The sequence below is a fragment of the Anomaloglossus baeobatrachus genome, chromosome 3, assembly GCF_048569485.1.
Source record: "Anomaloglossus baeobatrachus isolate aAnoBae1 chromosome 3, aAnoBae1.hap1, whole genome shotgun sequence".
In the NCBI taxonomy this organism is placed as follows: domain Eukaryota; kingdom Metazoa; phylum Chordata; class Amphibia; order Anura; family Aromobatidae; genus Anomaloglossus; species Anomaloglossus baeobatrachus.
In genome coordinates this window covers 490,228,180-490,300,268 of record NC_134355.1, presented here as the reverse complement: position 1 = coordinate 490,300,268, position 72,089 = coordinate 490,228,180, and positions in this window count along the sequence as shown.

Sequence of the window (72,089 nt, the reverse complement as noted above, 5' to 3'; positions counted from 1 at the left end):
GTACAAATAAGCAGCTGGGGGTTAGGGGCAGCCCGTACCAGTCTGTTGTACCTGGCTAGCATATTAAAATATGGCAAAGCACACATCATATTTAATAAATTTCATGAAATAATAAAAAAAAATATGATGTGGGCTTTGCCCAATTTTTGTGCCCAGCCAGGTACAACTAGGCAGCTGGGGACTGGAATCCGCAGTACAGGCTGGCCCAAGCTTTCTGGGCCCCCCGCTGCGAATTGCAGTCCACAGCCACCCCAGAAAATGGTGCATTCATAGACGCGCCATCTTCTGGTGATTTATCCAACTCCACCAGCGGCCCTGGTGCCATGTGGCATGCTGGGTAATAATGGGGTTATGGTCAGGTGGGTATTAACAGCTGGCTCTAAGCCCAAAATTCATGGTGTCACACCAATATTAGACATGGCCACCATGAATTTCTAGTAAAGATAAAAAAAAACACAACACAAAAAAATATTTTTATTAGAAATAAAACACAACACAATTAGTACTCCATCTTTATTAAACTAAAGAACCCCCCCCCCCTCCACCGTAGTCCTGGGTCGAGGGTCCCGCTATGTCCAATCCGGATCCAATATCATCTGATCGGTTTGCCGGAAAGTAAACAAATTAGATGATGTGTCAGGTTCAAGGACCTGAATCACATGACACATCAACTGATTGTATAAACGGCTTTTAAACAATCAGCTGATGCATCAGTAGAAAAAAAAACTATACACTTCTGTGCAGATTCCCGTCCGATCGCTCCAGGACTTACCGGTAATCAGCTGATGCGGTCACCTGACTGCATCAGCTGATCATTTAAACTGGCTGGGTGGTTAAAATCCGGCTGTTCACTGCTGGACCTAAATGATCAGCTGATGCCATCAGGTGACCACATCAGCTAATTACCGGCAGATCATGGAGCGATCATACGTGCCCCTGGAGTCTGCAGACAGGTGAATATGCTATTTTTCTTCTACTGTTCACTTTTGATGTCACTTAGCAGTGAATGTACAGGCAAAGAGAAGCTGATGCAAATACGCTAGTAAGAGAAAGTGCATGTCACACGGGAGGAGGAACGCAGGATTCTTCCTCCCCCTAATACTCAGACAACATTGCTCACAGAAGTGACACGGGAGTCAGAAATGCTTACAGGGGTCTTCCCCATGCTGCTCCCATGTCATTTGAGCACTGTTGTTATACATTTGTGATATTTTTAGGGTTTCTGCAGACCGCCAGAGGTGGCGCTGGAAAAATGGTTGAGTTTCCCACAGGCTAACATTGGGCTCAGTGCTCGGGTCGAGCACCCGAGCATTTTACTACTTGCTCATTTCTAATAGCCACCTCTAAATTGGTGCATTATGGCTAGATACTTATAACAACAATTATATGTCTCTAAGCTTTAGTACATATTCTCATATTCTTCTAGACTATTTTTAGATCACATAAAAGTAAAATTACCACAATTATGGTGAAAATATTTACTTGGAACTTATGTTTGCAAGAATAAAGACATCCATTGTTTACCCTGCTGGCCGTTTGCAGGAGATTGCAAAATGATGCCCAATAGAATACACATTAACATTAAATTTGTGTGTTCTTCCTCAAGGCAGCAGTATTGTAATAGTATTACATAAAAAATTAGATATCTCTCTATAGACTAATTCCGCACTGCCCCTTCATTTAATGCCCTCTCACTCCAATAATTAACAATTTTGGTTAACAACTAATGTATTCTTTGAAATGTGCAGAAATGGTTTAGGATTATATTCTCCTATGTGTATTCTCTGTTTCCTATTACATCCTGGAATATACAACAACACTCCAGGATGTAAATCATCACTTCAAGTTCACAGATATTTCCTTTCATACTAAAACACTTTAGTAAAAAACTGGACTTGAATAAAAGAGTCATGTCACATGTGCCTTCAACCCATAATTAGAGGTGAGTGAACCTGTTCAATAAAGGTTTGCCAGTTTTAAATTTGGTACGAGCCTAAAGGCTGCTTTAGATGTGTCGATTTCTCGTTCGATTGCTTTTGCAATCACACCCGCCCCCATCATTTGTGCGGCACTGGCAATTTCTTGCCAGTGTCGCACAATGCTGTAATCCCCCGTCACATGCACTTACCTTCCAAATGACCTCGCTGTGGGCGGCGAACATCCACTTCCTGAAGGGGGAGGGAGGTTCGGCGTCACAGCGACGTCACACAGCGGCCGGCCAAAAGAAGCGGAGGGGCGGGATGAGCAGGACGTAAACATCCCGCCCACCTCCTTCCTTCTGCATTGGCGACGGCCGCAGGTAAGCTGCAGTTCATCGTTACCGGGATGTCACAGGGAGCGATGTGTGCTGCCTCAGGAACAATGAACAATTGGACGTTCGATTTTTTTGAAAATGAGCGACGTGTCAACGATGAACGAGAAGGTGAGTATTTCTTCTCGTTTATAGCTGTCACACGCTACGATATCACTAACGATGCTGGATGTGCGTCACTTACGACGTAACCCCACCGACATCTGGTTAGATATATCGTAGCGTGTAAAGCCCGCTTTAGCCTGTTTGGCTCGAGCTTGGTAAGCCGAGCACTTTCCCCATAAGTCAACAATGTTCGGTTTTGTTTGATCACTGATTGCTATTTAAAAAATGCTTTTCTCATAACATGCTATGCTTTTGGATAGAATTGTGGTGCTGTATGATGAATGGGAGGAAGTGTTTAATGAGTAGAGAAGATGGGGTCTTGGGAGAAGCCAGAGGCGTGTAGTGCCATTTTTTTTCTTAACTTTGTTTGCGTAGGTTCCTGCAGCCAATCATGGCACAGCAAACATCCACAAGGTTCAGACACAATGACATGCGTCATTGGCTACCTAAGTCACATATAAAATGCGGACATGCGGCGTCAGCGCCATTTTGTGAATGGGAAACATTAGGTAAGGTGCTGCCACCGATGCAGCCACCAGGGCTGCTAGACAGTTAGTGTAGCTAAGGTTTTAATGATAGCTAGTTGGGCTAGATAGGAGAGCGATAGTGTGGAATAGGGACATGCAGTGTAGGGAAAGGTGTGTGTGCCACAAATTGGCATTTAATGATATAAATAGGTATTTCTACTTGTGAGTGTATGCTAAAGAGTTGCCAGTGAAGGATCTAAATAGGTATTGTTACTTATTACTGCCTGCTCCAAATTAGCCAGTGAAACACATTTCTAGATATTGTTAGTTAGTACTGCCTGCTCTAAATTTGTCAGGGAACTAGCTAAAAAGGTCTTGGCACTTTTTTATTGCCTGCTCAAAATTATGCAGTCAATCACATTTCTAGGTATTTAGTACTGCCTGCTGTAAATTTGCTTGTGAACTAGCTGAAAAGGTCTTCTTGGCACTTTTCAGTGTCTGCTCCATATTACGCAGTGAACCACATTTCTAGTTATTGGTACTTTTTAGTGCCTTCACAATATTGCCAACTCAGGCAGGAAATATAATTTATCTTTTGTGTCAAGTGTCTGACAGGTGTGGGCACAGGGTTGTGAAACATCTGTTTTAAAGGGGAAAGGTACATTAACCTATCAAGTGGTAACATAATCAATTTAAAATTTAACATTTATTAAATTATTTATTAAATTAAAAAACACAACCGAAGGGGAAAAAACACCACAGACACAAAAACAACACAACTGTGGAGGGCACAGAATGAAACAGGGCTTGAGCAGGCACAGGGTAAAAAAACGTAAAAGCCAATAAATTGCCACAGACATCAACGGGCTATGGACTAACGGGGCCCTATTAAATCTCTAGGTCTGGCTCCTACCTAACAACGGAGGGTATGGCTCCCTAACTTAACTGGGCCCCTCATTCCACTTCGGCTTACCCTGGCTTAGCCTAAATAATACCCTATAAAGGTGCAAAAATTATTGCAGTGATGATTAACAATTTTGATAAGGTTATCTGTAAATACAGTTTTGCACTATAATCACTTATTTCAGAGATGTAGATAGAAACCCTTATGTAAGTGGTCAGCATAGAGCACACGATAAATGTAAACTAAACGAAAATGTTCTGTAACAAAATTGTCACCAAATAGCATTCAACTCAAGCCACAAAAACACAAGTCCCCACTCAGGTACATCATTGGCTAATAGAAATATAGGTGGCTTCCACATTACTGGTAGCACAAAAGCTGTCGAAAAACACCATGGTCCCCCCCTCAAAAAAGAAATCAATCAAAATCTGTGCTTCCAAACAAAATTATCCCCTCTCTTCTGACCCCTGCAATGTGCCTAAACCACAATTGGAGTCCACATATTTGCCATTGTTGTAGTGAGGAGAGCCCACTTAAATGTACGGGGTGAAGGTTTACAAAAGCAAAAGCTAGACACAATGTACGGGCACTACAATATACTGTTAGGGCCGGGTGGACGGGCAGACCCAGGAGGTGGATCCACTGGGCCGAACACCTCACTGAAGGCAAGGGGTCCGGTAGCCGAAGCACTACAGGTAGCAGGACAGTTCGTTCAAGGAGTGGAGTGTAGAAGTCCCTGGGACCACGGAGTCACCGAAGGTAGTCCGGGTGACGGAGCTCAGGTTCGGAGGCCGAGATGTTGTCAGGCAGAGTCCGGAACCGACGGAGCGAGAAGACGGGTCACCACAGGGATCAGAGATGGTATGGACTGACGGGATGGCGGACAGTCACCGTTCGGGGTTCGGGAATCGTCAGGACCGGATGGCGAGGCAGGAGCGGCTCTAGGAGAGAGATAGGTAAGTATACCAGAAGACACAAGGAGACCTGACTCCTAGCTTAGCAAAACACGAAGAACAGGCCCCGCCCACTTGGAAAGGATCCCCCTATATACCCAGTACCTGATCCTTCAATATCCTGTTGGAGGACACTGGCCCTTTAAGAAAGGGTCAATGACCGCGCGCGCGCCATAATACGCATGCGCGAGGCCCGGGTGCCAGAAGCCAGGGCAGGGAGCGGTGAACAGGAGGCAGGAGAGCCGGGCTGGAGCGGAGCTGCCGACGGGCGGCAGGAGCGGGGACCGGGCCGCCTGGGGATCGCAGGTGATGGGGCCTGGAGGCTGTGGAGCGAGGGACGCCTGACAGAGGAGCCGGGGAGCGAGGCAGGAGACCCAGGGAGCGTGGCAGAGGAGCTGGGGAGCGAAGCAGGGGAGCCGGAGAGCGTGGCAGGGGAGCCGGGGAGCGAGGCAGGAGACCCGGGGAGCGTGACAGTACACCCTCCCCCACGCCCCCCTCCCCGCAACCGGGACAGGAAGGCACGTATCAGGGGAGTGCCCACATTCTCCCGGGGTTCCCAGGACCTATCCTCAGGACCATACCCTGCCCAGTCCACCAGGAAGAACTGTCGGCCCCGTACGATTTTCATGGCCACGATATCCCTTACCGCATAGATGTCATCATCAGCAATAGGAGGAGGAGCCGAACTGGCAGCAGCGGAGAAGGGACCAAGGACAACCGGCTTGAGCAGGGAGAAGTGGAAGGAGTTGGGTATTCTCATCGTGGCCGGGAGCTGCAGCTTGTAGGAGACCTCATTTATTTTGCTGAGGACTTTAAATGGCCCGATGTAGCGAGGGCCCAGCTTGTATGATGGTAGCTTCAATCGGATGTACTTGGAAGCAAGCCAGACCAGATCTTCTGAAGAGAAACACGGAGGATGCAGACGCCTCTTGTCTGCGTGTCTCTTCATCCGCAGGGAAGCGCGTCCAAGGGACGTTTTGACAGAGTCCCAAATGGTTGCAAAGTCACGGACTACAGTATCAGCAGCAGGGACATCCGAGGAAGAGGATACAGGTAATGGGACGGAAGGCTGAAGTCCGTAAACGACATGGAAGGGAGAGCTGGAGGAGGACTCACTGACATGGTGGTTATGGGAGAATTCAGCCCAAGGAAGAAGCGTGGACCAGTCGTCATGATGGGCGTTGACGTAGTGACGTAAGAAGGAGGTCAAGATCTGATTGACTCGTTCCACTTGGCCATTCGACTGAGGATGGTAGGCTGAAGAAAAGTCCAGAGTAACTCCCAGATGTTTGCAGAGGGCCCTCCAGAAGCGGGAGGTGAACTGAGTTCCTCTGTCGGACACAATGTGTGATGGAAAGCCATGCAACCGGAAGATGTGTTGTACATAGGCGTCAGCGAGTTCCTGGGCAGAGGGCAGTCCAGCCATAGGGACGAAATGAGCCATTTTGGAGAACCGATCCACCACGACCCATATGACTGTGTGTCCGGAGGACAGGGGCAAGTCCGTAATAAAGTCCATTGCAATGTGTTGCCACGGAATGGAGGGTATAGGCAGAGGCAGAAGACGTCCATATGGCAGGTGTTTGGGCGTCTTGTTCCTGGCACAAGAGGAGCAGGCTGAGACAAAAGAAGCGACGTCCGTGCGAAGGGATGGCCACCAGTAGTGACGTACAATTGTACTCCATGTTTTCTTCTGACCAGCATGGCCAGCTATTTTCGAGGCATGGCCCCAGTGCAACACTTTTTGCCTGTCAGTCTCAGAGACATAGGTCTTCCCGGGTGGTATCTGGGCCAGGGTGACAGGGGCCACCGGAATGATTTTACTAGGGCAGATGATGGGCTGGGATGTCTCCTCCTCCTGCTCCATGGGCATGAATGACCTGGACAAGGCATCTGCTCGTACATTCTAGTCCGCGGGTCGAAAATGGAGCTGAAAATCGAACCTGGCAAAGAACAAGGACCACCTGGCTTGCCGTGGGTTCAGTCGCTGAGCGGACCACAGGTATTCCAGGTTCTTGTGGTCCGTGTAAATGATCACGGGGTACACTGCTCCCTCCAGAAGGTAGCGCCATTCCTCCAGAGCCAGTTTGACTGCTAATAGATCTCGGTCACCGATGGTGTAGTTGCGTTCAGGCGCTGAGAAGCTCTTGGAGTAGAAACCGCAAGTAACCATCTTCCCGGAGGAGGACTTCTGCATGAGCACTGCTCCAGCTCCCAAGGAGGAGGCATCCACCTCCAAGGTGAACTGTCGGTTTAACTCAGGACGGTAGAGCACAGGGGAGGAAGCAAATGCCTGTTTTAGGGAGCCAAACGCGGCGTCGGCCGCAGGTGACCAGTCCTTTGGATTAGCCCCCTTCTTGGTCAAGGCGGAGAGAGGTGCAGTCAGAGCAGAGAAGTGAGGGATGAACTGACGGTAATAGTTTGCGAATCCCAGAAAGCGTTGGATTGCCTTCAGTCCGGAAGGAGGGGGCCAGTTGAGAATGAAAGAGACCTTTTCCGGGTCCATCTGCAGACCGGTATCGGAGATTACGTAACCCAGGAAGGGAAGAGAAGACTGCTCAAAGACGCACTTCTCGTACTTGGCGTACAGACGATTCTCCCTCAGTCTTTATAGTACCAGCTGCACGTTCTCTCTGTGGGTCTGGAGGTCCGGAGAGAAGACCAGGATGTCATCCAGATACACCACCACACAGACGTAGAGAAGGTCCCGGAACACGTCGTTCACCAATTCCTGAAAGACTGCTGGTGCGTTACACAGGCCGAAGGGCATCACACAGTATTCATAGTGCCCATCGCGAGTATTGAATGCGGTCTTCCATTCGTCCCCAGAGCGGATGCGGACCAGGTTGTAGGCACCCCGAAGATCCAACTTGGTAAACACACGAGCTCCTCTAAGCCGATCAAACAATTCTGGGATGAGCGGCAGGGGGTATTTATTTTTCACGGTGATTTGGTTCAATCCCCGGTAGTCAATGCATGGGCGTAGGTTGCCCTCTTTCTTCTTAACGAAGAAGAAACCTGCTCCAGCAGGAGAGGAGGATCTCCGAATGAATCCCCTTGCCAGGTTCTCTGTGATGTAGGTAGACATGGCCCTTGTTTCAGCAGGAGACAGCGGATATATCCGTCCTCGAGGTGGTGTAGTTCCCGGGAGTAGGTCGATGGCACAGTCGTAAGGACGATGTGGCGGCAGTACCTCTGACTCCTTTTTATCAAAGACGTCCGCGAAGGACCAATAGGCCGAGGGCAGTCCCGGTAGGGACTCCGGAACCGGAGGTCGTCAGATGGGCTGTATAGTCTTCAGACAGTTCTCGTGGCAAGAGGAGCCCCATCGGGTGATTTCACCAGTACCCCAACTGACTGACGGTTCGTGTGTCCGTAACCAGGGGAGTCCCAGCAGGATTTGATGAGACATGTGTGGGAGGACATAGAGAGCGATGTTCTCGGTGTGCAGGGCACCGATACGTAGTTCCACCGGCTTGGTGATCCACGAGATGGTGTCAGAGAGGGGTCTCCCATCTACAGAGGCAATCACGAGGGGTTTGTCGAGTTGAGTAACAGGCACCTGGTACTTGTCCACCGTGGCCTGCTGGATGAAATTGCCTGCTGCCCCGGAATCGAGGTACGCCTCGGCCGTGAACCGCGTCTCTTCCGTTGTCACTTGAACAGTCCACGTAACCGGGTCTGAGAGAGTCCCAGCACCTAGGGTGGCCTCTCCTACCAGCCCTAGGCTTTGGAGTTTTCCCGGCCTCTCTGGACAGGAGCGTAGAAGGTGTGTGCCCTCTCCACAGTAGAAGCAGACACCATTGGCGAGCCGTTCTGCTCGGCGTTGTTCGGACTGCCGCAAACGGTCAATCTGCATGGGCTCGTGGACAGAGACACCAGACGACGTTGACTGAAGTACAGCGGGCTTCTGCGGAGGAGAGGATTGCCGTATTGGACGTCTCTCACGGGACACCTCTTTGGATCGTTCCTGGAATCTAAGGTCCACGCGGGTGGCTAGTGCGATCAGGGCATCCAGGGTGGAAGGAACATCGCGGCCTGCCAACTCGTCCTTAATACGACTGGAGAGTCCTTCCCAGAAGGCGGCGGTGAGGGCTTCATTGTTCCAGCCCAATTCTGAGGCCAAAGTGCGGAAGCGGATGGCATACTGCCCCACCGTCATGGTCCCCTGACGTAGCCTGAGGAGTGATGAGGCGGATGCGGCGGCACGGCCGGGTTCATCGAAGGTGGTTCTAAATGCCTGCAGGAAGTCCTGGATGTTAGTGGTTACAGGGTCCTCCTTTTCCCACAAGGGATTCATCCAGGCCAGTGCCTCACCCTCTAGATGGGACATCACAAACGCCACCTTGGCTTGGTCGGAGGCAAACAGGTGCGGAATCAGCTTGAAATGGAGGGAGCACTGGTTTAAGAATCCTCTGCAGGTCTTGGGATCTCCGGCATATCGGGGTGGAGAAGCCAAGCGAAGTTTAGATGCTTCCGAGGTAGCCGCCACGGGAGCCGTGACCGTGGACTGTGCAGTGGTAACCTGAGATGCCAGGGATGTGGCAGTTGCTTGCAACGTGTGAAGGCGGGTGTCCACCGAGGTCATGAAGGCCAGCATGCGGGACTGAGTCTCGCGCTGACGTCCGAGTTCCTGCTGCAGGGTGCCCAGCTGGGCCGCTAGTGCTTCGGCGGGATCCATGGCCTGTTCTTACTGTTAGGGCCGGGTGGACGGGCAGACCCAGGAGGTGGATCCACTGGGCCGAACACCTCACTGAAGGCAAGGGGTCCGGTAGCCGGAGCACTACAGGTAGCAGGACAGTCCGTTCAAGGAGTGGAGTGTAGAAGTCCCTGGGACCACGGAGTCACCGAAGGTAGTCCGGGTGACGGAGCTCAGGTTCGGAGGCCGAGATGTTGTCAGGCAGAGTCCGGAACCGACGGAGCGAGAAGACGGGTCACCACAGGGATCAGAGATGGTATGGACTGACGGGATGGCGGACAGTCACCGTTCGGGGTTCGGGAATCGTCAGGACCGGATGGCGAGGCAGGAGCGGCTCTAGGAGAGAGATAGGTAAGTATACCAGAAGACACAAGGAGACCTGACTCCTAGATTAGCAAAACACGAAGAACAGGCCCCGCCCACTTGGAAAGGATCCCCCTATATACCCAGTACCTGATCCTTCAATATCCTGTTGGAGGACACTGGCCCTTTAAGAAAGGGTCAATGACCGCGCGCGCGCCCTAATACGCATGCGCGAGGCCCGGGTGCCAGAAGCCAGGGCAGGGAGCGGTGAACAGGAGGCAGGAGAGCCGGGCTGGAGCGGAGCTGCCGACGGGCGCCGGGAGCGGGGACTGGGCCGCCTGGGGATCGCAGGTGATGGGGCCTGGAGGCTGTGGAGCGAGGGACGCCTGACAGAGGAGCCGGGGAGCGAGGCAGGAGACCCGGGGAGCGTGGCAGAGGAGCCGGGGAGCGAGGCAGGGGAGCCGGAGAGCGTGGCAGGGGAGCCGGGGAGCGAAGCAGGAGACCCGGGGAGCGTGACATATACTGGGCACAAGGGCTTATTTGCAATTTTTAATTCTGCCACATTTGCTGGGTTTGACACCATAGGTGTTTTCCAGAGACTAAATAATTAGTACACTAGTAGATGAATTCTCAGAAGGTTGTAATTTCCAAAATTTGGTCATTTGAGGGGGATTTCTTCTGTTCTGGCGGTTATGGGCTCTGCAAATTGAGTCCGCAAACTATTCTAGAAGAATCTGTGCTCCAAATATCAAATGGTGTTCCTTCTCCCAAGCCCTCTGGTGCAGCCAAACAGTACTGTATGGTCACATGTGGGGTATTCCCAACATTCAGGTGAATGTGTAAGACATTATGGGGCCTTTTCTTTACCTATTCCATTTGTGAAAATTCGAAATCTGGGGTTAAAACATTGGTAAAAAAGTACCGGTAATTATTTTTTGTTCACTGCCCATAATAGTATAAAATTTTGTGTCACACCTGTAGTGTCAATATGCTCCCTGCACCCCTGGATGAATTCATTGAGGGGTGCAGTTTTTTAAAATAGGGTAACTTGTGGAGAGTTTCTGCTGTTTTGGCACCTCAGGAGCTCTGCCAATGTGACATGGCACGCCTATACCATTCCAATTAAATCTGCACTCCAATATGGCACTCCATCCCTTCTTCATTTTGTTCTGTGCTTCAAACGTATTTTTCAACCACATATGGGGTAATGGCATACTGAGGAGAAATTGCACAGATAATTTTGTGATTTATTATCTCCTGTTACTCTAGTGAATTTCAAAAATTTTGTGTTAACGCAACATTTTTGTGGTTTAAAATTCATTTTTTCATTTTCACAGCTCAACGTTATAAAAATAATGTGAAGCCCCCTGGGGTTCCAGATGCTCACCAAACAGCTAGATAAATTCCATGAGGGGTCTAGTTTCTAAAATGGGGTCACTTATGGGGGAGCTCCACTGTTTAGGAATTCAGGGGGTCTCCAAATGCAACATGGCATCCGCTAATGATTCCAGCTAATTTTGCTTTCACAAATTTAAATGGTGCGCCTTCCTTTTCAAGCACTGCCATGTGCCCAAACAATTGATTTCCACAACATATGAGGTATTGGAGTACTCAAGAGAAATTGCACAATCAATTTTATGGTGCATTTCTCCTGATATCCTTGTGAAAAAAGCTACCTGGTTGAAGCAACAATTTTGTGGTAATTTTTTTTTTTATTTTCTTGACTCAATATTATAAACTTCTGTGAAGCCCCTGGGGTTTCAAGGGTCTCACTAAACATGTAGATAAACTCCTTGAGGGGTCTAGTTTCCAAAATAGGGTTATTTGTGGGGGAGTTCTATTGTTTAGGCTTCTCTGGTAGTCTCCAAATGCGACATGGCATCCGCTAATGATTGCACTTCATTTTGCTCTCAAAATTCAAATGGTGCTCCTTTCATTTCAAGCTCTACCATGTGCCCAAACAATTGAGTTCCACCACACATGAGGTATCAACATACTCAGGACAAATTGCACAACAAATTTTATGGTGCATTTTTTTCCTGATACCCTTTTGAAAATGCAAAATTTTATGGCTGAAGTCACATTTTTGTGTAAAAAAGTAAAATTTTCATTTTTTTCCTTCATCGCTTTGGTTTCTGTGAAGAACATAAAGGGTTAATACAATTCGTGGATGGGGTTTTGAGCAGTTTGAGGTTTGTAGTTTTTAGAATGGTGTCACTTTTGGGTATTTTCTGTCACCTAGGCCTCTCAAAGTCACTTCAAATGTGATGTGGTCACTAAAAAACATGGTTTTGTATTATTTGCTTGAAAAATGAGAAATTACTGATGAACTTTGACCCCTTCTAACTTCCTAAGAGAAAAATAATTTCCAAAATTGTGCTGTAAAATAGACATGTGGGAAATATTACTTTGTAACTACTTTGTGTGACATAGCTCTCTGGGTTATGGGCATAAAATTTAAAAGTTTGAAAATTGTAAAATGTTAGCCAAATTTCCAAAATTTTCACAAATAAACACAAACAATAGCCTAAATTTTCCACTATCATGGAGTAAAATGTCATGAAAAAACAATGTCAGAATCACCAGGATCTATTGCAGCGTTCCAGAGTTATAACCTGTCAAAGTGACACTGGTCAGAATCGTAAAAAATGGCCAGGTCTTGAAGGGTTAAAAGAGCAGAAAGGTACAGTCCATGCAACACACAGGCTTTTGTCCGCCATTTCAATTTTAAAAATGAAGAGATGCAAGAGTGATCAGTGTAGGCCTCTTGCGTCCAGAAGACTGGCACTACCCACAAGACATGCCTTTGAGATCTATCTTGTAGCCTCGACACTTAAAATCTTTTCAGGCAGACAGCAGTACAGTAGCATCCATTAACCCTCTCCCTATATAGAACGTACAGTTCATGCAACACAAAGGCTGTGGCCTGGCATTTCAATTTGAAAAATGAAGAAATGCTAGTAACCGCTGTAGCTTCTTGCTCCCAGAAGACTGGCACTACCCACAAGACACAACTTTAAGACTTATCTTGTAGTCTCGATATTCAAAATCTTTTCAGGCAGACAGCAGTACAGTAGCATTCATTGCCCCTCCTCCCCATAGGGCCATAAAAGAGCAGGTAGGTACGGTCAATGCAACACAGTCTGTGGCCAGGCATTTCAGTATTAAAAATGAAGACATGCTAGAGTGACCGATGTAGCCCTTTTTCTCCCAGAAGGAACCTACAAGACATGAAGAGGCCAGGAAGTTACAACTTTTCTCCTTTTTATAGCAAGATGCCCCTTTTAAAAGAAACCTACAAGACAGAAAGAGGCCAGGAAGTGAGACCGGTGTAGGCCTCTTGCTTCCAGAAGACTTGTTCTACCCACAAGACACAACTTTGAGCCCTGTCTTGGAGTCTGGACATTCAAAAACCCGGCACTTCAATTTTAAAAAGTGAACATATAGCGACCATGCTTTCTGCAGCAGCGCATCCAGGACATAATAGTGCCCTAGAAATTTTTGTACAACCAGGTTAATCCATGCAGTGCATATGTGATGTCGCCCAGGCGTAGTGCCACCACTAGGTTTGCACTGTAATCGCACATGGCCTTCCCTGGCTCCAGGTTCAGTGGAGACAACCATTTATCAAACTCAGTATGTATAGGGTTCCACAACTGACTGCGTTCTCTGATGCATATTAATTAAAGCACCGCCTAATTGTGTTGACTTACTCATAGGATTTTACATGGCATTTAAATTTTAAAACTAAACAGAAATGTTTAAAAACTATTTAGGCAGACAGCAACACAGTAGCATCAATTGCCCCAGCTCCTATAGGGCATTAAAAGAGCAGTGAGGTACGGTCCATGCAACACACAGGCTATAGCCCACCATTTCAATTTTAAAAAGGAAAAGATGCAAGAGTGACCAGTGTAGGTCTCTTGCTCCCAGAAGACTGGCACTACCCATAAGACACACCTTTGAGACCTATCTTGTAGTCTCGACATTCAAAATACTTTCAGGCAGACACCAGTACAGTGCCCTTAATTGCCCCCATCCCCATGGGGCTTTAAAAGAGCAGGGCGGTATTTTCCATGGAACACACAGGCTGTGGCCCGTAATTTCAATTTTAAAAATGAAAATATGCTAGAGTGACCGACGTAGGCCTCTTTCTCGCAGAAGACTGGCAGTACCCCCAATACACAGCTTTGAGACCCATCTTGGAGTCTCAGCATTTAAAAAGCTTTCAGGCAGACAGCAGTAGAGTAGCATCAATTGCCACCCTCTCCATAGGGCCCTAAAAGAGCAGGGTGGTACGGTCCAAGCAACACATAGGCTGGCTAAGCTTAGACATTCGTTTATACCCGCTGGGGACTGTGAATCCATAAGATATATCCACCTAGTCTCTCATTGGAGGATCTTTTTGTTCCAGTTGCCTTGCCTAGGTGACTGAGGGACAGTTTTGATTGCTCTATAGGTCAAGGCATCCAGATCTCCTCCATGGACCTGGTTGATGTGCCGTGCTAGTGGGGTATCGCGTTTATGCCTGATGTCCCCCAGATGTTCACTGATACGAACCCGCAATTGGCGTTTAGTCTTACCGACATAGTTAAGGGGACACAGGCACATACACACATACACCACTCCCACTGTGCGGCAATTGGCAAAATGTCTATTTTGGAAAACTTGGTGGGTGGCACTACTTGAAAAAGATTTGGAAGGTGTAATCCACCCACAAGAGCTACATTTGCCACACGTAAAAGTACCATTGGTCAAATTCTCCAGCCAGGTAGAGACTCGAGGTTTAGTTAGATGACTCCGTACCACCAAATCCTTTATGGACCTCCCCCATCTAAAGGTCACTGATGGTCGTTGTGTAATAAATGTAGCAATGTCTGTGTCGGCCCTAAGGACACCCCAGTGTCTCCGGAGTATCCTCATGACTTGGTCATTTTGATTGTCAAAAGTACCTATGAGGCGGGTAACCGGATCTGGGTCAAACCCTGTTTAGCAACAAGGAGAGAAGCTCTCTTCTCTCTCCTAGCATGCTGAAAAGCCTGATCAATAATATCCTTAGGATAACCTCTATAGGCAAACCTCATCTTCAAATTTGAGGCCTGCCTATCAAAATCAGAGAGAGAGGAACAATTTCTCCACAACCTCAGAAATTGTTCTTTAGGAATGCCACAGGCAGACAGAAAGGAATTTAGCCATACCAATAAATACATTAAACCAGGCCGCAGCCAATATTGTAGTACTGGAAGTCAGAAAAAAAACATAAATATATTCCCCATTAAAAAATAACTTTTAATTTTAATATCATTAAAAGGTCAAAAACCACAATAACAAACACACAGTAAAATAATGTAGGGTATGTTATAGTAACAAAAGCTAGGAGGGAGAAGGGATAAAACTAATCCTATATCGCCCTAGTCAAGCTCTCCCTACCTAGCAATGGAGGGTATGATGCCCTAGGGTTGTAACACCCCCATTCACCGACAGAAGACCGTGAATGACCCTATAAGACTCTGCATAGGTCAAAATAACACCAAACAATTACAAACAGACATTATGCATATCAGATCCAAAACGCCAGATGCAACGTAGCGTCGGCTGACGGATGCAACGCAAGGCCATCTGTTGCTATATGTAGCTAATAGAAGTCTATGAAGAATAAAACGGTTTCCTGCAATGGTTACCGTAATTCCTCAAGGCGGTGGATAGCAACGGATGCTGTTCAACGAAAGTGTGAAAGCAGCCTTAACAACTTTTTAGGTCACGCATGGCTAACTAGTAATACCTTTAAATGTGCAATTTTCAGCAGGCAATTATACTTGGAAGAATTTTTTTTTTTACATACTTCCTTAGCAACTTTTTAGACCAGGCACTGTTAATTAGCAATACCTATATATTTTTGAAGAGGCAGTAATACATAGCAATACCTATTTACATGATTTACTGGCAACACTTTAGCAGGCACTATAAGTACCAATTCCTTTTTCTATCAGGAAATGTGTCGATTTGTGGGACACACCTTTCCCTACCCTACATGTTCCTATTTTAAACTATCATTTTCCTATCTATCTCAAGTACCTAGAATTAAACCCCCAGCTAAGCTAACTGTATAGCTGTACTGGCCAAAGCATCGGCGGCAGCAGCTTTCCTAGTGTTTCACATTCACAAAATGGCGCCGATGCAACATGTCCACAATTTATATGCACATGGACATGTGACTTAGGCAGCTAATCCCAGAAGCCCTTCTGTCTAAACCTTGTGAATGTTTGCTGCATCGTGATTGGTTGCAGCATCATCCACAAATAAAGTTAAGAAAAGTAAAATGGCACTGCATGCCAAAAGGGTTCTCCTAGTCCAGAGTTCCCAGCTCCTCCACTCATTTATACAGACAGCACCACAATCCTATACAAAAGCAGAAAATTCTATTACAAAAGTATTTTTGGAAATGCAGCATTCGGGGGCATAAAACAAACAAAAATGAACCTTACCAACTTTTGGGGAAAGTTCTTGGAGCTATTGAGCCCGGACGAACATGCTAAGGCTCATACCGAACTTGAAATTGGTGAAGCTTTACTGAACAGGTTTGCCCATCTGTACTGTGGATAACACTGGACCCCGGCAGGCGTCCTTTACCGGTATGTGTAATTAATTCATTAATCATGTATATTTTTAAAAGTATGCAATTTCTGCTCTGGGTCTCATGTCTACTCTGATGAAGCAGCCTGGGAGCGGCAATACGCGTCAGTTTATGTGATCTATATTGTCCTATTATTTAGGCATCATACATGGGTTTCACAAATATTCAGTGATTCTGCAGGGTAAAGTATTGCTAGTTTTTTTTGCTTTCGATTGTTTCCATTTTGCTTTCGATTGATTCTTTATTGCAACATTATATTGCTATTGATTCTTGTATGTCTTGCATACTTTGTTTATTCTGATATATATCTTTTCATGTTGGAGTGGACACTACAGGTGTCCCTGAGTTGCCTACTCTTGGCCTAATTGATATGGATCAAGTGCATGCGTGAAAGAATAACACCAGACAGAGTCGGATGTAAACCTCTCGTTGATCAGAGAAAGGCGCAACTCCTACTACTTTATTTAACAAAGCATTAATTTATATAGGCAGCAAAGGGAGGTGTGGTCAGCTCTCAGCAAGCATGAGTAGATGTGTCCTCTGATGGTTGGTTGATCCAGGGTCTTTTTCTTATACGGTTATCTTCTTACACCTGGGCATTCCTTGCATACCAGGGTAGGGTGTAGTCAGCAGGATGCAGCAGCCATCTTAGATCTGTGTCACGAGCATACATCTGAACAGTAAATAGTGCATTTCATCAGTCATCTCCCACAATCCCCTACGCTTCAAAGTTAATTAAGTATTTCATCAGACATTATCTATACCCCCTTAACATTCATATTGAATCCATTCACTGTCACCCATATTTATTGTGATGCTTAGAACGTCCCTGGCCTTTCTATGCACATGACTGCATTGTTGTTTGGTATGTTATTTCACAGGCACAAAGCTTGTTCTTAATTGTTTTCAATTGTTTGTGAATGTGTGTGTTTTTTCACCTTAATACATTTTGACTTTTGTTAGTGTATTTTTTCATAATGTGCTGAGTATCATATCTGATCTTCTTATGTCCAGTGGTGAATGAAGTGAGACTGGTTAAAGCGGGACTAACCTTCCTCTAGTGTTAGGGTCGTGACCGACCCGTTTTAGGTTTTAAATGCATACAAATTCTACATACATTTGTTTATTGCATCAAGACTTGTTGACTTTTTCTGGAACTTATTTTTAAACAAAATACAATAAAATAAAACTATTTTACTAAATTGTAAAATGCTCTTATTAAAATTATAACATTTGTGTTGTTGGGGTCAATTTCGACCCAGGTCTAATATAAGAGTAAAAAAACAATAATAAGTCCCAAAACTGAACTCATAAACACAATATAAGCCAACAGCCCACAGCCAGCTCTACCTCCAACAACTTGAGTTAGGGACATGTCCAGGCATGTATGGCCAAATCAGCTTACAGTTGGTACTTTGCAGAGTATACATCTTCAGTTTACACCATGCAACAATGAGGAGAAGATTAGATACAAGCCAAATTCTGGATTATATCTTGGATGATAATGAATCAGAGGACACACAGCAGCAAACTGATACAGATGAACAGGTTTCTGAGGAGGAAGATGATATGGAGTATCAACCGGAAGACACAGACAGTTCTGATCAGTCTGATGAGGAGGTCACCAGTGCTGAAGCTGCTGCCGCTGAAAGATTCAAATCCAAAAGTGGCAAGATCAGTTGGAGCTCAGTACCTCCAGAAGTACATGGCAGGGCAGATGCTGCAAAATGTCATAAAAATGACACCTGGGATCACAAGGTTTGATGTGACAAGAGTAAGTGACATCAAGACATGTTTTGATCTGTTTATGCCATTGTCAATAAAAAAAAGTCATTATTGCTATGACAAACCTTGAAGGAAAAAAAGTCCACGGCAACATGTGGAATGACCTTCATGATGATGACCTGGATGCCTAAATTGGTGTTCTTCTCCTTGCTGGAGTGTACAAATCCTGCAATGAGGCCACCGATAGTCTCTGGGATGCATCAACAGGCAGGAATATTTTCCAGGCAACAATGTCACTTCAAAAGTTTCAAATGATATCAAGAGTCCTCAGATTTGACAACAGAACAAAATCTGACAAACTTGCTCCCATCAGGGATGTTTGGGAGAAATGGGTGCAGCTCCTGCCACTGATGCTCAACCCACGGCCAGAGGTGACAGTAGACAAACGTTTTCTCCCTTTCCGCGGAAAATGCCCCTTCCGGCAATACATGCCAAGTAAGCCAGCCAAATACGGCATAAAAATCTGGGCAGCCTGTGATGCAAAAACTAGCTATGCATGGAATCTACAGATTTACTCAGGCAAGTCTGCAAGCGGCATCCCTGAAAAAAAACAAGGAAAACATGTAGTCCTCAATATGACTACTGGACTGCAGGGTCACAACATTGCTTTTGACAATTTTTTTTACCAGCTATGACCTTGGACAAGAACTTCCCAGGAGGAAAATCACCATGGTGGGCACAGTGAAAAAAACAAACATGAGCTGCCCACTGAATTGTTGCAGATGAAGGACAGGGCTCCACTTTCCTCAAAGTTTGTTTTTACAGACACCACCACTGCTGTTTCATACTGCCCCAAAAAACGACAGAATGCGGTACTGATGTCCACACTTCACAATTATGCAGCTGTGTCATCAGGAAGTGACAAAAAGCCCAGAATCATCCTGGACTATAACAAAAACAAAGGAGGAGTGGACAACCTGGACAAGCTGACTGCCACCTACACTTGCCAGCGAATGACTAGGAGATGGCCAATGGTTGTATTTTCAAACATCCTTGATGTGTCAGCATACAATACATTTGTGTTGTGGACCCACATTCACCAAGGATGGAATTCAAAGAAAAAAAAAAAGCAGAGGATGTTTCTTGAGGAACTAGGAAGATCCCTTGTCAAGGTGCACATTGAACAAAGGGAACGAGTGCCCCGAGACCCAGCCGCTGCAGCCTTGGTCCGACAACTCCAGAGCTCAACAAGTGCTTCGCCCACACCCACAGCAACACAAAGAGCATCATCACCAGCATCCTCCTCAACCAGCCCTGCCTCAACATCAACCACAACAGCCACAACCCCAGTGAGACCACCTGATTCTAAAAGAAAGAGGTGTCAGGTCTGCCCTAGCAATAAGGACAGAAAGACAAACACATTGTGCTTTGCCTGCAAAAAATACCTCTGCAAAGTACACACAAAGTGTCACTTTTTGCCACACATGCATCTAAATACTAATACATCTAAAAACTAGTACTTGATTTCTGTTGATCTGATTTGCTTGATTGATTGTTGTTTGTTTGTTTGACCTAGAAAAGCTACTTTTTATTATTATTGCTATTAATATTAATATAATTTTCATCTTTTATTTGTATTAAAGTTCTATAAAAAAATGAATCTGTTTTTTGCCTTTTTCATAAAGTAGTTAGATATGGGTCAAAATTGACCCGTAACACCATAGATGTTACTAAAGTTAATAATTTAAAATATATATGTACTGTATAGTGATGAGCGAGCATGCTTGTCACTACTCGGTACTTGCACGAGTATCGCTGTACTCGGGCTGCTCGGCGGGGACCGAGTAATCTCGCGATACTCGTGCTGTACTCGTGGTCTTCATTTCTGCATGTTGGCGCTCTTTTGAGAGCCAGCCCTCATGCAGGGATTGGCTGGCAGACCACTGCAATGCCACAGCCCTGTTAGTTGTGGAATTGCAGTGATTGGCCGGCCTGCACAGCGTGACCGAGCCTTTATATCGGCCGGCGCGCTGTGCTCTGCTCACAGCTATTCAGACAGTCAGTGTAGGGAGAGTGTCGCTGATTCAGGGAAAGCTTTGCGGCCCTTTATAGCTTTTTCAGTTGCAGGGCTGCAAACAGTGTGACCAAAAGTCCTTCTCAGGACTATTCTAGTTGTATACAGGCAGGCAGGGTATAGCCAGGTCGGAGTACAGTAGCAGAGTCCTTCTCAGGACTATTGTTGCTATATACAGGCAGGGTATAGCCAGGTCTGAATACAGGCTAGTGACCAAAAGAGTCCTTGTCAGGACTATTGTACCAGTATACAGGCAGGCAGGCAGGCAGGGTAGTGGTGACCGTATACCAGCCTTCATCATATCTGGGGCTGGTGTACACAGTGTAAAACAGTCCAGATAGTGTCTGACTTGTCTGTAATTGTCGCTCCCCAAAAAAACCTGTTAGGTTATTATTGCGTCCGTGCTTGGTTTTTAAAACCGCACGTGTGTGCCTGTTGGTGGCAGCGTACAGGTGCACTTGTGTGCAATTTCCACACACTTTGATATAACGCACAAGTAGTGAATATACACGTCAGCAGTGCACAGCATTGCAAAATGCGCAAGGGCATTGGCAAGGAACAAGGAAGTGGACGTGATGGTGGTGCAGGCAGAGGCCGAGGTCGTGGGCAAGCTCTAATTTCGCCACAACAAAGGGCCACATCTAGTCGCTCGCACGTCCTGTCCCAAATTCTTGGGGACCGCAGCAGTACACCGCTCTTGAACCAAGACCAGTGTCAACAGGTTGTTAGTTGGATAGCAGATAATGCTTCCAGTCAGATTGGCACCACCACAAACACTCTGTCTTCCACACGGTCAAGTGTCAGTAGCCGTGATACTGCACCGCACATTTCTGAACCTGATCCTCCTTCCTACCACCAGGCTGAGTACACGTCCTCCTCGGACATTAATGATCCCACACTTGGACACTCGGAAGAGCTGTTCACGTTTCCATTCACACATTCTGGCCTCTCGCCAGCTCATATTGAAGTGGGTCATGAGGAGATCGTCTGTACAGATGGCCAAATATTTGAGCAGCCACGTTCTCACGAAGTTGGCAACGTGTCTCAACAAGTGGTGGACGATGATGAGACACAATTGTCAGCAAGTCAGGAGGAGGAGCAGGGTGCGGAAGAGGAAGACGACGTGGTGGATGATCCAGTAACTGACCCAACCTGGCAGGAGGATATGCAGAGCGAGGACAGCAGTGCACAGGAGGAGGGAGGCGTAGCATCACAACAGGCAGTAAGAAGCAGGGTGGTGGCCCCAGGCAGAAGTCAGGCAACCGTTCCCCGGAACAACACGACGACACAAGGTGCCTGTACAAATGTTAGGTCTTCCCGAGTCTGGCAGTTTTTTAAGTTGGATCCAGATGATTCAAAAAAGGCCATTTGCAACACCTGCCGTGCCAGCATCAGCAGGGGTACCAAAACTAGCAGCCTGACCACCACCAGCATGATCAGGCACATGTCAGCCAAGCACCCGACTTTGTGGGAAGTACAACAGAGTCGAGGAGCAGTGCTTGCTGATGTCAATGCTACGTCTTCGCTGGTTGTGCATGTGAGCCAATCCTCTGTCCATGCTGCCTGCGAACAAGCCTCCTCCACTCCTGCACCTGCAGTTGCCTACGCAGAAAGAACACCATCATCAAGCACGTCCTTGTCCCAGCGCAGCGTTCAGTTATCCATTCAGCAAACCTTTGAACGCAGGCGCAAATACACTGCCAACACCCCACATGCCACAGTTCTAAATGCTAACATTTCGCGACTGCTTGCGCTGGAAATGTTGCCTTTTAGGCTGGTGGAGACTGAAGCATTCCGTGACCTGATGGCGGCAGCTGTCCCACGTTACTCGGTCCCCAGCCGCCACTATTTCTCCCGGTGTGCCGTCCCCGCGTTGCATAACCACGTGTCACAAAACATCACACGTGCCCTGAACAACGCTGTTTCACCCAAGGTCCACCTAACCACAGACACGTGGACAAGTGCTTGTGGGCAAGGCCGCTACATCTCGTTGACGGCACACTGGGTTAATATTGTGGAAGCTGGGACCCAGTCTGAGCGAGGGACGGAACACGTCCTTCCCACACCAAGGTTTGCAGGCCCTACCTCAGTCAGTGTTTCACCCACACTCTACAGCTCCGGAATGTCATGCTCTTCAGCCTCCTCCTCCTCCTGCGCATCCTCATCCACTGTGCCCTCCACACCAGTCACAAGCTGGAAGCACTGCAGCACTGCCTCGGCGAAGCGGCAACAGGCTGTGCTGAAGCTAATCTGCATAGGTGACAAACCCCACAATGCAGAAGAGCTGTGGACAGCTCTGAAACAGCAGGCAGATCACTGGCTCACACCTCTGAACCTAAAGCCAGGAAAGGTCGTGTGTGACAATGGCCGGAACCTGGTGGCGGCTTTGAGGCGAGGCCAGCTGACACATGTTCCATGCGTGGCCCATGTGCTCAACCTCGTGGTTCAGCGGTTTATAAAGTCATACCCAGAGCTGTCTGATCTACTGGTAAAAGTTCGCCGCCTGTCTGCACATTTTCGAAAGTCACCTACTGCTTCAGCCGGCCTTGCCGGCTTTCAGCGCCGTTTGCATCTTCCGGCTCACAGACTGGTGTGTGATGTCCCCACGCGTTGGAATTCAACTCTGCACATGTTGGTCAGGATATGTGAGCAGAAGAGGGCAGTTGTTGAGTACCTGCATCACCTAAGCCGTCGGGAAATGGGTCAAACTCCACACATAACACCTGAGGAGTGGAGATGGATGTCAGACCTATGTACCATCCTCCAAAACTTTGAGGACTCCACCAAGATGGTGAGTGGTGATGACGCCAATATTAGCGTCACCATACCGCTACTCTGCCTTCTAAAACGGTCTCTGCTGAAAAACAAACATGATGCATTGCAGGCGGAGCGCGATGAGTTGCAGCAAGAAACAGTAGTGGGTGTGGGTGATAACACACAGCCCAGCCTCGTCTCATCACAACGTGCAGTGGAGGACTATGACGAGGAGGAGGATGAAGACATGGAGCAACTCTCCGGCCAAATTGAGGATATGACATGCACACCAGTCATATCCTCGGTTCAGCGTGGCTGGCCAGAGGACAGGGTAGATGAGGAGGAGGAGGAGGAGGAGGAGGAGGAGGAGGACAGCATGTTCAGTCATCTTGTTGGTCAGGCTACTGAAGTCCTGGCTGTTAAGAGTCTGGCGCACATGGCTGACTTTATGGTAAGCTGCCTGTCTCGTGACCCTCGCGTTAAGAACATCTTGGCCGACAATCATTACTGGTTGGTAACACTGTTAGACCCACGCTACAAGGAGAACTTTTTGTCTCTTATTCCCGTGGAGGAGAGGTCAACCAAAATGCAGCAGTTTCGGAAGGCCATACTCACGGAAGTAGGCAAAGCATTCCCCTCACAAAACGCTAGCGGCATAGGTCATGAATCAGTGGACAACCGAGGCGTACAGCCGAGAGAGGCACAAGTCCAATCCGCCAGAGGTAGGGGAACAGTCTTTAAGATGTGGGACAGTTTTCTCAGCCCCTCACGTACCACAGCCCCTGAGGTGCGGGGTAGTGCCACAAGAAATCCTAAGTTTGCCCAGATGCTGAAGGAGTACCTTGCAGATCGAACAACAGTACTCCGACATTCCTCTGTGCCTTACAATTATTGGGTATCCAAGCTGGACACGTGGCATGAATTGGCTCTCTACGCCTTGGAAGTCCTGGCCTGCCCTGCTGCTAGCGTTTTGTCAGAGCGTGTTTTTAGTGCCGCAGGTGGAATCATTACAGATAAACGCACCCGCCTGTCAACTGAAAATGCTGACAGGCTGACTCTGATCAAGATGAACAAGGGTTGGATTGGGCCAGACTTCACCACACCACCAGCAAATGAGAGCGGAATTTAAAGTTTGCCATGTACCTCCACTCACCCATGGGTACACACTTCTGGACTTTGGATAATCGCTGGACTCCTCCTCCTTCTCCTCATGCGCCACCATGATGATGACCGTTACAAATTGCAATACTTAGGCCTTTGTTTCAGGTATACCCCCAGTGGTAAATTTTTTCGCCCATTCTTTGCAGAATGGACATTACAACGACAGGAGACCCGCTCCTTTGCAATGGGAACAATGTTTTGAGGCCCTCATGCACGTCTCTACCCAGGGACAACGTGGAGCCTCCCAATTTTTGGCTGCCCTGCCTAAGGGCTATACTATAATACACCCACTTCCTTAAAATGGACACTTAAGGTTTTGAGGCCCTCATGCACGTCTCTACCCAGGGACAACGTGGAGCCTCCCAATTTTTGGCTGCCCTGCCTAAGGGCTATACTATAATACACCCACTTCCTTAAAATGGACACTTAATGTTTTGAGGCCCTCATGCACGTCTCTACCCAGGGACAACGTGGAGCCTCCCAATTTTTGGCTGCCCTGCCTAAGGGCTATACTATAATACACCCACTTCCTTAAAATGGACACTTAATGTTTTGAGGCCCTCATGCACGTCTCTACCCAGGGACAATGTGGAGCCTCCCAATTTTTGGCTGCCCTGGCAAAGGGCTATACTGAAATAGACCCACTTCCTTACAATGGGCACTTCAGGTTTACAGGCCATCATGCACGTCTCTACCCAGGGACAACGTGGAGCCTCCCAATTTTTGGCTGCCCTGGCAAAGGGCTATACTGAAATAGACCCACTTCCTTACAATGGGCACTTCAGGTTTAAAGGCCATCATGCACGTCTCTATCCAGGGACAATGTGGAGCCTCCCAATTTTTGGCTGCCCTGGCAAAGGGCTATACTGAAATAGACCCACTTCCTTACAATGGGCACTTCAGGTTTAAAGGCCCTCATGCACGTCTCTACCCAGGGACAACGTGGAGCCTCCCAATTTTTGGCTGCCCTGCCTAAGGGCTATACTACAATAGACCCACTTCCTTCCAATGGGCACTTCAGGTTTACAGGCCCTCATGCACGTCTGTATGCAGGGGCATTGGTGAACCTCACAATTTTGGACTGCCCTGGCAAAGGAAAATACTACAAAGACTCACTTCCTCAAAATGGGCACATTAGACTCAAGAGGCCTTCATGTACATCTCTTCTCAGGGACATCGGAGTGCCACACAATGTTTTCACGTAAAATCTTTCATGTATTAATCTCAAAAAGTAACATACACCAGCTCTATCTCACTATTGGGTATGTGCCCTTAACATTTCCGCCATGAAAAATCATTTTGGGGTCATTTTGGAAGGTTTTCTGGTGAGTCCGTAAAAATGGCGTAAAACGCGGACAAAATTGTTCACAGCTGTGACTTTTCAGTGATAAATGCTTCAAGGGGTCTTCCCCATGCTGTTGCCATGTCATTTGAGCACTCTTCTGAGACTTTTGTGACATTTTTAGGGTTTCTCCATGCTGCCGGGGGGTCATTTCACAAAAATACTCGGGTCTCCCATAGGATAACATTGGGCTCGTTGCTCGGCCCGAGTACACGAGTATCTTGGGAGGCTCGGCCCGAGCTTCGAGCACCCGAGCTTTTTAGTACTCGCTCATCACTAGTACTGTATATTTTTTTTACATTTAAGAAATGTGTTCTAAAACCCTTCAGTAATAGTCAGATATAACAAACTTTTTTAAGTTTATATTATTCTCTTGAGGTTCATTTGACAATATTTTTATATTGAAAATGAAGGATATGCTCTCAAATGAAAGGCCCAGGGGGCCACAACAAAAATATTAAAATCAATCCTTCCATGGATGAGAAACCCTAACAAGGTAACTGAGAGGTTAGAAACAAATTGGATCATAAATAACTGTTTTTAGGGTATCCTAGGGGTGATTTAAGACACGGGTCTAAACCGACCCGTTAACATAAGAAAGAGTAACAGAAAGCTAACACAAGAGGAAGGCTAAGTGAAGTTGAGAAGAAAAAAGGCTGTGTATAGAAATGCTCTGTGTGGAAGAGGAACCGTGCAAAAAGTTATGCATCTGCTACCGACTGTACTTAGTTGATGTCAACTGGCTGTTTAGTAAAACACTGTTTTTATAGAACTTGAGGGGTCTCCCTCACTGAGTTGGACAACATCTGGTTCTGGCCAGCCGACGCCATTGGCATAATGTTGCCTGTGTGGCACCCCTGAGGCTTCAGTCACCACAGAGGTACTGCACCTCATCCAGAGGTGTGGTATTCCATCCTGGGTATGGAGGAGGTCACCACCTGTTTACAGAAAACACAACACTCTCACTCAGCAACACCCAGTCATCAGATATGGCAAGGGCATGTTAAACCCGAAGCCAGGCCGTTGAGGGTGGAGTCTGAGGAGTGGGTACATACTGTAGTGGAGTGTGGAGAAAGTAGGAAAGTTGGAAGGAGCAGTAAAGGGGGAAAGACCTGTGGTCTGGGGCTGGTGCGGCTCGACCAATGCACAAGACCGAAGGGGTTCTAGAGACCACGGGATAGTGCAACATCCTCCCGTGGCCTTGTTCCACATACAATCTACGGGAGGGAGGACTTGGCTTCAAATCAGGGACTGGTCCCTAGGCTAGAGGAGAATAACCTACGTACTCCGCTAGTAAAACCACTGGCTGAGGTGACTGCAAGCACCGAGGCCACATCCGCACACAAATTCGCTGGTATGTGACCCCAAAGGACCAAAGGATAGAGCTTCACGCCACCCAAAAGGGTCCGTGGGCACCGGCTCAGGGCTCTGTTTGTGAGTGCACAAGACAAGAGGGAAAAGCAAGCACAGAAAGACGACCAGGGAAGATACACATAAGAAAGGTGCAGCGGACTCCACCTCTGAACTACCCGGGATCGGCTAGAGCCCATCACAGTGAAACCCTAGCACTCCAAAGGCGGTCACTGGCATGTGGTGTTACCTTGGAACCTGCTACGGTGAGTAAAAACCTTGAGACTGCATCTCTGTGTCGCTCCGTTATTTACCTGCGCCTCCCGCCCTGCAACCCCCACCATTGACTACTACTACCCCTATCCGTCCTGGGGCCCAGCTCTACCTGAGAGCTACACCAACCAAGCTGCGTCACCATCTGCCTGAGAGGTCCCCATCCCGCAGCGGCGGCACCTAACTTGCCGCATACCACAGGTGGCGTCACAAATAAACTGTCATCATCCCCTTCCAAGTTACTAAACAACACCACCGGGGTCATGGAGCCGGACCCCGCCACCTCGGCATCCCAGGAGCAGAACCACGGCCTGGTAACGATTCACCCCAGGCCCCGGTGCGGGCGTGTCACCTGCAAGGGTATAAGTCCCCCATAGTACAACTCCGCGCATCCAGCCAGGATCCCTAACAAGCTGGTATGTAAGAGATGACTTCCTTGACCACAGCTACCGCCCTACGCCATGTTACAATGAAAATACCAACAAGCATGGTGTTGGCAGAATCAATCTGTGGGGATGCTCTTTTTCAGCTGGGTTAGGAAAGCTGGTCAGAGTTTATGGGTCAGTGTAAAAGATATTTATTATCAGGCCTGATACTGTTGGTTCAGAAATGCTACATTTGTCCATTTTTATGAAATACAAAATACCATGCCAGTTCTGAAATTAACTCTTTTCTATTTATTAATAATGTGGTTCATGTAGACAATTTTTCACATATTAGATTACTTTCACTGGAGCAAGCTTTCCAATACATGCTATTTGCATTACATTGTCTTCAATGTCAGTTTTTGTGCTCTGGAGTGTTGTATAATTTCAGCTACAATTTATTTAAATCAAATAATGGTTTAGACTTGTCATATGATGAATTTTCTGCGCTAAACTTGCTGTATTAAAATTCTGGTATGACTTTGGCTCCCTCTCGTGGCAATATTTTGTATTACCGTATAAGGCTTATTTACTGCATAATATTTTTGTGTCACCGATATTTTATAGGTTTCACAACTGAGAATACAAATATAGAATGTTCTTATCATAATGTGCTGGATATATATTTATAGTAGATTTTTTTTCTTGTTAAAATTAAAGTACTTTAACATAAGTAATGTAAATGTTTCTCACATTCTTAATATTATCTTTTCATTGTGAATGACAACTATGTGTGCAGTATAGTTGTATTTTTTTCATGTATATCGTTAATTGGTGAATATTTTGAAAAATGGGAGCGGGATTGTGCTATGGGGTTTTATATGTGGATATATATGGGTTGGATTTTATATGTGCACGGCAATATAACATTAATTAATAGATTTTTTTTATATATATATATATATATATATATATATATATATATAAAAACCCTTTTATTTTGTAATGATTTGCATACTTACCCAGTGTAATATGAATGAAGAACATACTGTATACTATAATGTTGATTAAAATTAATAAGTCAATTTAAACACTCACATTTGATTGCAAAAACACTGCAACTGTCCATTTTATGAAGAACAACTTCAATCAGATGAATGTAAGCCTTTTTTAGTCACAGACATTGTAATATAAAATCTGGACTATGGGAATTCACTGTTAATATTTCCTACAAATATACAGCACATTGTAGAACAAGATTTACATACCAGAAATCAGTAGACATAGAGGCCCTGATACATTATCCCTTTTACCCCCATGGCCTCTTTCACACGTATGTGCCTCCGGTACGTGTTTGGCAGTTTTCTCACGTACCGGAGACACGTACACACGTAGACCTATTGATTCCTATGGTTTTGGACACACGTAAGTATTTTCGCACGGAACGTGTGTCCGTTCCGTACTTACGTGTGTCCGTGTGTTTCTCACACCGACATGTCCGTTTTTCTCCGGCATCACGGGTGTCACACGGAATGCAAACGTGTCAACGTAATGCTAACGGACCACACGGATGTGTTCCGTGTGACACGCACCGGAGAAAAGACGTGTCTGTGAGAAAAAAAAACTTTACTCACCTTCTCTAGCCCTGCTGTCTCTGCCGCTGCTGTCACTTGCTGCAGACTGCCGCTCATTATGCTCATTGAATATTCATTTCTCTGCAGCCGGAAGCAGCAGCAGCGGGGAGTCAGCAGGACCGGAGGGAGACCAAAGATCAGCACCATGGACAGCGACGCCAGGGACAGGTGAGTAGAAAGTTCCCGTTCTCCGTGTGTTATCATGGATAACACACGGAGAACACACGTGTGCCATACACACGGCACACCGAGTGCAAAACGCACCTCTGACACGTCCGTGAAGAATGTGCGTGTTTTTCAGGGACGCGTGAAGCCTGGTTTTCACTTTTATGAACATATTTTTTAATTCTGACCAGTGTCAGTTTGACAGGTTATAACTCTGGAACACTTCAACGGATCCCAGTGATTCTGAGAATATTTTTTGTGATGTATTGTAATTCATGATAGTGGTAAATTTAAGACAATTTTTTTTGTGTTTTTTTATGAAAATAATGGAAATTTAGCGAAAATGTTCAAACTTTGAATATTTATGCTCTTAAACCAGTGAGTTATGTCACACAAAATAGTTAATAAATATAATTTCCCACATGTCTACATACAATTACAATATCACAATTTTTAAAATATCATTTTTTTTTTTTTTAGAAAGTTAGAAGGGATCAAAAGTCATCAGCAATTTCTCAATTTCCATTAAAATTTACAAAATCATCCATCATCCTTTTAGGGACCAAAACACATTTAAAGTGATATTGAAGGGCTATGTGACAGAAAATAATCAAAAGTGACACCATTCAAAAAACTGCACCCCTCAAACTGCTCAAAACCTCATCCAAGAAGTTTATTAACCCTCTAGTTACTTTACAGAAACTAAACCAAGGTGGAAGGAAAAAAATGAAAATTTAACTTTTTTCTCACAAAATGTCATATAGGCCCAAATTTTACATTTTTACAAGAGTAACAAGAGAAAGTGCACCATAATGTTTTTGTGCTATTTCTCCTGACTACGCTTATACCCCATGTGTAGTGGAAATCGACCTTTTGAGCACATGGCAGGGCTTGGAAGGTAGGGATGGCCATTTGAATTTTAGAGCTCAGAGTTGTTTAGAATAATAGCGGACTCCATGTCATGTGCAATGCCTCTCTCTCCCTGGAGAGACAATTTAAATATTTCCCAGAGGGGCATTGCAGCTATAAGTCGCCTCACTGGCAGCCAGACTGGTTTGTCAAGTCTCCACATGGTGAATAGTCTTCCCCGTAGTCTCCTCTATAGCTTCTCAAAAGCCAGATCAGATCCCATACTTTGCCCTGATGAGGGGCAATCACCCCGAAACACCTTGTCTGCAAATTGGGGTTCTGATCTGGTATAAATCCTAAGTCATATAAAAAGGCTTCTTAAAAGGCCACTTTTGACTTGTAGGATTGCTACTTCCAATAGGTGGCGCTAGAGTTTGTCTCTTTCCTCCCTAGCACTAAGAGACAAACACTTTTTTAATATGGTATTATTGTCTGAGATGCTGCTATACTAGCATCTCGCTTCAGGACAAGTGTTTGTTGCCACATTTTTCTTCCGTTGCCATTCATTCTGTTCTGCTTCTTTGTTGAGTTTTGGATCCTGATCAAACTTTGAAAGCCAGGGAAAAACTCAGCTCCTGAGGGAGCAGTGTGTCATCCTCTTGATACATCGTGGTCTGGGTATTTATAAAGCAGACAAATCATGTCTGTGGTGAGCATGCTCAGACCACAATTTATCAGCAGGATGCAGCACAGGTCCCTCAGGAATCTTTGACTTCCATCCAAATCCAGAGCCTAGGACTAAGGGATGATTAGTAGGAAAGGCACAAGAAGAAATCAATGTATGCAAACTGTATACGACATGACCCACAGGGACATGTGGGAATAACAAGCTGTCAAATAATAATATTTTATTAATAAAATTTACTTGTCTCAAGCTTTTAGATAAGTTGGGAATATTGTAACAACAGCAGACAGCCCCATTACGGTCACTTCCAAATATCACATACTTTTGCTATGTAAAGCCCCTGTTAAACTGCCCAGGAATGTGCTAATGCTATGTTAATGTTGTGACATGTTGTTTTCTATGCAATGTGTTTGTACATATATTCTGCAGCAACTGTGTGACTGATGCAGTGGCGTACCACATATGTGACGTGAAGGATTAGTTTCAAAGGTGTATCTAGAATTTGATGGGCGGGCCTTGATGGAAACTTTGACTTGGGCTCCCTCTTGCATGTTGCTCAGATGTATGGGCCCTTGTAGCCTTCTAAATCCTATAAAGACATATATGATGCCCCCTTAATGTAATAATGTCCTGCATCCTGTACTAATGTTACCTATCCTGAGCCACTTCCGGAAATTATGTCCCCCATACTGTGCTTCTTCCAGTAATAATGTCCTTCATCCTGTGCATCTTCCAGTAATATGTTACTCATCCTTGGCAACTAGTAATAATGTCCCCATCCTGGTGTAATGTCACTCATCGTAGGTCCCTTCCTAATAAAATATTGTTTGGTAATGTGCCATTCCTGGCCCCTTTCAGTATTATAAGTCACCCATCCTGGGCCCCTTCCTGATATATTGGCCCCCATCCTGGTGTAATGTGCCCATCCTGGCTGCTTCCAATAATTTATGTTCCCCATCCTTGTCCCTTTCCAGATATAGTTACTATTTAAGGGGCCCCGCCAGTAATAATGTCCCCCATACTGGGACCCTTCCTGGTATAAATGTCTTCATCCAGTTCCCTTCCAGTTATAATGTCACTCACCAATGGCTTTAAATAGAGATGAGCGAACCGGTCGCGGTTCGGCTCGAGGTTGGTTCGCCGAACGGACCTCCCGTTCGAGTTCGGTTCGTCGAACGTTCGACGAACCGAACTCGAACTGCATAGGAAACAATGGCAGGCAATCACAAACACAGAAAAACACCTAGAAAACACCCTCAAAGGTGTCCTAAAGGTGACAAACAACTCAAACACATTGGAAAGTGACAAGGACATATACTCATGCGAAAACAAAACAGCTGGACAAGGAAAAAGAGGAGGACACACAGATATAGGCATGGCACGCCCTTCTAAAATCATGTAAAACACCGCAAGGTGACTCCAAGCGGAGTCTCCATTTTTTCCAAAAATTGGGCCACACACACACCCACCCCTTCAGTGGCAGCAGTTGTGCCCCAGTTGTACACTTCACAGCTACATTTGCATCAAGCACATTCAAAAATACGCCATTCTTATCCATCCCCAGGATGACACCGGGGTAGGTAGCAAAGTCTTTGCTGACCCATGACTTGTTCATCTTGGCTTCTTTTAAAAACAATGTAAGCAAGGGTTACTCCAAGCGGAGTCTCCCTTTTTTCCAAAAATTGGGCCACACAGACACCCACCCCATCAGTGGCAGCACTTGGGCCCTAGTTGCAAACAGGATGTTTTGATTTGCATCAAGCACATTCAAAAATACGCCATTCTTATCCGTCCCCAGGATGACACCGGGGTAGGTAGCAAAGTCTTTCCTGATCCCAGCTCTGTTCATCTTGGCTTCTTTTAAAAACACATCAAGCAAGGGTTACTCCAAGCGGAGTCTCCCTTTTTTTCCAAAAATTGGGCCACACAGACACCCACCCCATCAGTGGCAGCACTTGGGCCCTAGTTGCAAACAGGATGTTTTGATTTGCATCAAGCACATTCAAAAATACGCCATTCTTATCCGTCCCCAGGATGACACCGGGGTAGGTAGCAAAGTCTTTGCTGATCCCAGCTCTGTTCATCTTGGCTTCTTTTAAAAACACATCAAGCAAGGGTTACTCCAAGCGGAGTCTCCCTTTTTTTCCAAAAATTGGGCCACACAGACACCCACCCCATCAGTGGCAGCACTTGGGCCCTAGTTGCAAACAGGATGTTTTGATTTGCATCAAGCACATTCAAAAATACGCCATTCTTATCCGTCCCCAGGATGACACCGGGGTAGGTAGCAAAGTATTTCCTGATCCCAGCTCTGTTCATCTTGGCTTCTTTTAAAAACACATCAAGCAAGGGTTACTCCAAGCGGAGTCTCCCTTTTTTCCAAAAATTGGGCCACACAGACACCCACCCCATCAGTGGCAGCACTTGGGCCCTAGTTGCAAACAGGATGTTTTGATTTGCATCAAGCACATTCAAAAATACGCCATTCTTATCCGTCCCCAGGATGACACCGGGGTAGGTAGCAAAGTCTTTGCTGATCCCAGCTCTGTTCATCTTGGCTTCTTTTAAAAACACATCAAGCAAGGGTTACTCCAAGCGGAGTCTCCCTTTTTTTCCAAAAATTGGGCCACACAGACACCCACCCCATCAGTGGCAGCACTTGGGCCCTAGTTGCAAACAGGATGTTTTGATTTGCATCAAGCACATTCAAAAATACGCCATTCTTATCCGTCCCCAGGATGACACCGGGGTAGGTAGCAAAGTCTTTGCTGATCCCAGCTCTGTTCATCTTGGCTTTTTTTAAAAACACATCAAGCAAGGGTTACTCCAAGCGGAGTCTCCCTTTTTTTCCAAAAATTGGGCCACACAGACACCCACCCCATCAGTGGCAGCACTTGGGCCCTAGTTGCAAACAGGATGTTTTGATTTGCATCAAGCACATTCAAAAATACGCCATTCTTATCCGTCCCCAGGATGACACCGGGGTAGGTAGCAAAGTCTTTGCTGATCCCAGCTCTGTTCATCTTGGCTTCTTTTAAAAACACATCAAGCAAGGGTTACTCCAAGCGGAGTCTCCCTTTTTTTTCCAAAAATTGGGCCACACAGACACCCACCCCATCAGTGGCAGCACTTGGGCCCTAGTTGCAAACAGGATGTTTTGATTTGCATCAAGCACATTCAAAAATACGCCATTCTTATCCGTCCCCAGGATGACACCGGGGTAGGTAGCAAAGTATTTCCTGATCCCAGCTCTGTTCATCTTGGCTTCTTTTAAAAACACATCAAGCAAGGGTTACTCCAAGCGGAGTCTCCCTTTTTTCCAAAAATTGGGCCACACAGACACCCACCCCATCAGTGGCAGCACTTGGGCCCTAGTTGCAAACAGGATGTTTTGATTTGCATCAAGCACATTCAAAAATACGCCATTCTTATCCGTCCCCAGGATGACACCGGGGTAGGTAGCAAAGTCTTTCCTGATCCCAGCTCTGTTCATCTTGGCTTCTTTTAAAAACACATCAAGCAAGGGTTACTCCAAGCGGAGTCTCCCTTTTTTCCAAAAATTGGGCCACACAGACACCCACCCCATCAGTGGCAGCACTTGGGCCCTAGTTGCAAACAGGATGTTTTGATTTGCATCAAGCACATTCAAAAATACGCCATTCTTATCCGTCCCCAGGATGACACCGGGGTAGGTAGCAAAGTCTTTGCTGATCCCAGCTCTGTTCATCTTGGCTTCTTTTAAAAACACATCAAGCAAGGGTTACTCCAAGCGGAGTCTCCCTTTTTTCCAAAAATTGGGCCACACAGACACCCACCCCATCAGTGGTAGCACTTGGGCCCTAGTTGCAAACAGGAGGTTTTGATTTGCATCAAGCACATTCAAAAATACGCCATTCTTATCCGTCCCCAGGATGACACCGGGGTAGGTAGCAAAGTCTTTCCTGATCCCAGCTCTGTTCATCTTGGCTTCTTTTAAAAACACATCAAGCAAGGGTTACTCCAAGCGGAGTCTCCCTTTTTTTCCAAAAATTGGGCCACACAGACACCCACCCCATCAGTGGCAGCACTTGGGCCCTAGTTGCAAACAGGATGTTTTGATTTGCATCAAGCACATTCAAAAATACGCCATTCTTATCCGTCCCCAGGATGACACCGGGGTAGGTAGCAAAGTCTTTCCTGATCCCAGCTCTGTTCATCTTGGCTTCTTTTAAAAACACATCAAGCAAGGGTTACTCCAAGCGGAGTCTCCCTTTTTTTCCAAAAATTGGGCCACACAGACACCCACCCCATCAGTGGCAGCACTTGGGCCCTAGTTGCAAACAGGATGTTTTGATTTGCATCAAGCACATTCAAAAATACGCCATTCTTATCCGTCCCCAGGATGACACCGGGGTAGGTAGCAAAGTCTTTCCTTATCCCAGCTCTGTTCATCTTGGCTTCTTTTAAAAACACATCAAGCAAGGGTTACTCCAAGCGGAGTCTCCCTTTTTTTCCAAAAATTGGGCCACACAGACACCCACCCCATCAGTGGCAGCACTTGGGCCCTAGTTGCAAACAGGATGTTTTGATTTGCATCAAGCACATTCAAAAATACGCCATTCTTATCCGTCCCCAGGATGACACCGGGGTAGGTAGCAAAGTCTTTCCTGATCCCAGCTCTGTTCATCTTGGCTTCTTTTAAAAACACATCAAGCAAGGGTTACTCCAAGCGGAGTCTCCCTTTTTTTCCAAAAATTGGGCCACACAGACACCCACCCCATCAGTGGCAGCACTTGGGCCCTAGTTGCAAACAGGATGTTTTGATTTGCATCAAGCACATTCAAAAATACGCCATTCTTATCCGTCCCCAGGATGACACCGGGGTAGGTAGCAAAGTATTTCCTGATCCCAGCTCTGTTCATCTTGGCTTCTTTTAAAAACACATCAAGCAAGGGTTACTCCAAGCGGAGTCTCCCTTTTTTCCAAAAATTGGGCCACACAGACACCCACCCCATCAGTGGCAGCACTTGGGCCCTAGTTGCAAACAGGATGTTTTGATTTGCATCAAGCACATTCAAAAATACGCCATTCTTATCCGTCCCCAGGATGACACCGGGGTAGGTAGCAAAGTCTTTCCTGATCCCAGCTCTGTTCATCTTGGCTTCTTTTAAAAACACATCAAGCAAGGGTTACTCCAAGCGGAGTCTCCCTTTTTTTCCAAAAATTGGGCCACACAGACACCCACCCCATCAGTGGCAGCACTTGGGCCCTAGTTGCAAACAGGAGGTTTTGATTTGCATCAAGCACATTCAAAAATACGCCATTCTTATCCGTCCCCAGGATGACACCGGGGTAGGTAGCAAAGTCTTTGCTGATCCCAGCTCTGTTCATCTTGGCTTCTTTTAAAAACACATCAAGCAAGGGTTACTCCAAGCGGAGTCTCCCTTTTTTTCCAAAAATTGGGCCACACAGACACCCACCCCATCAGTGGCAGCACTTGGGCCCTAGTTGCAAACAGGATGTTTTGATTTGCATCAAGCACATTCAAAAATACGCCATTCTTATCCGTCCCCAGGATGACACCGGGGTAGGTAGCAAAGTCTTTGCTGATCCCAGCTCTGTTCATCTTGGCTTCTTTTAAAAACACATCAAGCAAGGGTTACTCCAAGCGGAGTCTCCCTTTTTTTCCAAAAATTGGGCCACACAGACACCCACCCCATCAGTGGCAGCACTTGGGCCCTAGTTGCAAACAGGATGTTTTGATTTGCATCAAGCACATTCAAAAATACGCCATTCTTATCCGTCCCCAGGATGACACCGGGGTAGGTAGCAAAGTATTTCCTGATCCCAGCTCTGTTCATCTTGGCTTCTTTTAAAAACACATCAAGCAAGGGTTACTCCAAGCGGAGTCTCCCTTTTTTTACAAAAATTGGGCCACACAGACACCCACCCCATCAGTGGCAGCACTTGGGCCCTAGTTGTACACTTGACAGCTACATTTGCATCAATCACATTCAAAAATACCCCATAATTAACCGTCCCCAGGATGACACCGGGGTAGGTAGCAAAGTCTTTGCTGACCCATGACTTGTTCATCTTGGCTTCTTTTAAAAACAATGTAAGCAAAGGGTTACTCCAAGCGGAGTCTCCCTTTTTTCCAAAAATTGGGCCACACAGACACCCACCCCATCAGTGGCAGCACTTGGGCCCTAGTTGCAAACAGGATGTTTTGATTTGCATCAAGCACATTCCAAATCCACAAGCATTTACTCTCCCCAGGATGACACAGGGGTAGTAAATTCCTTCTGGATCCATGACTTGTTCATTTTGATGAACGTCAGTCTGTCCACATTGTCACTGGACAGACGCGTGCGCTTATCTGTCAGCACACACCCAGCAGCACTGAATACACGTTCAGAGACAACGCTGGCAGCTGGACACGACAAAATCTCCAAGGCGTAACTGGAGAGCTCTGGCCATTTTTCTATGTTTGAAGCCCAAAAGGAGCAAGGCTCCAGTTGCACAGTCATGGCATCGATGTTCATTTGGAGATACTCCTGTATCATCCTCTCCAGCCGTTGAGTATGTGTCAGACTTGTTGTCTCTGGTGGCCTTGCAAAAGAGGGTCTAAAAAAATTATGAAAAGATTCCATAAAATTGCTGTTACCGGCACCAGATACGGTCCTACTGGTACGGGTAGACTGGTGAAGATGACGAGACCGTCCCATGTTTGTCAAGTTACAACTGGGAGATTCCCTCCCTGCACCTGCACGGTTGTTTGGTGGAAAAGCCGAGCTAAGATCGAGTAACAGCTTCTGCTGATACTCCTGCATACGTGCGTCCCTTTCTATGGCTGGAATTATGTCACAAAATTTGGACTTGTACCGGGGATCTAATAGTGTGGCAATCCAGTAGTCATCATCACTTCAAATTTTGACAATACGACTGTCATGTTGGAGGTAGTGCAACAAAAAGGCACTCATGTGTCTTGCGCAGCCATGCGGACCAAGTCCACGCTGTGTTTGTGGCATAGAGGTGCTACCCGTTCTTTCTTCCTCTGACATCTCCCCCCAACCTCTTTCAACTGAAATTTGACCAAGGTCTCCCTCATCCGCTGAGTCTTCCATGTCCATGGACAGTTCGTCCTCCATTTCTTCATGTTCTCCTGCACCTTGCTCAACATTTCGCCTGCTACTATGCGCCCTTGTCGATCCCTGTTCCCCATGGTCCCATGCCTGCTGCGTTGGTGATGATGAACGTCTGGACCTTGGTGATGTTGTTGTCCCTTGCACATATGAATCCTCCTGTAGTTCCTCCCCTTCATGTTGTCCCACCCCCTGACTCCGAATAGTGTTTAGCGTGTGCTCCAGCATGTAAATGACTGGAATCGTCATGCTGATAATGGCATTGTCAGAGCTAAACATATTCGTCGCCATGTCGAAACTGTGCAGAAGGGTGCATAGGTCCTTGATCTGAGACCACTCCATCAGGGTGATCTGCCCCACCTCTGCATCTCGTTGGCCCAGGCTATACGTCATGACGTATTGCACCAGGGCTCTGCGGTGCTGCCACAGTCGCTGTAACATGTGGAGAGTTGAATTCCAGCGTGTCGCCACATCGCATTTCAGGCGATGAACCGGCAGGCCGAAAGACTTCTGTAGCGATGCAAGTCGCTCAGCTGCGGCGCTTGAACGCCGGAAGTGAGCAGACAGTTTTCGTGCCCTGTTCAGAAGGCCATCTAGGCCGGGATAGTGTGTTAAAAATTGCTGCACGACAAGGTTCAACACGTGAGCCATACAAGGTACGTGTGTCACCTTGCCCAGGCGAAGGGCCGCACTCAGGTTTGCAGCATTGTCGCACACGGCCTTACCAGGCTGCAGGTTGAGTGGAGACAACCATTTATTAAACTCGGACCGCAGAGCTGACCACAACTCCTCAGCTGTGTGACTCTTATTACCAAGACATGTCAAGCTAAAGACCGCCTGATGCCGTTGCGCTCGGCTGCCAGCATAGTAATGAGGCGTGCGTGATTCCTTCTGCGCAGTGAGAACGCTGGTGGCCTGACCAGGCAGGCTTGGGGCGGAGGTGGAGGACCCAGATGAGGTGGAGGATGCAGAAGCTGTGGCGGAACTTGGACAGACAGAGGATTGACACACAAGTCGTGGGGACGGCAAGACTTGTGCAGCAGACCCTTCACCATCTATCACCATAGTTACCCAGTGCCCAGTCAGCGACATGTAACGTCCCTGTCCATGCTTACTGGTCCAAGTATCGGTGGTGAAATGCACCCGTTCACACACAGAGTTTCTCAAGGAAGCGGTGATGTTGTGTGCGACATGCTGGTGTAGCGCGGGCACACCTTTCTTAGAGAAGTAGTGGCGACTAGGCATCTGGTACTGGGGCACAGCGACAGACATAAGGTCTCTAAAATCCTGTGTGTCCACTAGGCGGAAAGGCAGCATTTCGGTAGCCAACAGCTTACAGAGGGATAGAGTCAACCTCTTAGCTTTGTCATGGGTCGGAGGAAGTGGCCTTTTATTTGACCACATCTGAGGGACAGAGATCTGGCTGCTGTGTGTAGACGGTGTTGAGTAGGGTGTCCCTGGAAAAATGCAGGTTTGTGAGGAAAGTGCAGGCGGAGACATGATGTTGCCTTCATCCAACGTTGGTGCTATCGATGTCTGAGAGAGCTGTACACACTCACTTGTTTCCCCTTCCAAACCAACTGACGACCTTACAAGCAAACTGCCTGTTGCGGTTACAGTGGTGGAAGTTTTGCGTGGAAAAACAGGTGTGACAGCTGTCCCCACAGTCCTAGAAGATGAAGAGCGCGCGGATGCACTGGAAGGGGCGGGCGGTGGATGGTTCGCTCCGCTAGCCGGCATTGCAGCACGGTGAGCTTCCCACCGGGACTTATGATATTTATTCATGTGACGATTCATGGAAGAAGTTGTCAAACTGCTGAGGTTTTGACCTCTACTAACAGAATCATGACAAATGTTACATATCACATGAGTTGGGCGATCTTTTTCGATGTGAAAAAAGGCCCAGGCTAGGCAAGGCTTAGAGGCCATGCGACCTGTTGATCCACCCCGAATAATGCTCATAGGCAGAGTGGTGGCTGAGGATGCAGTTGTAGACGTGCTACCAGTGCTCTGACTCTGTCCAGGAAGGCGCAAGGTAACTTCGTCGTCGGTTGCATCCTCCTCCACCGCCTCTGTTGACCTCCTCGAGTGCCTGACTGGGGGTTGACAGTAGGTGGGATCTAGAACGTCATCATCAATTGTTGTGTTCGCACTCCCCTCCCCCTCAGACCGAGCCTCTTCTTGCCCTGACCGAATATTTAAGTTGTCATCCCAATCGGGTATCTGCGTCTCATCTTCATCAGTATGTTCCTCATTGTCTATAACCACAGGTGTTACAGTTTGTGACAAAGGGTCAACATTATGCTCAGAAACTTGGTCCTCACGGCCTGAATTTGAGTCACAAAGGTTCTGGGCATCACTGCAGACCATTTCCTGTTCTGTACTCACTGTAGCTTGGGAGCAGACCTCTGATTCCCAGGCTATAGTGTGACTGAACAGCTCTGCAGACTCAGCCATCTCAGTTCCACCATACTGTGCAGGGCTGATGGAGACTTCAGAGCTGGGAGAAATCAAGTGTGATTGGGATGACAACTCAGAGGAATGGTGTTTTTTGGATGCGGTACTTGAAGTGGCTGAGAGGGCACTTGTTGGACCACTTGAGATCCATTCAAGCATTTTCCTTTTTTGCCCATCATCTACCTTTGTTCCTCTTGTTCGTGTCCGTAAAAAAGGGAGCACATCGGATTGTCCACAATAAGTAGTAGACATCTTACTTTTGCTAGTAGATGGTCTATCTTCAGCAGATGATAATGGAGCTTTGGCACCTTCCCCACTGACAAAACCTTTTTTGCCTTTTCCACCACGCCTCTTCCCCTTTCCACCAGCATCTGTCATTTTGCCACTCATGTTGATTGCGACAAGATTGTGGACTGAAAATGTGGTAGTAAAAATTGAGAGGTGGTGAAGATTGCAGTGGTGGTCTAGCTTTATTAACAGCAGAATAATAAAGAATAAATATCCCTGACAATGTAACTTAGTTATAATTCGTTGGAGTGTGCAACGCAGGCAGACGTGCTGCAAATGTCTTGGCACTAGTGGGACTATAGCAAAGTCCAATAGCCACGTATAGGATGCCACTAGGTACACTGAGTGTGTGCTAGTATAATGGCTTAGTTATAATTAGTTGGAGTGTGCAACGCAGGCAGACGTGCTGCAAATGTCTTGGCACTAGTGGGACTATAGCAAAGTCCAATAGCCACGTATAGGATGCCACTAGGTACACTGAGTGTGTGCTAGTATAATGGCTTAGTTATAATTAGTTGGAGTGTGCAACGCAGGCAGACGTGCTGCAAATGTCTTGGCACTAGTGGGACTATAGCAAAGTCCAATAGCCACGTATAGGATGCCACTAGGTACACTGAGTGTGTGCTAGTATAATGGCTTAGTTATAATTAGTTGGAGTGTGCAACGCAGGCAGACGTGCTGCAAATGTCTTGGCACTAGTGGGACTATAGCAAAGTCCAATAGCCACGTATAGGATGCCACTAGGTACACTGAGTGTGTGCTAGTATAATGGCTTAGTTATAATTAGTTGGAGTGTGCAACGCAGGCAGACGTGCTGCAAATGTCTTGGCACTAGTGGGACTATAGCAAAGTCCAATATCCACGTATAGGATGCCAATAGGTTCACTGAGTGTGTGCTAGTATAATGGCTTAGTTATAATTAGTTGGAGTGTGCAACGCAGGCAGATGCGCTCTGCAAATGTCTTGGCACTAGTAGGACTATAGCAAAGTCCAATAGCCACGTATAGGATGCCACTAGGTACACTGAGTGTGTGCTAGTATAATGGCTTAGTTATAATTAGTTGGAGTGTGCAACGCAGGCAGACGTGCTGCAAATGTCTTGGCACTAGTGGGACTATAGCAAAGTCCAATAGCCACGTATAGGATGCCACTAGGTACACTGAGTGTGTGCTAGTATAATGGCTTAGTTATAATTAGTTGGAGTGTGCAACGCAGGCAGACGTGCTGCAAATGTCTTGGCACTAGTGGGACTATAGCAAAGTCCAATAGCCACGTATAGGATGCCACTAGGTACACTGAGTGTGTGCTAGTATAATGGCTTAGTTATAATTAGTTGGAGTGTGCAACGCAGGCAGACGTGCTGCAAATGTCTTGGCACTAGTGGGACTATAGCAAAGTCCAATAGCCACGTATAGGATGCCACTAGGTACACTGAGTGTGTGCTAGTATAATGGCTTAGTTATAATTAGTTGGAGTGTGCAACGCAGGCAGACGTGCTGCAAATGTCTTGGCACTAGTGGGACTATAGCAAAGTCCAATAGCCACGTATAGGATGCCACTAGGTACACTGAGTGTGTGCTAGTATAATGGCTTAGTTATAATTAGTTGGAGTGTGCAACGCAGGCAGACGTGCTGCAAATGTCTTGGCACTAGTGGGACTATAGCAAAGTCCAATATCCACGTATAGGATGCCACTAGGTTCACTGAGTGTGTGCTAGTACAATGGCTTAGTTATAATTAGTTGGAGTGTGCAACGCAGGCAGATGCGCTCTGCAAATGTCTTGGCACTAGTAGGACTATAGCAAAGTCCAATAGCCACGTATAGGATGCCACTAGGTACACTGAGTGTGTGCTAGTATAATGGCTTAGTTATAATTAGTTGGAGTGTGCAACGCAGGCAGACGTGCTGCAAATGTCTTGGCACTAGTGGGACTATAGCAAAGTCCAATAGCCACGTATAGGATGCCACTAGGTACACTGAGTGTGTGCTAGTATAATGGCTTAGTTATAATTAGTTGGAGTGTGCAACGCAGGCAGACGTGCTGCAAATGTCTTGGCACTAGTGGGACTATAGCAAAGTCCAATAGCCACGTATAGGATGCCACTAGGTACACTGAGTGTGTGCTAGTATAATGGCTTAGTTATAATTAGTTGGAGTGTGCAACGCAGGCAGACGTGCTGCAAATGTCTTGGCACTAGTGGGACTATAGCAAAGTCCAATAGCCACGTATAGGATGCCACTAGGTACACTGAGTGTGTGCTAGTATAATGGCATAGTTATAATTAGTTGGAGTGTGCAACGCAGGCAGACGTGCTGCAAATGTCTTGGCACTAGTGGGACTATAGCAAAGTCCAATAGCCACGTATAGGATGCCACTAGGTACACTGAGTGTGTGCTAGTATAATGGCTTAGTTATAATTAGTTGGAGTGTGCAACGCAGGCAGACGTGCTGCAAATGTCTTGGCACTAGTGGGACTATAGCAAAGTCCAATATCCACGTATAGGATGCCACTAGGTTCACTGAGTGTGTGCTAGTATAATGGCTTAGTTATAATTAGTTGGAGTGTGCAACGCAGGCAGATGCGCTCTGCAAATGTCTTGGCACTAGTAGGACTATAGCAAAGTCCAATAGCCACGTATAGGATGCCACTAGGTACACTGAGTGTGTGCTAGTATAATGGCTTAGTTATAATTAGTTGGAGTGTGCAACGCAGGCAGACGTGCTGCAAATGTCTTGGCACTAGTGGGACTATAGCAAAGTCCAATAGCCACGTATAGGATGCCACTAGGTACACTGAGTGTGTGCTAGTATAATGGCTTAGTTATAATTAGTTGGAGTGTGCAACGCAGGCAGACGTGCTGCAAATGTCTTGGCACTAGTGGGACTATAGCAAAGTCCAATAGCCACGTATAGGATGCCACTAGGTACACTGAGTGTGTGCTAGTATAATGGCTTAGTTATAATTAGTTGGAGTGTGCAACGCAGGCAGACGTGCTGCAAATGTCTTGGCACTAGTGGGACTATAGCAAAGTCCAATATCCACGTATAGGATGCCACTAGGTTCACTGAGTGTGTGCTAGTATAATGGCTTAGTTATAATTAGTTGGAGTGTGCAACGCAGGCAGATGCGCTCTGCAAATGTCTTGGCACTAGTAGGACTATAGCAAAGTCCAATAGCCACGTATAGGATGCCACTAAAAAACACTTAGTGTGTGCAAGTATAATGGCTTAGTTATAATTAGTTGGAGTGTGCAACGCAGGCAGATGCGCTCTGCAAATGTCTTGGCACTAGTAGGACTATAGCAAAGTCCAATAGCCACGTATAGGATGCCACTAGGTACACTGAGTGTGTGCTAGTATAATGGCTTAGTTATAATTAGTTGGAGTGTGCAACGCAGGCAGACGTGCTGCAAATGTCTTGGCACTAGTGGGACTATAGCAAAGTCCAATAGCCACGTATAGGATGCCACTAGGTACACTGAGTGTGTGCTAGTATAATGGCTTAGTTATAATTAGTTGGAGTGTGCAACGCAGGCAGACGTGCTGCAAATGTCTTGGCACTAGTGGGACTATAGCAAAGTCCAATAGCCACGTATAGGATGCCACTAGGTACACTGAGTGTGTGCTAGTATAATGGCTTAGTTATAATTAGTTGGAGTGTGCAACGCAGGCAGACATGCTGCAAATGTCTTGGAACTAGTGGGACTATAGCAAAGTCCAATAGCCACGTATAGGATGCCACTAGGTACACTGAGTGTGTGCTAGTATAATGGCTTAGTTATAATTAGTTGGAGTGTGCAACGCAGGCAGACGTGCTGCAAATGTCTTGGCACTAGTGGGACTATAGCAAAGTCCAATAGCCACGTATAGGATGCCACTAGGTACACTGAGTGTGTGCTAGTATAATGGCTTAGTTATAATTAGTTGGAGTGTGCAACGCAGGCAGACGTGCTGCAAATGTCTTGGCACTAGTGGGACTATAGCAAAGTCCAATAGCCACGTATAGGATGCCACTAGGTACACTGAGTGTGTGCTAGTATAATGGCTTAGTTATAATTAGTTGGAGTGTGCAACGCAGGCAGACGTGCTGCAAATGTCTTGGCACTAGTGGGACTATAGCAAAGTCCAATAGCCACGTATAGGATGCCACTAGGTACACTGAGTGTGTGCTAGTATAATGGCTTAGTTATAATTAGTTGGAGTGTGCAACGCAGGCAGACGTGCTGCAAATGACTTGGCACTAGTGGGACTATAGCAAAGTCCAATATCCACGTATAGGATGCCACTAGGTTCACTGAGTGTGTGCTAGTATAATGGCTTAGTTATAATTAGTTGGAGTGTGCAACGCAGGCAGATGCGCTCTGCAAATGTCTTGGCACTAGTAGGACTATAGCAAAGTCCAATAGCCACGTATAGGATGCCACTAGGTACACTGAGTGTGTGCTAGTATAATGGCTTAGTTATAATTAGTTGGAGTGTGCAACGCAGGCAGACGTGCTGCAAATGTCTTGGCACTAGTGGGACTATAGCAAAGTCCAATAGCCACGTATAGGATGCCACTAGGTACACTGAGTGTGTGCTAGTATAATGGCTTAGTTATAATTAGTTGGAGTGTGCAACGCAGGCAGACGTGCTGCAAATGTCTTGGCACTAGTGGGACTATAGCAAAGTCCAATATCCACGTATAGGATGCCACTAGGTTCACTGAGTGTGTGCTAGTATAATGGCTTAGTTATAATTAGTTGGAGTGTGCAACGCAGGCAGATGCGCTCTGCAAATGTCTTGGCACTAGTAGGACTATAGCAAAGTCCAATAGCCACGTATAGGATGCCACTAAAAAACACTTAGTGTGTGCAAGTATAATGGCTTAGTTATAATTAGTTGGAGTGTGCAACGCAGGCAGATGCGCTCTGCAAATGTCTTGGCACTAGTGGGACTATAGCAAAGTCCAATAGCCACGTATAGGATGCCACTAGGTACACTGAGTGTTTGCTAGTAAAATTGCTTAGTTTAAAAAACTTGGAGTGTGCAATGCAGGCAGATGTGCTCTGCTAATGTCTTTGCACTAGTGGGACTATAGCAAAGTCCAATAGCCACGTATAGGATGCCACTAGGTACACTGAGTGTGTGCTAGTATAATGGCTTAGTTATAATTAGTTGGAGTGTGCAACGCAGGCAGACGTGCTGCAAATGTCTTGGCACTAGTGGGACTATAGCAAAGTCCAATAGCCACGTATAGGATGCCACTAGGTACACTGAGTGTGTGCTAGTATAATGGCTTAGTTATAATTAGTTGGAGTGTGCAACGCAGGCAGACGTGCTGCAAATGTCTTGGCACTAGTGGGACTATAGCAACGTCCAATAGCCACGTATAGGATGCCACTAGGTACACTGAGTGTGTGCTAGTATAATGGCTTAGTTATAATTAGTTGGAGTGTGCAACGCAGGCAGACGTGCTGCAAATGTCTTGGCACTAGTGGGACTATAGCAAAGTCCAATAGCCACGTATAGGATGCCACTAGGTACACTGAGTGTGTGCTAGTATAATGGCTTAGTTATAATTAGTTGGAGTGTGCAACGCAGGCAGACGTGCTGCAAATGTCTTGGCACTAGTGGGACTATAGCAAAGTCCAATAGCCACGTATAGGATGCCACTAGGTACACTGAGTGTGTGCTAGTATAATGGCTTAGTTATAATTAGTTGGAGTGTGCAACGCAGGCAGACGTGCTGCAAATGTCTTGGCACTAGTGGGACTATAGCAAAGTCCAATATCCACGTATAGGATGCCACTACGTTCACTGAGTGTGTGCTAGTATAATGGCTTAGTTATAATTAGTTGGAGTGTGCAACGCAGGCAGATGCGCTCTGCAAATGTCTTGGCACTAGTAGGACTATAGCAAAGTCCAATAGCCACGTATAGGATGCCACTAGGTACACTGAGTGTGTGCTAGTATAATGGCTTAGTTATAATTCGTTGGAGTGTGCAACGCAGGCAGATGCGCTCTGCAAATGTCTTGGCACTAGTGGGACTATAGCAAAGTCCAATAGCCACGTATAGGATGCCACTAGGTACACTGAGTGTTTGCTAGTAAAATTGCTTAGTTTAAAAAAGTTGTAGTGTGCAATGCAGGCAGACGTGCTCTGCAAATGTCTTTGCACTAGTGGGACTATAGCAAAGTCCAATAGCCACGTATAGGATGCCACTAGGTACACTGAATGTTTGCTAGTATAATGGCTTACTTAGAATGAGTTGGAGTGTGCAGAGGACAAGAGGGTACAGTGGCAGGATTGTGGTGCTCTGGGTAGAGGAATGGAAGCCTGCCTTTCTATTCCCTCCTAATGGTGAAATGCAGGGAGGAAATCCCTGACCTGGGCTACACAGACGCTGTTGCTGTTTGCAGGACCTGTCACTTATGGCTCTCTGACCCTGCCGCTTTGAGCCCTTAAAAGGACTGCTAGAATGTGCTCTCCCTAAGCTGTCTAACGCTGTGTATGCAGCGCATACAGCTGTATCGGCTATAGGACTCAGGAGGACGGAGCTGCGACACTGATGTCTGACACCAAAGACGCAGAAGGCAGATAATGGCGTTCGTGAAGAAAATGTCCGGTTTTATAATGCAGGGACATGTGACATGCAGATCCTATCACACATGCCGTTGCTTCGCTGGCTCAAAGTCCACTTAGGTGTGTGTGTGTCTGTGATTGGCTGACATGCTGGCCCGCCCCACAAGACGCGCGCGCTTAGGGAAGGAAGACAAGAAAAAAAAAAAAAAAAATGGCCATTATAGAAACAGCAGTGATCTGAAGGCGCTGTTCACGCACACTATACACTGAAATGTGATAATAGTTTGATTCACAGAGTGACTTACACTATTACAGCAGAAACCAAGCTAGGATTTAGCTGTTTTTTGGCTGCTAGAACCGTTCTCGAACGTTTCTAGAACTATCGAGCTTTTGCAAAAAGCTCGAGTTCTAGTTCGATCTAGAACATGCCCCAAAATCACTCGAGCCGCGAACTGGAGAACCACGAACCACGAACCGCGCTCAACTCTAGCTTTAAATGAAAGACTCCTTTCTAAAAAATAGAGCAAGTATTCCTACAAGATAATTTCTTAATTTATAATCTTTAATTTTTTATATATAATTCGATTTTAAATGGTTCTACATTGCTTCTACTCATGCAACACACAAATTAGCCATATATTCCTAAATACAGCTACATTATTTATCAGGATAGGCTACTGTCACAGTTAAAATTGCAGTCTGTAGGACACTTTTGATTATATTCACCACGTTAGAGGAATATGATGAGGCTCCTGAAAAAGATATTTCCACTACCTCTTTTTATGCAGAAAAGTGGAAAATATATCAAAAAAGTGGTAATTTAGACAACAATACAAAAAGTGTGCACAACACTACAATCCTCCACTGCCCTGTTTCCGACTTCCTCTGTGGGTCTATACTTCCAAATTTAGTGAAAACATCCCCAACATGGGACCACTGCAGCCAATCAATAGCTATGAGGAGTATCTGCTGTAACCAGTGATTGGATGAAGCAAAGTGGTGCATATAGTGTCCTAATTCTGCTACCTGATATACCCCTATCCATCCTGCTCATGATATACCCCCATCCATCCTGCTCATGATATGCCCCCATCCATCCTGCTCATGAAATGCCCCCATCCATCCTGCTCATGAAATGCCCCCATCCATCCTGCTCATGAAATGCCCCCATCCATCCTGCTCATGAAATGCCCCCATCCATCCTGCTCATGAAATGCCCTCATCCATCCTGCTCATGAAATGCCCCCATCCATCCTGCTCATGAAATGCCCCCATCCATCCTGCTCATGAAATGCCCCCATCCAATCTGCTCATGAAATGCCCCCATCCTGGTAAATGGCGTGTATCCTGTGGCACAGGAAAAAAAAAATAAACGTTTATACTTACCCTTCCTCACTCCCTGAAGCACCGATCTCTGTCTCAGCTGCAGCGCCGCTGTGTGGAGCCGTCACTGGTGTCTGCAGCATCGCGTCTTCCTGTCTGTGCCGGCGGTAAGCTGATCGATTCCGGTGGATACTAGCGGCGCGCACAGTCCTAGAAGAGAATTACTTTCTCTTTAGGGACGATTTCTATGTACAGCGACACGGGACCGCGATGGGCTCGAACGTAGCCCCGGCCTATGCAAATCTTTTTATGGATTTTTTTGAAAATAGATACGTATACTCTTATCCTTCTTTCGATGAACTGACCCTCATTTGGGTCAGATTCATCGATGATATTTTCTGCATTTGGCAAGGGGACAACACTAGTCTCATGATCTTTGATAGACACATCAACAGCATATGGCCGGAGTTGAGGTTTACATTAAACCACCACCAAGATGAGATTAATTTTCTCGACACTTGTATAAGAAAAGATGAAAGTGGAAAATTATCTTCAGACCTATATCGGAAACCCACGGACCGCAACTGTATGTTGTTATATACTAGCTGCCACCCAAAATCTACTAAAGACAGCTTGCCCAGATCACAATTTAAGAGAGTTACGAGAATAGTTTCTGAGGAAACTACTAAAAACCAAAGATTAAATGAAATGACAGAAAGGTTTCTCGAACGTAAGTATCCAGAAGCACTATTAAGGAATGAGAGAGAAAAGGCGTTGTCCTCTACCCCATCAGAAAAATGTCAGACAGTAGATAGGCTACCCTTCGTACATACGCATCATCCATCCATGCTAAAGATTTACAGTATTATCAATCACCATTGGCCCTTACTGAGAAAAGCATACCCGGAAATAACATCATTTTTACTCCCACCTTTAATGTGCAAGAGGAGACCACAGAACATTAGGGATTCGTTGATTAAGGCGGACATAGGGAGTGAGAAGAACATCACACAAACATTACTAACACCAAGACGCACTGGTACATTCCCTTGTCTAGGTTGCGCATCCTGTTCCAATGTGATTAAAGGCGATCATTTTGTGCACCCGAGATCAGGTAACAGTTTTCCAATCAAGGAATACTTCACGTGTGAAAGCAACTTTGTTGTGTATATCATAAAGTGTCCATGTGGCCTGCTTTATGTAGGCGAAACTATCCAACACGTAGGCGACAGAATAGCTAGCCACAAGTCTACAATTAGATGCGGTAAACTGTGGCTCCCCATTCCACAACACTTCCACGAGGCAAACCACAATATTGCACAATTACGCTATCAAGTTATTGATAGGGTACACAGACCCAGACGAGGAGGTAATCATATAGAACTTTTGAAGAAAAGAGAGAGTTTCTGGATATACAGGTTACAGACCCTAACTCCAAAGGGTCTGAATAGAGAAATTGACTGGCCTATTTCATAAGAGACCTTCCTGAATATTAAGAGTTAAATTTTAGTATCATTCTAACTATCTTCCCCCTTTTTTTCCCTCTAGAAAACCTAAGAAATGTCACATTTTCTTCTTCCATTGTGCACGCACTGATAGCTGGTAAAGTATAAATTTCACCCTATATAATTCTCTGATATAGCCTTGTTTGCATCTAACGCATTGGGACCTTCACTGTGTTCTCCTAAAAAACAAAAAAACAAAAAAAGAAAAAAAATTTTTCTCCAGGTTGAATCCGATATACATTATCAAGATGGACTATTTATGTGCATTTCTTATGATTGAACTGTTTAATGCTCGTATTCAGAATACCCGAAAGACTCTCTTTTTTCCTCTCCCAATTCAGGGAATACCATCCCTCCGTGTAATTATGTGGGTAATCTGCATACATTGTTATATCATCATACTAATATGTCATGACGAAATTTTATGTCCTTGTACACCTTCAATCCTGGCCTGACTTTCTCTGTTCCATTTTTTCTATATAACTTTGCAGGCAACAAATGTCAATCCCCATTTACATCTTCCCAGTACTGTTTTGTATCAGAGTACGTAAAAACACTCAATGCGCATGCGCAGGCGCTTCCTTTATACACTACACGGTACCTCATACATTCTAATAGAAACGCGGCTCACTACCGCGCATGCGCCGGCGTCTGACGCCACTTCCGGTTTTGCGATGTTAAATGAGACTGCATGCCGGTTCACAGGGCGCAATCAGCCACAGTCTGGGAAGACGGCAATGAGGTAGGTTGTTTTCAGGCGCTCTGGGCACATACTTTTTACCAAAAACGGCAGGTATATAACAACAGCTCTTTCCTCTTTATTATAGAGGAACCCACCACCCTCTGCCTATTGTATCAAGAAAGTGCAGGTAACTTAAGAAGGTCTGATAGGAGCTTTCCCTCTAGAATTGATTGAACTTGTCTTGATTGTGACTACCCTTATTTCAGCTCACCAGAAAACCTTTGGCATTACTAATAACTCCTCAGATCATGCATCTTCTGACATACACCTTGATTTGAAGGTAATAGCAATGTGTGTTATAGAGGTTAGTTTGGAATCCATATATATTCTCCTGATTAGATATTTCTGAATCCTCTAGGTTGTATAAACAAGAAAATTTACTCAAGTGTTCAAGCACAAAAGCGAAACAGGCCTCTATAGCAGCAGTATTGAGGTAGTTTATATATTATAGGTTACCCTTCTAAGTACCGCTTTAATAGGTGACGCTGGTAGTCAGTTTCATTTCTCCTTTTTTCATAGACCACGTGCTCTAGATTTTTGCCTGTCATTTCAAGCATAACTACATCAAGTATTATAAGATACAAGGTATTTATGACACATGCTCCACATACACCAATTCAAGTCTTCTGATCTTTAATCCTGAATGTCTTGGATCTCTTAAAGGGTCCACAAGGTGAACACAATTGGTTACTGGCCCGGTGTCCAGAGTATCTAATAATTCATTGGGTGTATGTATTCGTATATGCCATTAAGGTAAAAGATTCCCACAGCAATGTCGTACTAACATAGAATATTTATCTAATATTCCTTCATTCATACTTGCACTTCTTCTCCTTAGGATCTGTTGTCTAAAACGTCTAGTACAAGAGTCAATAAAATAAAGCGGTGTTCCTTTCTAGATAACTCCTCCTACAAAAACTCCTTTGTATGCAATGAACCTGAAATAATCACCTCATAACTACTGAGGTATGTTATACCATTCACAGAGACCATCATGTTGCCTGCTTCGTTCTTTCTTCCCCTTCTTCTTCCTCTTCTTTTTCTTTCTCTTCTTCTCTATATGACAAACTACCAGTATGTATTTTATTACTGTACTTTGCATTCTTTCAGATATCGACATACTAATATTTCTATTTATGCTTCTTCATATGCTCTACTGTTTTCATGTTAACATTGTACCATAATGTATATATTGATTGTTGTCCTTTTTTTATATTTTTTTAGTGTATTTTGGCGTGAAGAAGGCCCGGTGTTGGGCCGAACGTCCCATCTTCACTTAGTTTATCTAATAACTGAAATAGATTTATGAATAAATAAAAAAAAAATTTTTCTGGCACAAAAAACGAATCTGTTGATATTTTCTTATAATCAATGAGAGTGCAGTGATTCCTATATATTGTTACTCGGGCTTCGGTCCTCTCACGTGCACCTCAATCTTCTCTACGTTAGGGCAGAGTGCACACCAATTTCTTTATATCTGTCTCAGCTGCAGCGCCGCTGTGTGGAGCCGTCACTGGTGTCTGCAGCATCGCGTCTTCCTGTCTGTGCCGGCGGTAAGCTGATCGATTCCGGTGGATACTAGCGGCGCGCACAGCGATGACGTCATCGCGGTGCGCGCCGCTAGTGTCCAGATCAGCTGACCGGCGGCACAGACAGGAAGACGCGATGCTGCAGGGGGGCGGCTCCACACACGGTGACGGGTGAGTACACTGATTCACTGCACCCCGCGCTGATAATGATGCACGGGGGGCAGTGAATACAGCCGCACATGATCACTCCAGGCTGTAGTTGCCAGGGGTGATCACTGCCGGTTGCTAATTATGCACACGCACCCCCCCGCCCATCACCCCGCCCACCTGTCGGCGCCGGTTTCGCTGAGAGATGATGGGCGGGAGGATGGGCGTGCATATGTAATGAGCGGGCCCACGTGGTCACGGCAGGCTGTTACAGCCTGCTCATGCCGCCGATGACCCGCTGCACCGCGGCACCCTCATTCCCCGCAGCCTTATAGTCAGACCATAAGACGCATCCCCCACTTTCCCCCAACATTTGGGGGGAAAAAAGTGCGTCTTATGGTCCGAAAAATACGGTAAATGTTATTTTATTTATACATGCGAGGCACATTGATATCTGTCAATTATAGAATTAGTGTATTGCATGTATAGTTTATGGTACTTGTTAATAAAAAAAATAAATAAATGAATGAAAAAATGATGTGGAGTCCACCTTATTTTTGATATCTAGCCAAGGTAAAGCAGACAGCTGGGGCTTATATTATCAGTCTTGGAAGGTCCATGGATTTTGGCCCCTTCTCAGCCTAAAAATACCAGCCCGTTGCTGCCCCAGAATTGGTGCATCACCAATTCTGGTGCTTCTATGCGAAGCTACGGATAAAAACACAGATAGGGTCTTACTAGGAAAATGAAGTGAAAAAATCAAGGCAAAGACATTCACCTATTAGGGTTGTGCCAGTCATAACCCCTATATACAATTAAGAAATGGGGGCTTCTGCAGTCCTGGATATGCTAAATTCAGTGCTAGAGTAGATAAACTGGGTGTATGCCGCGCTGTGACCAGAATGTTCAGATGTTGATTATTTTAAAGTTCTTTTTATTCTGGTCAACGCGTTTCAGAGAGCTCAGTCTCCTTCTTCAGGACAATCAAGACAGATCAACCTTGATTGACCTAGGTTGATTTTTCTTGATTGTTCAGATGAAACAGACAGAGCTCTCTAAAGGTGGCTTTACACACTGCAATATCGCAAACGACATCGCAGTAACGTCACTGGTTTTGTGATGTAATAGCGACCTCCCCAGCGACATTGCAGTGTGTGACACACACCAGCGACCTGGCCCCTGCTGTGAAGTTGCTGATCGCTACAAATCGTTCAGGACCATTCTTTGGTTCTTTGTTTCCCGCTGTGCAGCATGATCGCTAGAAAGTCTCAGTGTGTAAAGGGGACTTTACAGCGACTTCGTTAGCGACTTCCCTTTCAAAAACTGCTTTACAACGTCCCCAATGACTAGCTAGATCGTTCTGCAGGTCCGGATCGCTGTTGCGTCGTTGGCCAGGTCTACCTGTTTGACAGCTCACCAGCGACTCACCAGAGACTTTGTAGCGATCCCGGCCAGGTTGGGATCGCTGGTAGGATCGCTAGAAAGTCTCAATGTGTAAAGGGGCCTTAAAACGTGTTGAACTGAATAAAAGAACTATAAAATAATCAATAGAATAACAAATTTCCTGCGGATCCAGGTAGATTAGTAATGGGAGATGATTGAGACACCCCGATTACTAATCCTGTAAGACAAAGAGATAAAACACAAATACAGAAAAAATCTGCTGGCAAAAAAAGCATCAAAACTGTGTTGCATTTTGATGGGTTTTTTTGCCAGAAGATGCAGAATTGGTGCAAGAATTTGGTGTATAAATTTCAGCATCAAATCTGCATCATCTGGCAAAAAACGCGCTTTTCTGCCAGGAGATGACCTCCAATCCATCAGTTCCGGAGCGGCTTCAAAGTAAAAGTGTTGTCGGACTGCGGAATACGGCAGTGCCTAACAATCTGACACTTCAGAAGCAGCATGAAAGTGAAACTGCCGGATTGTCGGACAGGCTTCCCTTTCACTTTGAAGCCGCTGCTGGACTTTCAGATTGCAAGTCTCAGCTATGTCTCACACTCAAAAGGGCACTTTACACGCTGCAATATCGCTATGGATATTGCTAGCAAGCGTACCCGCTCCCGTCGGTTGTGCGACATGGGCAAATCGCTGCCCGTGGTGCACAACATCACTTACACCTGTCACATGGACTTACCTTCCCTACGTTGTCGCTGTGGCCGGCGAACCGCCTCCTTTCTAAGGGGGCGGTTTGTGCAGCGTCACAGCGACGTCACATGGCAGCCGTCCAATAGAAGTGGAGATGAGCTGGCGGAATATCCCGCCCACCTCCTTCCTTCCTTCTTTTCCGGTGGACGTAGAGCGTTTCCCTACACACATATGTCTACCTTGCGATATAACCGTGAGGGATTTCCTCTTTTTGTCTAATACTGTCTAATCCGACCTCACCTCAGGCATCCAGTTTTGGCTAATTATAGGACGGCATTCTGAATATATATCACTGAATGATCTCATAGACAATTGATCTTTATATCTATAACGATACCGTGGCGAAGAGCTGATTGACTTAAAGACTTGGTGAAGTCATTTCCCTACGAGGCCATTAAGACGTCCGATAGAAATAATTAATAAAACCCTCATTGAGTTTCTTCGGCATAACAGGTCTATTTGATACAGTGGATCCATATAGGAGGATCTCATACAGGAGGATCATAGTTTTATCTTGCATCTCCATCTGTGCATAGGATAAGTCCTCTCAGAAGAAGACCGAATTAGGTCGAAACGTTTTGTTTATGGACTTTTTTTGCCTCTGAATAAAAAAATCATTTTGATCATTATATACGTTTGAGTCTCTTACTGGGGTAATTAAGAGTGCCGGAGTTCTCTCCTACCTATCTTTAAAACTATTCTGACATTGCAACATTTTTTCCACACTTGCATAAAACTTTGCACAGTATTAAACATTGATTTATGAATGCCTGTCTTCTATGAAGTGTGACTTGTCAATATATAATGCCATTGATAGTATCCTTATTGCAACATTGTGCTAAAATCAGATCGAAGTATATTACTATACGTCATATGCAATGCGAGAGGTTGTGTCTAATAATTCCATAATGCCAGGTACTGTGCTTAGTTTACACAAATTAGTACACATTTCCCTTTATGTGCTACATGGTTAGAGGTTAATTTGAAATGTAGCCATAAATACCCAAAGAGCCACAGGCTCACCTAAAGGAAGAGTCCTCATTTGTATTTATGTATGCAATTTCTGCAAGAATTTAAAATTCACCTATTACTAAGTCCAACTATAAAAGTAATTCAAGGTTATAATGGAAAATAGTTCAGCAAATGTATTGTTTTAATATGCAGGGAAGATGCTTCACAGAAATAATTTATATTCTACACATTAAGGGGGGCTTTGCACACTACGACATCGCAGCTGCGATGTCGGTGGGGTCAAATCGAAAGTGATGCACATCCGGCGTCGCAGTCGATATCGTAGTGTGCAAATCCTTTTTGATACGATTAACAAGCTCAAAAGCGTCGTTATCGTATCATCGGTGTAGGGTCCGACATTTCCATAATGCCGGTGCAGCGACAGGTACGATGTTTTTACACACACACTGTGTGTGAAGCCGCAGGAGCGAGGAACATCTCCTACCTGCATCCTGGCTGCAATGCCGGAAGGACGGAGGTGGGCGGGATGTTTACATCCTGCTCATCTCCACCCCTCCGCTGCTATTGGCCGCCTGCCATGTGACGTCGCTATGACGCCGCACGACCCGCCCCCTTAGGAAGGAGGCGGGTTGCCGGCCAGAGCGACGTCGCAGGACAGGTGAGTGCATGTGAAGCTGGCGTAGCAATAATGATCGCTACGCCAGCAATCACAAGATATCGCTGCTGCGACGGGGGCGGGGACTATCACGCTCGACATCGCAGCATCGGCTTGTGATGTCGCAGCGTGCAAAGTACCCCTAAGAGTGATATAAAACGTGCAAGAGTTACAGGTTAATCATACCTAACACACGTACAATGCACTTCAAGCTACTGTATAAACTAACTTGTGAACATAGATTGTGTTTTAGTATTTTCGTTCACTAATCAATTAAATTAGTCAAATATACAATATCATATACACCAAGAAGCTAGAACATTATACCACATTGATGACCGTAATTTGAGATCTTCCTCATTGTCCATGAACCTCTGACTATGACATTAGCTCTACTGATGAGTGAGCACTAAAATGCTTGAGTGCTCATTACTTGAAGTTGAGCAGGTCGTTAATGACTATAATGGAAGTCATTGGGAAACTCAAGTTTTTTTTCTGGCAGACCCTTCCATGGGGTCTGGGGTGCAGTGAAATCGCTGAAATGGATGGAAACAGCACTTAAATGGAAGGAAAAGGAGGAGGAAGATGCCTGGATGCATCTCTGACTCCCAGGTCACTGCAAAAAACAATGTTGTCAGAGTATTACGCCACTTTTACGGAGTGAAAATAAAACATTCAGAACAGAAGATTAAATGGATTCTACATGAAAAAATGTTAAGAAATATTTTTTCCTGTATAATGATGTGTATATAAGCCAAATTAAAAGAGAAAAATAAAATGTTTTCCCCCATAGGCTATGTTCACAAGTATCAATTTTGCTGCGTTTTTGCACTCTCTTTGCTTTCAATGTTGAAGAAACACTGCAAAAACACTCTAAAAACATTGAAAGAATTGATAAGCTTATTCTTTCAAAAATGCAGTAGTTTTCTATTTCAATCAGGAAAAAAACAATTGTGTGCGTTAGATCTATGAAGTCTTCTATCTTTTTCTGGTACTGTAAAAATCAGCTTTTAATTTGCATAAAAGTAATGAAAAAATGCTTCAAAAAAAGTGCAGCAAAAATGCAACCTGTGGATAGCCTTTATAGCCAGTCCATCTTTCACTGTCTTTCACCATATTTATTTAAAGGAGGGATTGCAATATACAATGGAAAACACATAGAGAAGGGTTAAGCATTAATGTTTGGTCAATTTTTAAAAGAGTGGGACTCCTACTGTGGTAAAGCCTATTCACTAAGTACAAGGCCAAGCAAAATTTTTAAGGAATATTGCAATACACCCTGAAAGCACAGAGGAAGAGACAATGGTGTCACCCACAGACACTGATTGTGGACTGAGGCATTCATCAAACGTATTAGGTAGTGATGAGCGAGTACCAAAAAGCTCGGGTGCTCGAGGCTCGGGCCGAGCATCCCAAGATACTCGTGTACTCGGCCCGAGCACCGAGCCCAATGTTATCCTATGGGAGACCCGAGTATTTTTCTGAAATGACCCCCGGCAGCATGTAGAAACCCTAAAAATGTCACAAAAGTCTCAGAAGAGTGCTCAAATGACATGGCAACAGCATGGGGAAGACCCCTTGAAGCATTTATCACTCAAAAGTCACAGCTGTGAACAATTTTGTCCGAGTTTTACGCCATTTTTACGGACTCGCCAGAAAACCTTCCAAAATGACACCAAAATAAATTTTCATGGCGGAAATGTTAAAGGCACATACCCAATAGTGAGCTAGAGCTGGTGTATGTTACTTTTTGAGATTATTACATGAAAGATTTTACGTAAAAACCTTGTGTGGCACTCCGATGTCCAAAACGCACGTTTTGTGCTTTTTACTAGCGATGTCGGTCATTTTTTTTTTCATTCTATCTCCCGTCGGTCGGTCTCGCTCTGACTGTCTCTCTCTGTCTTGTCTGTCCCCCTTTCACAGTCTGTCGGTCATTCTCCCCCCTCTCTCATACTTACCGTTCCCCGATCACTGCCGCGGCGCTGCACAGCTGTTCACTAAACTCCGGCGGCTTTTCCTCTTTTGAAAAAGCCGGCCGCTCATTAAACAATCCCGTATTCCCTGCTTTCCTGCTTTTCGGCGCCTATGATTGGTTGCAGTGAGACATGCCGCCACGCTGAGTGACAGGTGTCTCACTGCACCCAATCACAGCAGCCGGTGGGCGTGTCTATACTGTGCAGTGAAATAAATAATTAAATAATTTAAAAAAATGGCGTGCGGTCCCCCCAATTTTAATACCAGCCAGATAAAGCCATACGGCTGAAGGCTGGTATTCTCAGGATGGGGAGCTCCACGTTATGGGGAGCCCCCCAGCCTAACAATATCAGTCAGCAGCCACCCAGAATTGCCGCATACATTAGATGCGACAGTTCTGGGACAGTACCCGGCTCTTCCCGATTTACTCTAGTGCGTTGGCAAATCAGGGTAATAAGGAGTTAATGGCAGCCCATAGCTGCCAATAAGTCCTAGATTAATCATGTCAGGCGTCTCCCCGAGATTCCTTCCATGATTAATCTGTAAATTACAGTTAAAAAACACACACACCCAAAAAATCCTTTATTAGAAATAAAAAACACTAACAAAGTCCCTCATCACCAATTTATTAACCCCGACAAACCCTCCATGTCCGGCGTAATCCACAGTCCTCCAGCGTCGCATCCAGCTGTGCTGCATGAAGGTGACAGGAGCTGCAGAATACACCGCCGCTCCTGTCAGCTTCACACAGCAACTGAAGACAGCCGCGCGATCAGCTGAGCTGTCACTGAGGTTACCTGGATCCAGCGGTGGATGCAGCGGTGGCCGCGGGTAACCTCAGTGACAGCTCAGCTGATCGCGCTACTCACCGCCGCTCCGGTCAGCTCCACGCAGCAACTGAGGTGAGTATAGCGATCAGCTGAGCTGTCACTGAGGTTAATCGCGGCCACCGCTGGATCCAGTGGTGGCCGTGAGTTACCTGACTGACAGCAGCTGATCGCGCTACTCACCTCAGTTGCTGTGTGAAGCTGACAGGAGCGGCGGTGTATTCTGCTGCTCCTGTCACCTGCATGCAGCAGAGCTGGACGCGACGCTGGAGGTCCGTGGATTACGCCGGACATGGAGGGCTTTGTCGGGGTTAATAAATTGGTGATGAGGGACTTTGTTATTGTTTTTTATTTCTAATAAAGGATTTTTCGGGTGTGTGTGTTTTTTAACTGTAATTTACAGATTAATCATGGAAGGTTTCTCGGGGAGACGCCTGACATGATTAATCTACGACTTATTGGCAGCTATGGGCTGCCATTAACTCCTTATTACCCCGATTTGCCAACGCACTAGGGTAAATCGGGAAGAGCCGGGTACAGTCCCATACCCGGAAGGTGGCTCTGCGGAGGTTCTCCTTCTCTTGTATGGTGCGGGCTATCAGCTCAGCCTTCCGCCTCTCCTTCTCCGCAATCTCTCGGCCCAGCGGGGTTGGTTCCCTGTCCCAGTAAGGGGCGTCTGCTTGCCCCTGCGCGCGGGTCGGGCCCTGCGGGACTTCCATTACACTGCCCACTACTGGTGCCCTCGGTGGAAGATCCCGCGGTGACATGGCCTGGGGCGCCACCTCGCAGCAACGACCCGGCGCAGCCTCAGCTGAGGCATGGGGAACGGGTACAGGGGTCCTCTCCCGCTTGACCTCCGCCTCCTCCTGCATGGGACGGATCACCGGAGTCGGGACGGGACTGGGCATGGTCACTTCCGGCGCCAGCGGTAAGTCTTCGCAGATGGATGATGCCTTCGGGAGCTTCCAGGGAAGTGGCTTGGGGCGTCTGTGGGCTTCAGCTGCAGGCTGGTCCGCTTGGGCAGACGGGCAGGGTTCCGCTACCAGTTGTGCGGGTAGCGGGCCTAGTGGCGGGGCGGCAGCAGCCAACACGGGTAGCGGGGGAGGCAGAAGGGTGAGCGGGCACAGACCGGGCCCCTCAACTGAGATGACCGATCCTGCAGGAACACAGGGGCGTGGATCGCTTACCCGCTCCTCCAAGACCTCCTCCACCTCGCATCTCCGTATCGCCGCCACCACATCCGCCATGTTGGCAACCCACTCCTCCAGGAGGAGCTGCATTCGGACCTGCAGGCGGCTGCTCAGTTGGACGGTCCGGACCTCCACCCACGCTGCGGTGCCGGGCGCAGGCTCGGGGACTGCGGGGTTACCGGACGGACGGTACATGCTGGCAGCGGTATCTTCCAGGAACCAAATGGCGGCGGAGTCCTGGCGTCCCTGCTTTTATGGCCTCGGTTCACATGCGGCCGGACGCCATCTGTCCCCCCTTGGTCTTTTCTCGGCACCTCCTCTTCAGGGGCGGGGCTTGGGCTTTCGCGCCTCCACTACTCGAGAAGACGCTCGAGCGGGAAAATCTTCGCGCCCAAGATGGTGGATTCTGAAATTTTTCGGCCGGACATTGCCGGCGGGACACAAGGTGCACTTCTACCAGCCGGCAGAACGGTAAGATCCTGTTCGTGATGCCAAGTTCTCGCGGGCGGGGAAGGACGCCGCTGCGCTGCGCTCACTAACGCTCGGGTCCGGCGCTGCTGCGATGGCTGCTCGGTGGCTCAAGCGGTGACCTCTAATGGCGACTCCAAGCCTGGTCGGGGTCCGTAGGCCCTGCCTGTGTGTGCTGGCTTCACTTCGCTCCCCGGTTCGGTACCGGCGGGCCACCGCCCGTCCCCGATCCTACGGTTCCGCATTTATCTGCCTCTCCTGCAGACGGCCACCACCGTCTGCCAACCTTGCTCTTGGTGCCCGGGCCACACACCCAGACACGGTCAGTCTGCTCCTCCACTACTACTTCACCAACTGAACTCCCTTCTGAACTGCCTTCTTTTTTCCACCTCCAGGACTGTGAACTCCTTGGTGGGTGCGGCCAACCGCCTGGCTCCACCCCACCTGGTGTGGACATCAGCCCCTGGAGGGAGGCAACAAGGATTTTGTGTCTGGCTGATGTGCCTGTCTCAGGGTGGGGGTGTATGTTGTAGTACCTGTGACGACCTGGCTAGTCCAGGGCGCCACAGATCCATCCCCCTCAGCACTGCTGTCCTTCTCTGCATGCCACCTTCCAAAGTTGGGTCAGTGACTTCATTGTGCCCCACCTTGTCTTCCACTTCTGCACTCTGGTCTTCCTCCTGACTTGTTGACTTATCAGCATCTCTTGTTGGCAAATGTGTCTCCTCATCATTCACCTCTTGAGACAGTAACTGCCATTCCCCATAATCATCTTCTGATCGTGGCTGCTCAAATATTTGTACATCACAGCACACAGCCTCTCACCCTCTTGCAGGGTGAGAGGCCAAAATCAATGCATTTAAACGTAAAGAGCTCCTGGGATTGTCCCAGTGTGGGAACACTTGGCTGGTGAGACTCATGTTGGGAGGAAGGAGGGTCAGGGTGTGGATTATGTGATCCAGACTATTGGCTAGTGAGACTGGACGACTGGATCATGTAGAAGACAGGGTGGTACTGGGACATAGACTGGAAGAAGTATCTGCAATCCAACCCACCATCTGTTTGCACTTCTCTGGCTTCAATAGTGGTGTTCCATACCCCCTGCAAAGTGGAACAGGAAGCTAAATGTAGATGATAACTTTGTTGTGCTCCTACAGCAGGCACAGTTTGCACCGGCCCTCAGCCACGTCCTCTGCATGCATTACCATCAACTAAATGTCTACTTCCCCCTCCCTTACCGCACACCTTGTTTATTTTAATTTAGGTATGCAGCTAAGAGTGATAATAATAGGGAATAGAATTAAATAGATTTAGGCCTGAATAGTACTTTTGGTTTTACATTACAGCAACAGGGACTGTAAGGCAATAATCCCTGCCTATAAGCCTCTAATAATAACCAAGCCCTTCTCCTGAAACTATCCCTACACTAAACATAGCTCTCAGCTGAATTAGTAGAAAATAGATCAGCCAAGGGTTAGGCTATGTGCACACAGTGCGTTTTTCTTGGCGTTTTTGCGCGTTTTTCGGGTGCGTTTTTGGCCTCAAAACTGCATGACTTTGCTTCCCCAGCAAAGTCTATGAGTTTTCATTTTTGCTGTCCCCACACAGCGTTTTTTTTCAGCTGCGTTTTTGTGGTGACCACAAAAACGCAGCATGTCAATTATTCCCGCGTTTTTCACTGCGCTTTTCATCCATTGAGTTCAATGGGATGTTGAAAGACGCAATGAGAAACGCAAATAGCTGCGTTTTGGTGCGTTTTGGTGCGTTTCTAAGACCAAAAACGCAGCTATAAACGCAGGAGGTGGGTAGCAAAGTGACGTGTACAGGAAGAGGATTCCTTCTGTCGGTATATACAGAAGCGTGAATCCTCCCGTTACCGTCACCGTCGCTTCCATCTCCCGTCCTGTGCATGTATGCTGCCGTGCGGCGCCATGTCTGGGCGGGAGGTGGAAGCGGCTGCGAAAACAAAAGTTAACAGTAGAAAAAAAAAAAAAAAAAGTTATACTCACCTGTCTGCAGACTCTCGGTGCCATGCCCGCTCCCAGCTCCACTCACGGTATCGCCGCCCCCGCTCCGGCTGTGTGCAGACGGCCGGGAAAGCTCCGATGGATGCAGGACCTGGCGATGGATCACCTGATGCAGTCACCTGACGCATCAGGTGATCGTAAGTATCGCGGTGACGCGGGCGCCCGGCCGGTATCAGCGGATGCGTCAGGAGACTTCATCCCTGATTACCGGCAGCTGCTGCAGCGATCGGACAGGATCAGACTCCCGCCCCATCGCTCCAGGAGCTGCCGGTAATCAGCACATAAGTGAGTATTATTTTTTTTTTTTTTTGCACCGATGCATCAGCTGATTGTATAATCGGCTTTTATACAAGCAGCTGATGTGTGATGGGATTCAGGCACTTGATCCTGACACATCATCTGATCGCTTTGCCTTCCAGCAAACCGATCAGATGATATTGGATCCGGATTGGACGGCGCGGGACCCTGACCCAGGATTACTGCGGAGGGGGGGTTCTTTATTTCAATAAAGATGGAGTCACTAATTGAGTTTTGTTTTATTTCTAATAAAAATATTTTTCTGTGTTGTGTTTTTTTTTTATCTTTACTAGAAATTCATGGTGGCCATGTCTAATATTGGCGTGACACCATGAATTTCAGGCTTAGGGCTAGCTGATAATATACAGCTAGCCCTAACTCCATTATTACCTAGCTAGCCACCCGGCATCAGGGCAGCTAGAAGAGTTGGATACAGCGCCAGAAGATGGCGCTTCTATGAAAGCGCCATTTTCTGGGGTGGCTGCGGGACTGCAATTCACAGCGGGGGTGCCCAGAAAGCTTGGGCACCCTGAACTGTGGATTCCAATCCCCAGCTGCCTAGTTGTACCCGGCTGGACTCAAAAATTGGGCGAAGCTCACGTCATTTCTTTTTTTAAATTATTTCATGAAATTCATGAAATAATTTAAAAAAAAAGGGCTTCCCTATATTTTTGGTTCCCAGCCGGGTACAAATAGGCAGCTGGGGGTTGGGGGCAGCCCGTACCTGCCTGCTGTACCTGGCTAGCATACAAAAATATGGCGAAGCCCACGTCATTTTTTTTGTTTGGGGGGGCAAAGAAATCCTGCATTCAGTCCTGGAAGGAGGATGCTGAGCCTTGTAGTTCGACAGCTGCTGTCTGCTCTCCTGCATACACTATTGGATGGAGGATGCTGAGCCTTGTAGTTCTGCAGCTGTCTGCTCTTCTGCATACACTAGTGGAGAATGAAGAACACATTGAAGAAGGAAATGACATCAGACCTTTTTTTTTTTGTTCACTGATAAAAAGCGCATAAGGACGCAGTGAGCAAAAACGCAGCAAAACGCAGCAAAAAAACGCACCAAATCGCGGCAAAACGCGTGCGTTTTTTGCCGCGTTTTTTCGACGCAGGTGCATTTTTGTGCGTTTTTAGCGGCCAAAAACGCACAAAAACGCAGCGTCAAAAAAACGCACTGTGTGCACATAGCCTAAGTCCTGCAAATGACTTTTGGTTTTATGGTGCAGCAGCAAGGACTCTAAGGTGATAATCCCTGCCTAGATTTCTCTAATACAGTATCCCTTTTCCAGCAGCTCTACCTATAATAAATGAAGCTAGAAACAGTATGTTTAGAGAACATAATAGATTAGACTTAGTCCTGAAAAGGACTTTTGGTTTTACATTGTAACAGCAAGGACTGTAAGGAAATAATCACAGCCTATGTGCCTTTAATGCAAATCTAATATACTATCCCTTCTCCAGCAGCTAGCTTTACACTTCATGCAGCTCAGCTAAGAGTGGTATTATTAGTGCATACAATACATTTTTTACATTGCAGCAGTATGGACTGTATGGCAATAATCCCTGCCTAGATGCCTCTAATACACTATTCCTTCTTCCACAGATCTCCCTACACTAAATATAGCTAAGAGCAGTATTATTAAAATAAAAAAGATTAGATTTAACTCTGAAAAAGACTTTTGGTTTTACATTACAGCAACATGGACTGCAAGGCTGTAATCCCTGCCTAGATGCCTCTAATACACCATCCCTTCTCCAGCAGCTAGCCCAAAACTAAATGCATCTATGAGTGGTATTATTAAAGAATCAAAGAGATTAGACTAGGCCCTGAAAATGACTTTTGCTTTTACTTTGCAGCAGCAAGGACTTATAATAGGGCTATAATCCCTGCCTATATGCCTCTAATACACTATACATTCTCCAGCAGCTAACTTCACAGTAAATACATTCAAGAAAGGAATTATTAGAGAATAGAACAGATTAGACCTAGCACTGAAAAGAAAGTTTAGTTTTAACTTGCAGCAGCATGGACTGTAAGGCAATAATCCCTGCCTACATGTCTATAATACAATATCACTTCTCCAGCAACTCTCCCTACACTAAAGGCAACAAAGCACGTTATTATAACTATATAGCTATGAAAAGGACTTTTGGTTTTATGTTGCAGCAAGGACTGTAGGGCAATAATAACTGTCTATATGCCTTTAATGCAAATCTAATACACTGTCTCTTCTCCTGTAGCTAGCCCTTCACTAAATACAGCTAACACCATGTTCACATGTCAGTGTTTGGTCACTTTTTATCTCAGTATTTGTGAGCCAAAACCAGGAGTGGAATAAGGAAAAGTATAATATTAAGTCCACATTCATGTAATGTATTTCATCACTATTTTACATCAGTATTTGTGAGCCAAAATCAGGAGTGGGTAAAAAATGCAGAAGTGGTGCACATGTTTCTATTATATTTTTCTTATGTTAGCTCCACTCCTGATTTTAGCTTACAAATACTGAGGTACAAAAAACTGACCAAATACTGAACATGAGCAGTAGTATTAGAGCATAGAATATAATTTTTACATTGCAGCAGTAAGGACTATAAGGCAATAATCCCTACTTATTTGCCTCTAATACAAAATGCCTTCTCCAGCAGCTAGCACTCCACTAACAGCAGTATTATTAGAAAATAGAATCAATATTTTACATTGTAGCAGCAAGAACAGTAGTGCAATGATTATAATCACTCTAATACACTTTCCCTTCTCCAGCAGCTATCCCTACACTGCTTCTGAGGTAGAGTGAGCCGAGCAATGTATCACTGGTTCTTAAATAGACCCGATGACGTGGTGTGTCTGGCCAATCACATGTAATAATTATAATGGATAACTCAGGAGTCTATTTGCGTGGAGCAAAGACACAACTGAAACCAGTTTATAGGTCATAAAGTTTGTAATGTAACACACGGTGATTAGCAAACAAGTGCAGAGTACAAACAATCAAATCCGTAAAGACACAGTGAAAATATTAAATGAAACCTTTAAGGAAAGTCTCTTGAAAACGTCACAGGATAATGTGATTTAGCAATGCAGTCTTTGAAGCTCCGTAAGGAAGTGTCTAAAAGTCCGAAGCAAGATGTAGAGCAGTATACAATGTTCAGAAAACAAATGCAGAACAGTTTTTAGTGTCCAGAACAGTCCTGTGCTCTGCTACTGCATCAATTCAATGGTGGAAGCAACAGAGAAGTTAATTAAGTAAGCCAGATTACGTGTCAGGAAGGCCGGTCAGGCAGGAGTTGCATGCAGAGCTAGGCATCAGCAGCTGGAGGCAGGAAGTGAGCAAAAGGTGGCAGAACCTCTGAAGAGCAGCAACAGGAGTTTCACACAGGATTTGCTGGAGTAACTTGAGATGCCTGTAGAAGTAAGAAATGAGGCAGAATAGTCAAGCAGAAGACTGGAGGCTGGACTGCAGTTATAAAGGCAAGAGGACACAGAAAACATGGAGAACAATGAAGCAGGGGATGCGATTTTGGAAAAGGGCAAAAAAGCCCAAAAAATAAGTCCTGACAATGCCAGTAGCCAACATGGCTACATCATTTCTGTGATTGGCAGGCAATCCCCACTTGTTTTGCGGCTGAAAAACAAAAGCAAAACATATGGAGTGGGGACTTGAGCATGACTTTTGAGCACCAGGGACACTCAATCGAGTATCGAGTGTTCCTGATCATGCCGATTCTTGATCGAGTATCGAGCAATGACGAGCGTTATCACTCATCACTAATATGCTCCAAAATATTTCTGAAGGTATTCTATGATAAATGGCCCCAAGACTCAAGAGAAAAAAAAATATAAGCTATAAGGTGAGGCCTCCATGGATCAAATGCACATCCCATCTTTTATCAATCTCATTAAGATCTTGAAAATTTGGAGACTATTGCAACACATTGAACTATTTTTCATGTTCGAAAAACATTTCCTGGACATTTATGCTGTATGTCAGGCCATATTATACTATTGCTATAAAGAGGTTTACTTGGTCTGCAACAATGTTCAGGTAACATGTACAGTCATGGACAAAAGTTTTGAGAATGACACCAAAATTATATTTTCACATGATCTGTTGCCCTCTGGTTTTTAATTGTGTTTGTCTGATGTTTACATCACATACAGAAATATAATTCCAATCATATTATGAGCACCAAAAGGTTATATTGACAGTTAGAATGAGTTAATGCAGCAAGTCAATATTTGCAGTGTTGACCCTTCTTCTTCAGGTCCTCTGCAATTCTCCCTGGCATGCTCTCAATCAACTTCTGGACCAAATCCTGACTGATAGCTGTCCATTCTTGCATAAGCAATGCTTGCATTTTGCCAGAATTTGTTGGTCTTTGTTTGTCCACCCGTCTCTTGATGATTGCCCACAAGTTCTCTATGGGATTAAGATCTGGGGAGTTTCCAGGCCATGGACCCAAAATCTCTATGTTTTGTTCCATGAGCCATTTAGTGATCACCTTTGCTTTATGGCAAGGTGCTCCATCATGCTGGAAAAGGCATTGTTGGGCGCCAAACTGCTCTTGGACAGTTGAGAGAAGTTGCTCTTGGAGGACATTCTGGTACCATTCTTTATTCATGGCTGTGTTTTTAGGCAAAACTGTGAGCCGATTCCCTTGGCTGAGAAGCAACCCCACACATGAATCGTTTCAGGATGCTTAACAGTTGGCATGAGACAAGACTGGTGGTAGCGCTCACCTCTTCTTCTCCTAATAAGCTGTTTTCCAGATGTCCCAAACAATCGAAAAGGGGATTCATCTGAGAAAATTACTTTACCCCAGTCCTCAGCAGTCAACTCCCTGTACCTTTTGCAGAGTATCAGTCAGTCCCTGATGTTTTTTCTGGAGAGAAGTGGCTTCTTTGCTGCCCTCCTTGAAACCAGGCCTTGCTCAAAGAGTCTCCGCCTTACAGTGCGTGCAGAAGCACTCACACCAGCCTGCTGCCATTGCTGAGCTAGCTCGGCACTGCTGGTAGTCCGATCCCACAGCTGAAACAGTTTTAAGATACGGTCCTGGCGTTTGCTGGTCCTTCTTGGGCACCCGAAGCTCTCTCTTTGAAGTTCTTGATGATGCGATAGATTGTTAACTGAGGTGCAATCTTTGTAGCTGCGATACTCTTCCCTGTTAGGCCATTTTTGTGCAGAGCAATGATGGCTGCACATGTTTCTTTAGAGATAACCATGGTTAACTGAAGAGAAACAATGATACCAAGCACCAGCCTCCTTTTTAAAGTGTCCAGTGGTGTCATTCTTACTTAATCATGACTGATTGATTGCCAGGCCTGTCCTCATCAACACCCACACCTGTGTTAATGGAACAATCACTAAAACAATGTTAGCTGCTCCTTTTAAGGCAGGAATGCAATGATGTTGAAATGTGTTTTGGGGGTTAAAGTTCATTTTCTTAGCCAATATTGACTTTGCAAGTAATTGCTATTAAGCTGATCACTCTTTATGACATTCTGGAGTATATGCAAATTGCCATTAGAAAAACTTAAGCAGTAGACTTTGTAAAAATTAATATTTGTAGCATTCTCAAAACTTTTGGCCATGACTGTAATTTGCATAAAAAATCATCCACATGACTCGAAGCCCTCAGGGTTTCCCAGTAGATCACTGGTCAGAGCATCCTCCCTGTGCTTCTGCCAGCTAGTCTCCTACTGGGTATCCTGGTACCATGTCTTCCTCCTCGATCCACAAATAATGTTACCTATTCATTTACATGGAAAGTGCAACAATTGCAGAGAGCATAATAATGTTGAATGAAGAAAGATTTTAGCTACATTGGTGAACAAGACAGTGTTGGTGAGTGTTTATTCAAATAAACTTTTTTTTCCCCCTGTGTGTGTGTTTTTTTAACCTTATACGTACTGGATTAGTAATGGGGGTGACAGATAGATGGCAATCTATTAGTAACCCCTGGACTTGATGTCAGCTGTCAATTCCCAACAGCCCCAAGAGTATTAATCAAATTGCCACTGCACCAGGGCAATTGGGAAGAGCTAAGCATAGTGCCAGAATTGATACTGCTAATGGATGTGCTACTTCTGGGGTGGCTGCAGCCTGTTTTTTTTTAGGCTGGAAGGGGACAAACAGTCTTGGGCCTCCCAGCCTGAAAATTCCAGCCCCCATCTGTCTGCTGTCTGCTCTACCTTTGCTGGTCCCTCAGTAAAAGCATTGAAGATTGGTTGTGGCTGGGTCCTCCTGCATGACAATGACCTAAAACACACAGCCAGGGCAACTAAGGAGTGGCTCCATAAGAAGTATTTCAAGGTTCTGGAGTGGCTTAGCAAGTCTCCATACCTGAACACAATAGAATATTTTTGCAGGGAGCTGAAACTCAATGTTTCCCAGTGACATCCCCGAAACATGAAACATCTGGAGAAGATCTGTATGGAGTCATGGGCCAAAATCCCTGCTGCAGTGTGTACAAATTTGGTCAAGAAAGGAAATGTCTGACCTTTGTAACTGCAAACAAAGGTTTCTGTAATAATTATTAAACCATAACTGTTGTTTAAATTTTCTTTTCATAAATCAATAGTGCACATGAATATCATGACAAACAAATCTGCTTCTTTCTCTGCCAGAATTGGTCATCATCAAAATTCTCAATTTAGAGGGAAAATCTGTATTCAGTGAAGACTTTCCCATTAGTGAGATAGAAGATGGAAGTTGTTATAGATACAATTCTATGTAAACCTGAAGAGGTAGGAGCTAGAGGTAGAGGGAGGCGCTAGAGGCAGAGGGCGGAGCTAAAGGCAGAACTCCCCCCTCTTGTTCTCTTCTATTTACATAGAATCTCATCAGTACCAACTGCCATCTTCTATCTCAGTAATGGGAAAGTCTTCACTGAATACAGATTTTATCTCTAATTGAGAATTTTGATAATGACTGATCAATTTTGTCAGATAAAGAAGCAAATTTGTCTGATAAGATATATATTACAAAGTTGCTTATTTTGTTAGATACTATTGATTTAAGAAATAACATTTTAAACATCGGTCACACTTTAAGTTCTGTTTTTTTATTGTATCAAATACTTATTTCATGCAATAAAATGCAAACTCATTATTTAAAAATCGTGCAATATGATTTTGGGATTTTTTGGGGAGGGGGGTTGTGTGTCTCGGAGTGTACCTACTATAAAAATTACAGTCCTCTCCATTCTATGTAGGTGGGAATACTTGCAAAATCAGCAGTGTATCAAACACTTATTTTCGCTTCGGTTCATGATGGAGTTAGTAGTGGGAATAAGTCTTTTAAACACGAAAAAGGTGTTAAATGTAGTTCTGAAGTCAGTGTGTGGCCACAGTAAAAAAACAAACAAACATAAAAATATACATATTGTTTAGACCAAATAATAGGGAATATAACACATTTCAGTTCCAAATACAAATAGGTCCACAAAAGTGGTATTGTTTTTTTCTTTAAATGCTCGTGTGTTTGTTCCTGGTACAGGAATGGGAGACATTCTTCCGCATTATCCCGAACTGATGTTTAATAGAATGCTGAAAAATGGACATAAAATTATATGTACATTAAGTTCAGTAATGAAAACTGTGATTACATGTGAGTCCATGAACCAATAGGAGATGGAGTGACAATGGAAGTTGGTCATTATATTTCTACTAGAAGGTGGCCCGATTCTACGCATCGGGTATTCTAGAATTTACGTATTGTGTAGTTCATGTATAATTTTTGTTATATATATATATATAGATGTTGTTGTGTGTAGTTACCAAGTGTTTGTGTAGGGCGCTGTACATGTTCTGGGTGTGGCGGGGGGTGAGAGCGGTGTTGTATGTGTGTTGCGTGTGTTGCGTTGTTTGTGGAGCGCTATGTGTCTGTAGCGTTGTGTGTGTGTGTGTGTGTGTGTTGTGCGGTTTGTGTGTGTGTGGTGTGTTTTGGGGGAGGTATGTTTTGAGCAATGTGTGTGTTGTGCGGTATGTGCGTATATTTGTGTGTGCTGCGGTGTTTGTGTGTTGGGTGTTGTGTGTGTGCAGCGTTGTGTGTGGGTGTGGGTGTCTGTGTAGGGCGTTGTTTGTTGTTCCTATGCTGCGCATTCCCAAACGTGCTCCATCCGCCATGCTGCGCACTCCCAAACGTGGTCCATCCGCCATGCTGCGTACTCCCAAACGTGCTCCATCCGCCATACTGCGCACTCCCCATCGTGCTGCATCCCCCATGCTGCGCACTCCCAAACGTGCTCCATCCGCCATGCTGCGCACTCCCCATCGTGCTCTATCCGCCATGCTGCACACTCCCAAACGTGCTCCATCCGCCATGCTGCGCACTCCCAAACGTGCTCCATCCGCCATGCTGCGCACCCCCCATCATGCTCCATCCGCCATGCTGCGCACTCCCAAACGTGCTCCACCCGCCATGCTGCGCACTCCCAAACGTGCTCCATCCGCCATGCTGCGCACTCCCAAACGTGCTCCATCCGCCATGCTGCGCACTCCCAAACGTTGTCCATCCGTCATGCTGCACACTCCCAAACGTGCTCCATCCGCCATGCTGCGCACTCCCAAACGTGCTCCATCCGCCATACTGCGCACTCCTAAATGTGCTCCATCCGCCTAACTGCGCACTCCCCATCGTGGACCATCCGGCATGCTGCGCACTCCCAAACGTGCTCCATCCGCCATGCTGCACACTCCCAAACGTGCTCCATCCGCCATACTCCGCACTCCCCATCATGCTGCATCCCCCATGCTGCGCACTCCCCAACGTGCTCCATCCGCCATGCTGCGCACTCCCAAACGTGCTCCATCCGCCATGCTGCGCACTCCCAAACGTGGTCCATCCGCCATGCTGCGCACTCCCAAACGTGGTCCATCCGCCATGCTGCGCACTCCCAAACGTGGTCCATCCGCTATGCTGCGCACTCCCAAACGTGGTCCATCCGCCATGCTGCGCACTCCCAAACGTGCTCCATCCGCCATGCTGCGCACTCCCAAACGTACTCCATCCGCCATGCTGCGCACTCCCAAACGTGCTCCATCCGCCATGCTGCTCACTCCCAAACGTGGTCCATCCGCCATGCTGCGCACTG